General features: G+C 34.7%; 2 protein-coding genes across 3 annotated transcripts; both read right to left on the bottom strand.

Moving 5' to 3' along the window:
• Window positions 1–1,135: 1,135 nt before the first annotated feature.
• On the bottom strand, window positions 1,136–46,380 carry TMF1 (TATA element modulatory factor 1). The gene is given in 18 exon segments (XM_037800067.1): window positions 1,136–4,144; window positions 4,864–4,989; window positions 6,082–6,234; window positions 6,517–6,618; window positions 7,464–7,556; window positions 7,795–7,864; window positions 8,719–8,743; window positions 8,746–8,910; window positions 11,865–12,021; window positions 12,735–12,827; window positions 29,947–30,103; window positions 30,387–30,553; window positions 30,819–30,961; window positions 33,959–34,064; window positions 40,350–40,473; window positions 41,139–41,242; window positions 42,991–44,210; window positions 45,370–46,380. Coding segments are annotated over 18 exon segments (3,291 nt in total). The 5' UTR covers window positions 45,512–46,380; the 3' UTR covers window positions 1,136–4,000.
• A 1,670-nt stretch (window positions 46,381–48,050) lies between these two features.
• Window positions 48,051–69,841, bottom strand: UBA3 (ubiquitin like modifier activating enzyme 3). 2 transcript variants are annotated; one of them, XM_037800121.1, is made up of 18 exons: window positions 69,798–69,841; window positions 69,564–69,605; window positions 67,599–67,719; window positions 66,171–66,251; window positions 62,343–62,425; window positions 60,129–60,209; window positions 56,288–56,331; window positions 55,882–55,946; window positions 55,415–55,570; window positions 54,173–54,275; window positions 53,909–54,022; window positions 50,764–50,817; window positions 49,939–49,975; window positions 49,770–49,851; window positions 49,341–49,441; window positions 49,147–49,210; window positions 48,981–49,035; window positions 48,051–48,444 (listed from the first exon to the last, which is right to left on the bottom strand). In XM_037800121.1, the coding sequence occupies exons 1-18, from the start codon at window positions 69,836–69,838 to the stop codon at window positions 48,356–48,358; spliced, it is 1,413 nt and encodes a 470-aa protein (XP_037656049.1). In that variant the 5' UTR covers window positions 69,839–69,841; the 3' UTR covers window positions 48,051–48,355. The 2 variants fall into 2 exon arrangements, with proteins under 2 accessions (XP_037656049.1, XP_037656058.1); XM_037800130.1 differs by lacking the exon at window positions 69,564–69,605 and having other exon boundaries at window positions 69,798–69,837.
• Between the last annotated feature and the right edge of the window lie 2,248 nt (window positions 69,842–72,089).

Consider the following 72,089-nt stretch of genomic DNA (forward strand, 5'->3'; position numbering starts at 1 on the left):
TTTAAAAAAGCATTCCTTAAAAATTGAAAGTTAAAATGAAACCAAATGATCCGAAATGCTATCTAGTAGGTGGCATAACCACACAGAGGAACTGTCCCAAGTGACTTAAATGCATAATACTTTGTACATCCCTAATAGGATGTACTTTCAGGACTAAAATAATTATTTTTAAATTGTACACTGTTTCAGTAACTAATTTGTTGATGGCAATGTTGGTATTGTGGGATAAACAAATAGGAATAATTAAGATAGTATTGAAGTGGAAATCTTTGGCATCTGTATTAGATGTGAGCCTGATGAAGTTAAATAAACATCCTGTCATTCAGAAATTGAATTGAAGGTATCAACATGAATTAACGATATATTTTATCTTAACATTTTTTTTCTCCTACACAGTCCACTGAAAAGGCCTAGAAAATAACCAATCCAGTGGCAAGAAGTACTCTTTGTGCCCACATTGTATCTCTACAAACCATTTCCCATTAAGGAGAATATGGACTCCAGAGAAAAATCGATAGTCTTGGATCTAGGGCAGGTAATGCACAAGACGAGCCACGATGAGCCTGAAACATCTTACATGAAACATCTTACACTGGAAAACAGGAAAGCAATCAAAGGCTATGCAAAGGATATCAAAGGCTATCCAAAGGGTTATATGCAAAGGACTCCCTCTGGCCAAAGATGGGATAATTTAAAGCATCAATTATTTTATAGAAATATATAATATAGAAATGTTAAAACTTTTAGAAGGATATGATACTGTTTAAGATTAAAAATAGATACTAATCATCTTTAGAGACATTGCCAGTAGTTACAATAAGTAAATTCTTAGAATTATGTTTTCCAAAATATATCTTCAGAAAAACTAGCTTAATAAAAAATTATATTCTTAACAATGTGATATAACAAAAAAAATTGGGTTTATCCTCATTTTTAAAAAATATGAATTGCAAAGTTATAAAAGTTATATCATCTTCATAAAATGGTACTATTTTCATTCACTGGTATTGACCACTCTAACTTGTGTTGAAAATGAAATACATTACTATTTAAAAATCTTTATTCAAATCAGAACCATGCTTATTATTTACAATATCTTTCAATTAGAATTAAAATATATAACATCAATCTATGGTTTCAAGCATAGTTTTAGCCCTTTGCCAAATATATAATTAAAGTTATTAGAGTTTAAAACTGACCCATAACAGGGGAAATTAGATTAACTTTTTAAAATGAGAATGAAAAATTATGGTACACTAGAACATACATGTACATATACTAAACAAACAGTAGTAAAATGAGATAAAACACCTACGGTCAGTTCCTCTTTCTTTGTGTGGCTATTTTATAAATACTATAAATCATATACTTTTAATAAATATTCAAATAAAATAGTTAGTAAATCATATAAGTCAATTGAAGGATCATTTATTCCTGAACAATTTTCCTTTTACTTAATTACAAAAACTCACTTTCCTTAGGTCACAATTATCCATATTTAGAATCTCCTAAATCACAATATAGATATATTTGGTACATTCCACATACTAAAAACACTGTACAACTGAACTTCTTTATAAAGAGGCAAAGGAAAAATAAGAAATAGCAGTGTCAATTTAGCCTCCAAACAGTTGGAACAACTCTTCAAGTCTGTGCTTAGTTGTCTATATTTCTTCAAACATTCATGCCTCTTATTTGTAGCATTTTTATGTTTTATTTCAAGAATGTTAATATCTAATTGCAAACTATTTTCTTATCCCTTAAAATATAAATATTATTTTACTAGAATATGGATAAGGAAGTTTTAATATCAGTGAAACACAGCAACCAATATTCAACAGGTATTCTGCCACTTGGTGGAACTTTTTAAGAATTTGATTCAACATACCTTCTCAATTTAAGAATCTATAAAGTGATCTAAGTACCATCAAAATAAGATCAGCTTGAGTATCAGTTGTTAATTTGCTGTTAAAGAATAATATATGCTAATACACAGCCAGAGATTTAAATAGATATTTGTCATTTTTAAATAAATTGAAAACACTTTAATTTTATGTGGAATTGATTTTATTAAAATTAATAAGGATTAAGAAAAAAGAATGTTTACTATTATGAAATTGTAAGGCATAGAAGAATTTTATTTTAATCCTTTCTCCACAAACTGAAAGAGTTTGTTTTCTCCAATAATGGATATTTTAGAAGAACAATTCATAATTCTAAACTCTTGGTTTCAAATGCTTGAAAGAAATCTGTAACTTATATGTTTTCTGTATTTTCTAATTCTGTACATTTCTTATTGCTATCAATCTTACTCTGCCCCTGAATATTTTTTAAAAGTCAACAAAATGATATTAGACTGCTTTTTACCACTAAAATACAGAAAATTTTATGAATTTGGCTCATGCTCAAAGAATATTTATTAAAGCTACAATCAGAGATCCACTGACAGAAATGCTGCCTGGAACATGAAAAGAAAGAAATGAGGTCACTTGAATTGCCCTGAAAGTTCTCCAAATTCTTTCAACCTGGCTTACTCATACTCCAAAATCCCAGTGTTTAAATTTAACTGAAAATTAAATGAGAGCTTTTATTACCAAATAAAAGCAGTTAAATAACTTTCAGTAATAAAATGTATCAAAATATTTCAAAGATCTAAAACACAGCCTGGTTAATTTCTGAACAAAATAACATTTGGAAAGCATAGCTATTTTTCAAAAAGCTATTCTACAATATTTTTGTGTTTTAAGTTCAAGAAAAAAATAAAATAAAATTTACAAAATTGCAAAAATACAAAACTTAAATTAACTTCTATAATTCTATTTTGTTATGGATACTGTGAATATCAACACAGTTTTTAATGTGCCAAAAATATGGCTTTAACAAATGTGAACAAGGAATTTTTAAAGACCAAATTATGTTAATAATTGTATTGCTTTTTATTCATTAAATAGGATAGTAAAACAATACCTCTTTCAAAATCACTTAAATGTTACTCATCCCATCACAAAACCATTTAAATTTTTTTCACTATCCAATTATGACCAGATAAACAATGAAGAGCCAGCTGCAGCCTTCTCCTGACAGGTACCAAAGAGACATTTGCACAGACTATGGAAGCGGGTTCTGTAAGTTCACTTACTAAGAATTATACCAATTCTGGCTAAGAACATGAAATGTAGTAAATTTTCAAACCAAAAAATAAAAAATGTTTGAATTATTCACCCTTTAAATTTCAGACAGTCTCAGTGTGACTTCTACTTTTTAAAAAAAAAATTTTTAGTTCAAAATTTAGTAACTGCTTTTTAATAGTTTTTTTCACTTGAACACTGAATATACATTTTTATGAGTAGTAATTAGATATGCTGAAGATTTAAGTGTGGAAGATTCTAAAGTTTCAATATTTCAACATTATTCATTAGATGGTCTCAATACATACACATATAAATTACAGACACAGTTATATATCTACAATACATATATGAATACCACTTTCCTTCCATAACCACACTGATATGAAGATAAAGTAATAAATCTCTCTGCTATTCAAGACAAAAAAATAATGGATGCTTTAAGAAATTAATCTTTAAAGAACAGTTTCAAAAATAAAGTTTAGGTCAGCTTTAAGGTAAGTTCTATTGACTTGGGTGGAAGGAAGCTTGTTCTTGAAACTAATAATTTTTCACTGAGATATCAACTACAGGCTTTTTTTCCAAACTGAAAACCCATATCTTTTTTGTTATAAAAGGGAAAAATATTACAGTAATTATATCAATTTGAGATTAGAATCAAGAAGACAACAATTGCATCTTGGAAAAAAAGTTCAAATATTGCACAAAATGATGTAACTGCAAATAGTACTACACATTGTAAAGCAGTGTTTTCCAATTTCTGAACTCTACAGTAAACCCCACTTTCTAAATCTTTAAAAGAATTTATTGGAAATCCGCATTCAGATATTCAATGTCTACATTCAGTTTGATGGGAATGCCATTTTCAGAAGTTAACTGAGCCTCTGTCTTAAAAGTTCATCTATTTGAGTCTTATACATATTTTTTACGTCTTCAAGATCTAATCGAAGTTCTTCTGCTTCTTCTGCTTTTTCTCCATACATCTGCAGAATAGTGTTGTATCTTTGATCCAAATCCTACAAAATATATTTGTTTCCAATTTTTAAAATCATGATACAGAACATCTGTAATATTATATTATCATAAAAGTCAACAATAAACACATTACAACTTAAAGGTATATACTCATCTCTTTTAAAAATTAAGCTCACATTACAATCTATGTTGGAATAAATAGTAAACTCAAGAAGCCAGATGGTTATGAATCTTACCATAGCTCTCCACTAAATCTACAATTCTCCCCACATATGGCTTAGTCTTCCCTCCCACTCATTTAAGCACATCTGATTTAATTTAAGTCTCTCTGGTTCATTATGGTTAAGTTCTACCTGGCAATTAGCCCACAGGAAAAGTCAAAAGAAAATATATTTTCATTTAAGATTGAACAGTGTCTCCTCAAATCCAAATACGCTAATTGTGATACATATAACATCAGTGAATGAAATACTACTAATCTCATGTAAAGTACAATCTTATAAGGGAGGGTTGGCCAAATAAAATCTAGTTCTTTTCTTATACTGGGCCTAAGCAAAGTTGCAAAAAATACTGTGAATGTGTAATACGACAAGCAACATAAAAAGACTCATCCTTAGAGGGCTTTACTCAAATATTAATACTCTATAATTGTCAAAGAAATTATTAAAGTAAACATATACATTTTATGTAAACTAGAAATATAACATAACATACCTGGATAAAAACATCTTAGACTCATTCTCAAGTGAAGAATACTTACTCTTAGCTGAGTTCGAAGTTTGGGTATTTCCTTTACTTTCTCTTCAAGTTCATCGTTTTGATTTGTTAATTTAACTAGCTCTTCAGCCATTACTGATCGAGTTTTTTCCAGATTGCCAATTTCTAACTGAGAAACATTACCAGAAAATAGTCTAAATCAAAACATATCTTATATAAAACTCCCACTAATACAAACATATTTACAGTGTAATTTCTGAAGAAATAGATACGTCAACACATAATCATGAACTAGCTCTTTCCTAATTAAAAAAGAAACAGTGGCAAAAAAAAGTTCCAACTTTTCTCAGAGGTATACCATTTACAGGGTTTACTATGCAAGAGATAGCGAACTAAAGAAAATCCAATCATTTGTTTGAAATATGTAACCTTATGTTTTTCTCTAATCTAAAGAAATAACACACATTTCAATTATTCTAAATTACTACGAGAAGAAAGGAGCTAATTAGTTCCCTGAAACACATCATACTGGGCTCTACAAACATAATAGGTATTAAGATTATTCTGATCTACTTTTTTCCAATTCAAGAATGTTTTCTTTAATAGAGTAAAATTTTCAAAATCATTTACTAGTAACAGAAGTTTTTTATTTACCAGTGAGTGTATCACATTTAACACTGAAAATAGGTAAAAGGTTTTAATGTTTCTCACCGTATTAAGTTTTTAAAAAGCAAGAAAAGATGTGGAGATGCTCCCTCCCCACTCAGGATGTCTACTTCCATGTACAAGATATGACAGTTTCAACCTCTCTCCCCCACCTTTACTCATTTCTTGCTGGGGAAGTTGGAGCAACTTATCTAAGTGATAAATTTGGGAAGAATCAAGTGGGCATGTAGCACAGCAACTTCCCTTTTTTCCCTTGTGAAAAAGCTGCCTGTAGGGAGTAAGCATTTGCTGCTCCTGGATGCTTTCAAGTCTTACCAACACATAGGGAGGTCTGTTCCTGCCAAGCTTTTCCTGTGTCAGAGTAGATGAGTCTGCCTAATTCTGGAATTCAGTTAGCAGGCCCCTTTGGCTTTATACTTAGCTATTTTCTCTAACTAGCATTCCTCATTAATTTAACTGATGCATTTTGGGCTTCCCATGCTACTATCTCATCTTATTGCTTGATTTATTCAGAATTCAGATAAACATAAAGGTTGCTATTTACTGGACCCCCATATTTCATTTATTTCTATAGTACATTTAATTTTTCCAATACCTGTAAATGAGTAATTTCTCCTTCCCTTAGCTTTAGTTGAGACTGTAGATTTTCAATAATGCTTGATCCAGCTCCCATTCTTACAGCATCATAAATATTGCTTCCATTTGCTGATGCAGACATTGGTCCAAATGAGTGATCATGAGGCTCATCCTATGTTAATTAAATAAAAGAAAGCATACACATTATTATATATTGTGTTTCATCATCAGAGTCAAACAGAACAGGTCTGTCAATTCTTGCTTTAAAATGTCTTCTAGTCTCAAAGGCAGAAATCATCTATACTTCCTCACTGCAATTAGTACTCCTTCACAAATATTCATATGAATTGCCTATGGAATGGCAAGGTTATGGTGATAGATAATCTGTTATCTGGTATTTTGTTTATCATTATTCCATTTAAGAACTAAGCACATGTAAGAAATAAAACATCACCTGAGAGAGAAAAGATGTTTGTAGCCCTGCCATATCAACTCCACTTATTGAACTTGAGCGTGACATTGTGGGAGTGCTAGAAACAGAAAATGGTTTGCGTTCCTTAAGGAGTTAAAAAATAAATAAAAATCAGTTCAGGTTAAAGACAAAAAAAGAAAAATCAAGATAATTTTCTAGGAGCAATGAGAACAAAGTCTCTTTTCTTATTTCCCTCATAAAATGTTATAGATACGATTTCTAAAGTCTTATTGAAGACATTATATTGAATAATTCAAAAAGTATAAACAGACTTTATTATCAAATCATCTCAGGACCCATTTATGTTACAACAACAATTTTTCAATAGAATGAGAATGTTTTTGTTGAAACAATTATATTAACTGACTTCATATTTTATAACACATCATGTTAGTCTATTTCTTTAGAATGAAATTACTAATGAGTTTTACACACCACAAAGTTTCTGGCATATCCATTTTATTTTTAGTATAATTTTTAATTCAAAAGATAATTTTAATTTACATGTAGATAGTTTTAATAGATTAAGCTAACCACCAAGAATACTCTAATACCTTACATATAGAAAACTCACATTAGAAAAACTACTTTCATTAACCAGAAAGAAAGTGAACAAGCCAGTTTATTGCCACAGTGTGTAGGGGTAAATGAGGTGCACTAGTTTCAGTGAAAGACCACAAAACTCGTTAAATCAAGGGGAAAAATGTTCTGTAATTCAAATCCTAGATATCACAAATCTCTTAGGATATACTCAGATTACTATGGATCTACTCTGAACAAGGCACTGATTATAGTACTAGAATTATCATTATATTGATTCCAGATACAAAAAAAAAATGGTACTTATAAAGTACAACAATCAGCGATTAATCATAGCTGCTACTAAATGGTTACACCAAAAACAAAGAAATACAAAGGAAGTTTAATACCTTTTCCTTTATTGCTTCTTGAGTGAAAATTGCTTTCTTCCTTTCTTGTTCAACTTTCATTTTTTCCATTTCTAACTGACTATTCAACAGTGTCTAAAGGAGGAAGATAAACTTAAGATAATTTCTGACACTAATTCATGCCATTATAATAAACCAATCTCAAAGTTAGGAGCATAAAATAATTCTTCAATTTGTTTTATGACTAAAGACCAAATTCCAAAAGCAGTGGCATCACCCATTTCTTCTCAGCATCTCCTTAGTTCACTAACATCCCCAACCATCCTCTAATGTAAGCCTTAAGAAATGAGTGAACACTAACAGAAAGAATTACCTTTTCTTTCCTTGTCTCTTCAAGTGTTCTTACATATTCATCTTTTAGGTTTTCTAATTCGACCTGGTACCTATTAAACCAGAGGGAATGAAACAAAATAAAAAAGATGAAAGTATAGACTATTAAAAATTCACTACTTTATTACTATGGTTACATATTTAGTAGTCATTTCTATTACAAGCTCTACATCAGAGATTTTCCAACTATGCTCTCCAGAGCACTTGTATGCTACTCTGAGGCTGAATTACAAGTAAAAATCTCCACTTTTATCCATTTAGTTTATGGTATTTATTGGTGCTTTGGGTTAAGATTTCATTTGAAAAAGACTTTCTAAAAATAATTATGAATACCACCATTCTAAAATATAATGGGATTGTGCAAGAGCTTGTCAGAGGATGCTATGAAAACATCTGCAAAAATTCAGATATTTATAAACCATTTTTATTTGACTACTTTTTTTAAAAAGTAATATATCCAAGGAAGAACTCACAGGACAAAAATACACTCATCACAGTCTTAATATAATTTCATAAAGACGGATTTTACAGCTTGTGGTTTTCAAAAACCCAGACATTTATTTAGAAAGACTGGAATTATGCCAAAACCCTAACATAAGAATAATTCTAATGGGTAGTTTCCAAACTTTTTTGTGGTTGTGGACTCTTGAAAAATCCAATTAAAGGTATGAATCCTTTCTCTGCAAAAATGCACATGCATACAATACATGGCACACAATTTCAAGAGCCAAGGTGAAATTCAATGAATCCTAGCACTAACATGCTATAATAATATCCTATTACTAATGACCCTAACTTTAAACACTGAAATATTTGTTTTTAGATCTCAGTGCTAGGAAGTTAAAAGCCAACAATATATTTTTGGTGCTTCAAAATGTCAAATAATAACTCAAGAAAACATGCTCACCGATTATTTTCATCCTCCAGTTTCTTAGCCTATTTTTCTCTGATTCTAGTTGAGCCTGATATCTACTGTTTTCTTGTCTTAAGAGAGAATTCTGTGACTCCATGGAAGACATTTGAATTTTGTTGGCAAGGAGTTCTTCTGTAGCCGCACGTTCTCTTTCAACTGCTGCTGCCAATAAGGTCTGGGATTCACCTGATTGTAGGATAAGAGAAAAAAAAAAAATCACATATACATATACCCAAGAGACCAAGGTACCAAGAGACCAAGGTACCAAGTAGATTCTGACTTCAAACTTTTAATGATGCAAGTAGCTATGCTTAAAACTGAGAACTATTTAGTGCCTAAGGCAGGACTGCCCACAGAGACAAAAGAACCAATCTTAACTCATACCTGCTTTATCATCTTTTTCCCAAAATACTTTATTTTGAAAGTAGAGTCTTAAAAGAATAGTGGCTCAACAAATAGAGCTGGAGCAATTTGATATCCATAGGCAAAAAAATGAACCCCAGACTCACACCATATATAACAATTAACTCAAAATAGATCATGGACTTAAATGTAAAACATAAGACTGTAAAACTTTTAGAACAAAACACAGAAGAAGATCTTCAGGATGTAAGGCTAGACAAAGAGTACTTATATTTGATACCAAAAGCATGAGCCATGAAAAAAACATATAACTTGGACTTCAACAAAATTTTAAGCTTTTGCTCTGTGAAAGACTGTGTGAGGAGAACAAAAAGACAAGCTACAGATTGGGAGAAAATATTTGCAAAGCACATATACAACAAAAGACCGATATATATATAAAACTCTCAAAACTCAACAGTGGAAAAAAAATCCAATTAGGAACTGGGCAAAAGACATGGATAGACATCTCACTGAAGTAGATACACAAATGGAAAATATGCACATGAAAAGATGTTAAATATCATTAGTCATTAAGGAAAAGCAAATTAAAACCACAATAAGAAATCACTATGCATATGTTAGAATGACAAAAAGTACAAAAAGTGACTATCAAATGCTGGCAAGAATGGGGAGAAACTGGATCACTCATAAATACAGTCCTGCGGGGAAAACAGTTCAGCATTTTCTTAAAAAACTGAATATGCAACTACCACAAGACCTAGCAATTGCACTTCTAGGCATTTATCCCAGAGAAACGAAAACTTATATTCTCACAAAAAATTACAGAAATGTTCATAGCGGCTTTATCTGTAATAGCTAAAATCTGGAATCAGACCAGATGGCCATCAGGTGAATGGTTAAACACACATATCATAGAATAACACTCAACATCAAAAATGAACGAACTATTGACAAGCACAATGATCTGGATGAACGTCTATGGAATTAGTCTGAGCAAAAAAAGCCAAACCCAAAATGTCACATATAGTATGATTCCATTTATATAACAGTTTTGAAATGAAAAAATATTAGAAATTGAGGACTTATAGATAAGTGGTGCCAGAGGTTAGGAACTTGGGAAGGCAGGCTGAAAGGGTGCTTGGCGTGGTTATGAAAGGGCAACAGGAGAGATCCTTGTGGTAGTGGAACAGTTCAGTATCCTGACTGTGGTGTTGGATACACAAAAAAGTGGTAACACTGTACAGAACTGAATACACACATACACACAAATGAGTACAAGTAAAACTGGGGAAATATGAATAAAATCGATGGATTCTGTCAATATCAATACCTTGGTTTTGATAAAAACAAGCAGTGAATAAGATTCTGAGATTTTAACCAAGGAAGGAATTCTTCTATTTTTTTCTTCACCAAAGCCACCTAATGATAGAGGATAAAAACCAAAGTTGCCCCTTTGAAAGTTCATTATGTCTCTCTAGTCTCCTAAGTGTGCAATTTGTATAATCTGTACAAATTTGCATTCTCAGTGTATCATATCTATGCTTCTTATAATAGATATAATAGGTATTTTTGTCTGGTAGCTTTGCCAATATCCCAGCACAATAGAAGATATCCCTGAGAGCATGCAGTCTCCATTTTGAAAACCCCAAAGGGGCTTCTAGCTTTCATTTACTATTAAATAAATATTCATTTCAGAAGATGTCAATTTTAGATGGCTCATATTTCACACAAACTGATTTCAAAAACGCTGTCATAGATGAACCAGTTAATCTTAGTTCAGTGAAATTTTTGGAAGCAGATGAAATTTTTTTCCAGATAAAATCTTACATGGAACTCCAATTAAAAAAAAAAAAAGATGAAGGAGGCACTAATTTCATTAAAGCAGCCTGGAGGAGCCCAGCACCTTATTTTATCAAGTTTCCCTCTCATCGTGCCGGGAGATGCTAAAATATCCTAGGGATCTACTGAGTATGGGCTGGAAAAGCATTGATCTAGTTTACTCCTCCAATTTACAGGAAATAGCCCAGAGCATCTAAGTGAGTTGTTTGAGACTGTCTGGCTGCTTGATTAAAAACAAAACAACACTGAGATTATAGTCCATGTCTCCTGATACCCATTCAGGTCAGCTTTTATCACTACACCATGATGCCTCTCAAATTACAATTAGTTTTAGGCAAAGAGGGCACACATGACTTTTTCATGAATTTTGTAGCTTCTTGGAAATCTAATACATGCATATAATGTCTGTGCTTGAAGATAAACATCATAGAAGAATGATTTTTTTTATTAACAAATAGCACAGAAGGGCAACCTGAGGCAGGTGTGTAAAGAAGCAGAATATGGAAGACTCCAAAGCCTCTCTCTACTTGAGTTTGAGCCTAATCTTCCTTAGGCCTATCTCTGCTCTTCAAATTCTGCCACTACTAGAATCATATATGATCTCTAACTCCTAGGCTACTACAGACAAGCTAGAAAGGGGTCATATTTAGCAATGGACCAGGAAAAAAACTGAGTGTAGGAGTATGTAAAAAAGGAAAGAAGGATGTAGAAGTATTTTGGACAGTATCTGACACAGCACAAGAGGGTAAAATGGTTCGGAGGCATAGTAAAGGTATTAGAGAATAAATGCAAAAAAAGGAGAAGAGGTAAGAATCTACAGGTTAGACACAAATATAAATATCAGTTCAGGTGAATTTCAATTTCATACCATTATCCTATTTCTACAAACAAGACACAAGAGCTTCTGCATCGAGCATAAAAACTAAAGCAGTTACCAAGCCTATCAGAAAGATTCTTCTCTAACTTCTCCCACGCTGACGTCTGGGACCCTAAAGTTGCTTGCAAATTTTCTATTTGTCGAAGTAATGGTCTTGTTGTTGATGACACACTTTGACTTAGATCTTGGTTTCGATTCTCTGCTTCTTGGAGTCTCTGAAGCATGAAAGTCTTAAGTCATTACCACTAACAGCAATAAAAACATTAGCAAACCTAAGCTTTATGAGAGACTTCAAGAAAAAAATTGTCTTCCAAGGATAGATTATCGGCTGTTTTATTAAATTATTTTCTAATTGTTCAATCCTTAAATTGGATTAAGTTGCATAATACAGTAACTACATAAGTGCTTCCTTATAAAACACTTCTAAGATAAAGGTATCCTTTAATTACCTGGAGGCAAAAAGCATTAAACCAAGCCTACCAGTATTTGCCTCATCCGTACACTTTTAAGTACTTATAAAAACAGAAAGATTAATCTGATTTATATTTTCTCTTCCTTTTCTTGTGCATGTTCACTAACTGAAAATTCATAGACTAGTGGCATAGGAACTGGAAACCAATTATTTGACCCACAGTAATCAAAGAATGATAATAACTAATAAACCAGTTATTACAAATGAAGAAACAATACTGAATATACAACAAATCTATCATGATAAAATTACTTTCTATAAAACAATATTAGGGTCTTTCCTATATATTATTAAGGTACCCACTGGGATTTTCTTCATATAAGTCACAAAAATAGAGCAAATGAAAAGTATGGTAGTAAATTTCTCGATTTTATAAACATTACCACACTAAGACATTTTGATCTACAGGAAAGCACATACTTCTTGGATTTGTGTTTAGGACAACTGTGACAATACCTGCTGGAGTTCACTGATTTCATGGCGTAAATAATCCTCTTTTCTGGCAGCTGCTTGTTCTGCACGTTGCAGTGTCAGCCTAAGGTCCCCCACCTGTATAAGCAGAAACAATACACTGTCACAAACAATATCAAAACATTATCTAAAACTTCTAGTTACCTACATATTTTGTGATGTGTCTATTCATTGTTCATTTATAAAGTTTTACATTATCCAGTGTGCTTTTACATATGTTTATCACATATCCCATTCATCAACCAATTCCAAAACTGTATGCATATTCAATACCCACTTAGTAAAGAACTCTGCTAGGCAAAGAAAAACACAGACATGTGTACAAGACACAACTACTACCATATAATAGAGGAGAAGGGATAACGCACTCATAAATTTTTACAATATAGACAGAATGTAATAGAAGCTATATGAACTATAAAAAGTAGGTGTTACACTCATACAAAGCTGTACACATTGTAAACTACCATAGCCTTTTTGGATAACATTATGGCAACATGTTTAAAGAGTTATCAAATTTTCACATCTTTTCACCTAGTCATTCCAGTTCTGGGAATTTACGCTACAGAAGCATATCTGTAACTGTGAAAAGATATTGCCCACCATGTTAAGCTAGACAAGCAAAACCAAACCAAACCAAACCAAAAAAACTATACTAAACTGGAAATACTCTGTATATCCATCAGTAATATATTTTTACAAATTTTGATACATTCATAAACTTAATATTTAATAAAAATTAAGTTAGGATTTATTATTAAATGGAAAAACTAAGAGATAATTATGTATGATATCAATTATTAAAAAAAAACGTACATAGAGATAAGAATGGGAAGGTAAAGGGTGAAGGTTTTAGGAATGGTAGCTCCATACACTACCTCCCATTCCCCCAATTTAAAAAAAATACATTGTTCCAAAGTATTTTTCATTTAAAATATTAATATTTTATCTATCCCAGTGATAAAGTGGCAGAAATATATTACTGAAATATATGGAATATATAGCAAAATACTGTAAACAACCCAAACATCCCTCAATAAAAACTAGCTGAATAAACAATGGTATATTCACATACTGAAGTAGTACACAACTATAAAAAGGAATAAAACAAAAAGTTCTATGTTCTACTACAGAGTGATCACCAGGTTATGTCATTAAGTGAATAAAGCAAAGTGTAAAACAATATAAATAGTACACTATTTTTGTGTAGGAAGGATGAGAGAGATATACACAAATATATGAGTGTATGTATACATTTGTGTATGTATATATGCAAATGTACAGATATACATATTTTCTAACACTTACAAATAGAAACACTGAAAAGATAAATGAAACACTAATAAAACTGTTACCTATAAGCAAAGAGAAGGAATGGAAAGGGGTTAAATTTGAAGCAAATTTGTCTGAATATATTGTTATATACTTTTCACTTCAGTTCTCATATTCAAAATGTAATATTAAATCAAAAAGGTATTAAGGTCAATGGGGAAAGAATAGTCTTTTCAACAAATGGTGCAGAGACAACTGGATACCTACATGTGAAAGAATAAACTTGGACCTCTACCTCATACCAAATATAAAAGTGAATTGAAATCGATGAAAGACTACATGCCAGAGCTAAAACTATACTGGAAGGAAACATAGGTGAAAATCTTCAAGAACCTAGATAAAGCAATAGTTTCTTAATTATGACACCAAAAGTACAAGCAAGCAACAAAAGAAAAAACAGATAAAGTAGACTTTATCAAAATTAAACACATACATCAAAGGACGCGATGAAGAATGTAAAAAGACAACCCACAGAATAGAAAAAATTATTTGCAAATCATATATCTGATACGGGTCTAATATCCAGAATACATAAAGAAATACAATTCAACAATAAAAAGACAAATCCAATTTTAAAATGGGCAAAGGAAATCTGATTGTGGGAAGATGGCAAGGTAGGAAGCTCCAAGAATCAGTCCTTCTACCAGAACAACTATTAAACAGGTAGGAATTATCCAAACCAACTAATTGAAAACTCTGAAATTCAGTAGAACATTGTACAACATCCAGGGAAAAGTGGAAGAGGCTGGCAAATTACAGTAAATACCAGTAAACTGCTCTCTCAGTGAGGTGGTTACCAGCACCCATCCCCCACTCTCATAGCAAGCAACAGTGGAGTCTGGCCTCTGGAATAGCTTGCTGTGCCAGAAAGGGACATAAAAGTCCATTTCACCAAGCTCCAGGGTGAACACAGGCCAATCACTGATCACGGCTTTTGATTAGCAACTTCAGATCTCTGTGGGCCCGTTCTGAGAGTGGCCACTGCTCCAACCTGCCACAAAAGTGGTGAAGTAACTTAAAGAAGATGTGCTTCCTCAGAGCTGTGGAGGACAGTTGAAGGGATGCATTTACTGGGCAAGTCAAGAAAGTACAGCTTTGGGAAGACATGGAAAAAACTCCTGGCATCCTTCCAGGCCCCAACCTCATCCCATCTCCAAGGCAGTTTGGAATCTACTGATGTTCCCTTTGTGGGTCCCTGGCTTTGTTCCACCTGGGAAAGACTGACCTGGGAAACTCCTCTCCAGCATGCCCCTCTCCCAGAATTTGCCAGCTAGGCAAAAACAGCTTGAAACAATGAAAGCAGGAAAGAAACATTAAGGTGAATGGCCTGGGGCAAAGCCTTATCTGCTTTAAGTCCAGCAGAGGAAGACCCAAGAGACAGATAAGGTCTAATGCCCCCATAAACAGGGGAATTTCTATTGCACTAGCAAGTAAAAGCCCAGGACAAGACACAGGCCCAGAAAAGACAGGGGGAACCCTGCACTTTGCATTTGCCTTGGGTGGACCTACCTCATAAAAAGGCTGACACTAAAGAAAATCTCTGTCCTATCACCACCTGGTTACAAGCTCAAGAACAGATATCTCATGAAATAAATTCCAGATTTAACTGTGCAATAAAAGATTACACGGCAAACAAAGAAACATGAAATGATGACCCATTTCTGGATAAAAATCCAGAAAACCCCAATGAAGAAAACCAGACTGTGGACATACCACACAAAAACTTAAAAAAAAAATTTTTTTTTTCAATATGCTCAAGGAGATGAAGGAAAACACAGAGAAAGAACTAAAGGCTATCAGGAAAACAATGAATTAACAATATAGAATGTCAAAAACAGACAGAATTTTTAAAAATGAATTAATCAGAACTACTGGAGTTGAAGACCACAATAATGGATGTGAAAATTTCCCAGGAGGGTTACAACAGCATATTAGAGCTGGCAAAACAAAGAATCAGCAAACTCAAAGACAAGACAATTGAAATGAGTGAGGTGCTGAGGAGCAGAAACTATAAAATTATAAAAAAACAAAAATAGCCTAAGAGATCTCTGGGATACCATTAAGTATACCAATATACACATGATGGAAGTCACAGAAGAAAAGAGAGAAAGGGGCAGAAGGAATATTTAAAGAAATAGAAAACTTCCCAAATTTAGCAAAAGACATGAATATATACACCTCCAAGGAGCCCAGAAAACACCAACCACAGTAAACTTGAAGAAAAATACACCTTATCACATACTGATCAAAACTGCCAAATGTAAATGAAAAGGAGAGAATTCTGAAAGCTGCAAGAGAAAAGCAACATGTTAGGTACAAGGTAGTCTCAATCAGATTACATGTGATTTGATATCAGAAAACATGGACACAAAAAGGCAGTTGGGCTGAAATACTTCAAAGTACTCAAAGAAAACAATTGTTAACCAAGAATTTTATATATAGCAAGACTTTTTTTCAAAAATGAGGGGGAGATTAAGACATTCCCATATAAACAACAGCTGAGGGAGTTCATCACCACTAGACCTGACCTACAAGCAATGCTAAAGGGAATTCTTCAGACTGAAAGGAAAGGACACTAAACAGTAGCTCAAAGCAGCGTAAAGAAATAAAGACCTGTAGTATAGGTAACCTTTTGGGTAATTATAAATGCCAATACTACAGTGTTGTATTTTTTGGTATACAACTCCACTTGTTACTACAGGTGCTAAAATGCAAATGTGTAAGAAGAATAATGAATCTACAGTTTCTGACATACAAAGTACAAAGATACAATTTGTAACAAGTACCCAAAAAAGGTGGGGTGAGAAAGGAGTATAGGAACAGTGTATGTGTATGCTACTGAAGTCAAACTGGTATCAAATTAAATAGGATTGTTGTATATTAGGATGTTAAATTTTAACCCCATGGTATCTAGAAGGAAAATATATGAAAAATATATCCAGATAGAAATGAGAAAGGACTCAATATGGTACAATACAAAAAAATCAAATAAAAGTGAAAGTAGGCATTAATGGAAGAACTGAAGGCCAAAAAGGTATAAAACTTACAAAACCTAAATACTAAAATGGGAGAAGAAAGTCCTGCATTATGAGGACTGACTTTAAATGCAAATGTATTAAACTCTTCAGTCAAAATGCAGAGATTAGAATGGATTAAAAAAAAAAAAATAGCATGACCCACCTATATGCTGTTTAACAGAGATTCATCTGAATTCAAAGATATAAGTAGATTGAAAGTGAAAGGATGGAAAAAATATACCATTCAAGTAGTAACTAAAAGAGAGTTGGGTTAGCTATACTAACACCATACAAAATAGACTTTAAGTCATAATCAGTTAAAAGGGACAAAGACAGTCTTCATATACTGATAAAGAGGCCAATTCAACAAGAAGATGTAACAATTATAAATACATACGCACCTAACAGCAGAGCCCCAAAATATATGAAGCAAATTCTGTCAGTTTTGAAGGGAGAAACTGACAGTTCTACATTAATACTAGGGGACTTTAATACACCGCTTTCAATAATGGATAGAACATCAAGTCAAAAGATCAACACGGAAATTTTAAGACTTCACTGACACTCTAAACTAACCAGACCTAACAGACACTTTTTTTTTTATTTTATTTTGAAATAAATTCAAAGTTACAGGAATAGTTGCAAAATCAATACAAACCCCATACACTGCATACCCTGACCTACCTCCCCTGGTACCCCAATCCATCAACTTTAACATGCTGTCACACTGCCATTTCTTTCCTTCCCTCCCTATCTATCATCCATCATCTATTGCTCTGTCTTCTGAACATACGAGAGCAAGCTGCACACATCCTTGAACAAACACTATAATTCACAAAAACAATTCCCATGAACAAGAACATTCTTTTATGCAATCCCATTAAGCACAGCTAAGAAGTTCAAGAAATTCAACATTGATACAAACCTTACATTCTATATTTCCTTTTTTTTCCCTTATGTCCCAACTGTATCCCTTTGAGCCTCCTGTCCTCCATCCTCAGATCCCGTCCAGGATCATCCTTGGCATTCAATTGTCATCTGTTTAGACTGTCTTTTTTTTTTTCAATTGTGGAAACATATATACAGCCTAAATCTTCCCATTTCACCCCCTCCCTAGCATTCCACTAGTGGGATTAATCACATTTAGAATGTTGTAATGCTATCACCTTCCCACCATCCATTACTAGAAATTTCCCTTCACCTCAAACAGCAACCCTACACTCATTTCTTAACTCCCCATTGCCCCTTCCCCCACTTCTCATAACCCATACTCTACTTTTCATCTCTATGGTCATATTCTCTGATAATTTGTGTTTACTGTGGGGCTTAAATTTAACCTCTTAAATCCATAACAATCTTGGTTTTCTTTGATACCAACCTAACTTCAATAGGACCCATAAACCATGTTCCTATACTACTCCATTCCCCTGCCTTTATATAGTTCTTGTCAAAAATTACATATTTTACATTGAGTCCAAAACCAATGATTTGTCATTAGAGTTCATGTATTTTATATCCCGTAGCAATTAAATAGTGGAATTAAAAATCAAAAATTACTGACTTCTATTTGTATTCCATTGTGGTCACAGGATGTGCTTTGAATATATTCAATTTTTTTTTATTAATTTATTGAGGCTTGTTTTATGTCCCAGCATATGGTCTATTTTGGAGAGAAATCTGTGATCACTAGAGAAAAATGTGTGTCCTGGTAATTTGGGATGTAAGGTTCTATATACGTCTGTTAAAATTCTCTATATCTCTCTCTGCTTGCTTTCTCTGTCGGTAGGGCTCCCTTTAGTATCTGAAGTAGGACAGGTCTTTTATTGGCAAAATCTCTCAGCATTTGTTTGTCTGTGAAGAATTTAAGCTCTCCCTCAAATCTGAAGGAGAGTTTTGCTGGATAAAGTATTCTTGGTTGGAAATTTTTCTCTCTGAGAATTTTAAATATGTCACGCCACTGCCTTCTCGCCTCCATGGTGGCCACTGAGTAGTCACTACTTAAGTCTTACGTTGTTTCCTTTGTATGTGGTGAATTGCTGTTCTCTTGCTGCTTTCAGAACCTGCTCCTTCTCTTCAGTATTTGGCAGTCTGATCAGAATATGTCTTGGAGTGGGTTTATTTGGATTTATCCTATTTGGAGTTCACTGGGCATTTATGCTTTGTGTATTTATACTATGTAGAAGGTTTGGGAAGTTTTCCCCAACAATTTTTTTTGAATACTCTTTTTAGCCTTTACCCTTCTCTTCCCCTTCTGGGACACCAATGAGTCTTAAATCTGGACGTTTTATTTTATCTATCGTATCCCTGAGATCCATTTCAATTTTTTTTATTTTTTTCTCCATTCTTTCTTTTGTTATTTCATTTCCTGTTCTGTGGTGTTCTAGGAAGCTGAGTTGTTGTTCAGCTTCCTCTAATCTTGTATTATGAGTATCCAGTGTCTTTTTAATTTGGCCAACAGTCTGTTTTATTTCCATAAGATCTTCTATTTTTTTATTTACTCTTGCAATTTCTTCTTTATGCTCTTCCAGGGTCTTCTTTATGTCCTTTATATCCTGTGCCATGCTCTTCTTCATGTCCTTTATATCTGTGCCATGCTCTCATTCTTTGACTGTAGTCCTTTGATTAATTGCGCCAAGTACTGTGTCTCTTCCACTTGACTTGGGTGTTTGGGATTGGGTTCTCCATATCGTCTGGTTTTAGCAAATGCTTTTAAGATTCTCTGTTGTTTTTGGCTTCTTGGCATTTGCTTTGCTTGACAGCTGTGATCTTCCAGGACCTCTGCTGAGGGAAGGCTGTGCTACATCACAAGTGCACACTTTCCCTTGAGGGAGGCCCCGGGCCACTGGGCCATGCAGGGGCGCCCCCAGCCTGATGCAAGAATGGCTGAATGGGGCGCCTCAACCCCCACCTCTTTCGCACAGCTCTGCCTTCCCAGCTCCGGGACAACTAGCTGTGGTTGCACCCAAGGCCACTGTCCACAGCCGTGTGCATGGTGCCATGGGATACACTCCCCATCAGACTGGGTTTCCTGGTGTGCTCTGGGCTGTGGATACGGCCCCAGGCAGGAGTGCCGCCAGCACGCCGAGAAGCTGGCTGCAAAGGGTGCACTTTCTTTCACCTTTGGGCTCTCCCCTCTGCCCCTCTGGCCCCAGAACAATCAGCAGCTGGTGTGGGGAGGGCTATCCTCCACGCCAGACACCGAGGCGTTGACTACAGCCCACTCCGGCAGCGCTTCACTGCGCAGTTCTCACTGCCGTATCTGCAGCCGCTCCCGGGTTTTTTTTTGTTTTTTTTTTAAAAAGAACTAGTCCGTCTCCAAACGCCAACCCGCAGTTTCCCCATACCACAGCACGGTTGCAGGACTTTCAGCCGGCTTACTCACTCGTTTTAGAATGCAGACTCCCAGTTTTACCAAGTACAGGGTCCCTATGGTTTTAGCAGACCTTGTCCAGCTGGTGCATCGCTGGAAGTGGTATTCTGGGTCACTTTCTGGTTTTTATCTAGTATTTTTCACGGAGGTGTTTTTTTGCCCTGTCTCACCTAGCCACCATCTTAGGTTCTCCTAACAGACACTTAAAGAACACTTCACCCAACAGAATTCACATTCTTCTAGAGTACACATGGCTCATTCTCCAGGGTAGACAATTTGTTAGGTCACAAAATATGTCTCACTAAGTTAAAAAATACTGAAATTATTCCACAGTGGAAGGATACCAGAAATCAATAACAGAAGGAGGAGTAGAAAATTCACAAATATTCAGAAATTAAACAATGTACTATTAAAACACCAATAGGTTAAAATGGAAATCACAAAGGAAATTGGGAAATATCTTGAAGTTAATAAAAGTACAACGTAACAAACTTATGGAAGCAGGAAAGGCACAGCTCAGAGGGAATTTTATAAGCCCTATGCTTTCATTAAAAAAGAAGATTTCAAATCAGAAACCAAACCTCAAAACTGGAAGAACCAGAAAAAGAAGAGTAAACAAAAGGAAAGCCAGCAGAAGGAATAACAAAAGTTAGAGCAAAGATAAATGACATACAGAATCAAAAAAAAAAAAAAAAAAAAAAAAAAAAACAGCGATAATCCACAAAACCAAAAGCTGGTTATTTGAGAAGATAAATAAAATTGACAAACCATTAGCTAGACTGACAAATTAAAAAAAAAAGGACACAAATTACTAAAATCAGATATGAAAAGAGCAAAATTACTATTGATCCCACTGAAATAAGGACTATAAGAGGATAATATGAACAACTGTACATCAACAAGTTAAATGACCTAAATCAAATGGACAAATCCTAGAAACACAAAAACTACCTAAACTGACTCAAGAATAAATAGATTCAACAAACAAATAACTAGTAAGAAGACTGGATCCAAGTAATCAAAAACCTCCCAACAAAGAAAAGCCCAGGACTAGACAGCTTCACAGAGGAATTTTACCAAACATTCTAAATGAATTAACACCAATCCTGCTTAAACTCTTCCAAAAAATTGAAGAGGAGGGAGCACTCACTAATTCATTCTACAAGGTCAACATCACCCTCGTACAAAAGACAGATAAATATTCCACAAGAAAAAAAATACTAGAGACCAATATCTCTTATGAATAAGAATGCAAAAATCCTCAACAAAATACTAGCAAACTGAATCCAACAGCACATTCAAAGAATTATATACCATGATCAAGTGGGATTTATCCCAGGTATGCAAGGGTGGTTCAACACAAGAAAAACAATTAATGCAATACAATATATTAACAGATTGAAGGAAAAAAAAAATCATCTCAGTTGACACAGAAAAGGCATTTGATAAAATCCAGCACCCCTTCTTTTATTTTTCTCTTTTTAAAAGCAATTTTGAGATATATTCACATAACATACAATCCTCCAAAGTGTACAGTTGTTCATAATATCGTTATATAGTTATTCATTCATCAACATGCAATCTTTGAACATTTTCATTACTCCAAAAAAGTAAAATTAAAATTAAAAAGAACATCCAAAACATCCCATTCCCCTCCTACCCCCTACTGTACATTTATTTTTTAAATACAGTTTTATTGATATATTCACACACCCTACAGTCATCCACAGTGTACAATCATTCCCAGCACTATCATACAGTTGTGCACTCATCACCAGAATCAATTTGTTAACCTTTTCCTTACTCCAAAATAAAAATAAAAGCAAAAAAGAAGACCCAAAACTTTCCATCCCCCTTATGCCACCCTATTCTTCATCTAATTTTTGTCCCTATTTTTCCACACATCTGTCCATACACTGGATAAAAGGAGTGCAAGCCACAAGGTTTTCACAATCACCCAGTCACACTGTGCAAGCTACACAGTTATACAATCAGTCTCCAAGCATCAAGGTCATTGGGTTGCAGTTTGACAGCTCCAGGTGTTTTCCTCTAGCCATTCCATCATACCAAAAACTAAAAAGTGGTATCTATATAGTGCATAAGAATACTCTCCAGAGTAACCTCTCAACTCATTTGAAATCTCTCAGCCACTGGGAGAGATTTTCTTTCATCTCTTTTCCCCTTTTTGGTCAAGAAAATCCTCTCAATTCAACAGTGCTGGGTCCAGGCTCATAGCCAGGAGTCATTTCTTGCGTTGCCAGGGGGATTCACACCCCTGGGAGTCATGTCCCATGTAGTGGGGAAGGGTAGTGAGCTCACCTGCCAAGTGGACTTAGAGAGAGAGGGAGCCACATCTGAGCAACAAAGAGGTTCTCTGGGTGAAACTCTTAGGCACAATTATGAGTAAGCTTAGCCTCTCCTTTGCAGCAACAAGCCTCACAAGGGAAAGCCCCCAGATTGAGGGCTTGGCCCACAAATTGGCATTCCTCAATATTTGTGAGAAAATCAGCAATAACCCAAGTGGGGAAGTCCAACATTTCCACATTTCTCCCCAGTTCCTCAGGGGACCCCGCAAATACACTTTCACTCTCTGCCCACATCACTCTGGGATGTATTGGGATTTCACCCCAGCCTGTATAAACTCATCAAATCCCACTTCCTATTCAAAGCTCCATGCACCTGTGGTGTACAAACAAACTGATCATACAAGTTAAATTATTCTAGTGAGCTACAGAAAATATAGATCTTGCACCAGATAAACATCTCCTCCCTTGGTCTCGCACAAAAGTTGTTTTAAAACCCAGTCAGTCTCCTCCTGAATGCCTCTTTGTTGCTCAGATGTGGCCCTCTCTCTCTGGCTAAGCCAACTTGAAAGGTGAAATCACTGCCCTCCCCCCTACGTGGGATCAGACACCCAGGGAAGTGAATCTCCCTGGCAACGTGGAATATGACTCCCAGGGAGGAATGTAGACCTGGCACCGTGGGACGGAGAACATCTTCTTGACCAAAAGGGGGATGTGAAAGGAAATGAAATAAGCTTCAGTGGCAGAGAGATTCCAAAAGGAGCCGAGAGGTCACTCTGGTGGGCACTCTTATGCACACTTTAGACAACCCTTTTTAGGTTCTAAAGAATTGGGGTAGCTGGTGGTGGATACCTGAAACTATCAAACTACAACCCAGAACCCATGAATCTCGAAGACAGTTGTATAAAAATGTAGCTTATGAGGGGTGACAATGGGATTGGGAAAGCCATAAGGACCAAACACCACTTTGTCTAGTTTATGGATGGATGTGTAGAAAAGTAGGGGAAGGAAACAAACAGACAAAGGTACCCAGTGTTCTTTTTTACTTCAATTGCTCTTTTTCACTCTAATTATTATTCTTGTTATTTTTGTGTGTGTGCTAATGAAGGTGTCAGGGATTGATTTAGGTGATGAATGTACAACTATGTAATGGTACTGTAAACAATCGAAAGTACAATTTGTTTTGTATGACTGCGTGGTATGTGAATATATCTCAATAAAATGATGATTAAAAAAAAAAAAAAAAAAAAAAAAAAAAAACCCAGTCAGTAACCCTTTTTAGGTTCTAAAGAATTGGGGTAGCTGGTGGTGGATACCTGAAACTATCAAACTACAACCCAGAACCCATGAATCTCGAAGACAGTTGTATAAAAATGTAGCTTATGAGGGGTGACAATGGGATTGGGAAAGCCATAAGGACCACACTCTACTTTGTCTAGTTTATGGATGGATGAGTAGAAAAATAGGGGAAGGAAACAAACAGACAAAGGTACCCAGTGTTCTTTTTTACTTCAATTGCTCTTTTTCACTCTAATTATTATTCTTGTTATTCTTGTGTGTGTGCTAATGAAGGTGTCAGGGATTGATTTGGGTGATGAACGTACAACTATGTAATGGTACTGTGAACAATCAAAAGTACGATTTGTTTTGTATGACTGCGTGGTATATGAATATATCTCAATAAAATGAAGATTAAAAAAAAAAATAGATTGGGGTGATGAATGCATAACTATGTGATGGTACTGTGAACAGTTGATTGTACACCATGGATGACTGTGTGGTATGTGAATGTATCTCAATAAAACTGAATTAAAAAAAAAAAAAAAAAAAAAAAACCCAGTCAGTATCATCCTTTACCCTTTGGCCTGATTTGCTTTAGTCCTAACCAGATCCTTTCATTCATTTATCTAAGTGAAATCTGAACTCTTTTTTCAGAACTTTCAATAGTTGCCGTATGGCGTAATACATTCATAGCTGCCAAGCTCTAGCTCCGAGTCTCATGTGTCACACAGATATCCAAAGTTCCAGAGACCAACCAGGTTATACAGAAGGAGCTCAGCATCTCAGGATTTAGAGACAGCCGTTAAACTCAGGAATAGATGCCAGCACCCCTTCTTGATAAAAATACTAAGAATCAAAGGAAACTTCCTCAACATAATAAATGGCATACACAAAAAAACACTGTTAACATCATATTTAAAGGTGAAAGACTGAATTCTTTCCCGCTAAGATCAGGAATAAGACAAGAATGCCCACTGTCACCACTGTTATTCAATACTGTACTGGGGGTTCTAGCCAGAGTAATTAAGTTAGAAAAAGAAATAAAAAGCAATCTACATTAGACACAAAGAACCAAAATATTCCTGTTTGCAGAAAACATACTATATACAGGAAATCCTGAAAAATCTACAACAGTGCTCCTAGAGCTAATAAATGAATTCAGCTAAGTAGCAGGGCAGAAGATCAATACCCAAAAACCAGTAATGTTTCTACACAGAAGCAATGAACAATAGGAAGAAGAAATCAAGGAAAAAATTTCATTTACAACAGCAACTAAAAGAATCAAATATCTAGTAATAAATCTAACCAAGGATGAAAGCACTTGTACACAGAAAATGACTAAAAATTGCTAAAAGAAATCAAAGAAGACCTAAATAAACAGAAGGACATTCTGTGTTCATGGTTAGAAGACTAAATACTATAATAATGTCAATTCTACCTATAACCTTTACAGATTTAATGCAATCCCAATCAAAATTCCAAGAACCTTCTTTGCAGAAATGGAAAAGCCAATTATTAAATTTATATGGAAAGGTAAGGGCCCTGAATAGCCAAAGCCATGTTGAAAAAAAAGAACAAAGTTGGAAGACACACTTTCCAAACTTAAAACTTGTTACAGAGCCACAGTAATCAAACCAGCCTGGTACTGGTACAAGGACAGACATATAAACCAATGGAATTGAAATGCAAACACAGAATCTACCCTCACATTTATGGCCAACTGATTTTTGACAACAGTGTTTAGAAAACTATATGAAGGTAGATCCCTACCTCATACCATATACAGAAATCAACTCAAAATAGATTAAAGACCTAAATTTAAAAGCCAGACCTATCGAATTCCTGGAAGAAAATGTAGGGATGCACCTTCAGGACCATAGGTTAGGCAATGGTTTCTTAGTTTTTACACCTAAAGCACAAGCAACAAAAGAAAAAAAAATAGATAAATGGGACCTCATCAAAATTTTAAAACTTTGGGGTATCGAAGGACTTTTCCATGAAAGTAAAATGACAATCTACAACATGTGAGAAAATATTTGGAAATCACACATCCAATAAGGTTTATAATACATAGGGAAATCCTTCAACTCAACAACAAAAAGACAAACAATCCAATTAAAAAATGGGCAAATTATGGAACTATAACCCATAACATTCTTTGAAATTTGCTCTCTAGCTATTTGTTAAATCATACTTTCAAAGTTATCACTGTCATGTATATATGTTAAATTTCACAATAAAAAATGTGTTTTAAAAAATGGGCAAAAGATTTGAATAGAATTTTTCCCCAAAGAAGATATATAAATGGGCAAAAAGCACATGAAAAAATGCTCAACATCATTAGCCATTAGGGAAATGCAATCAAAACCAAATGTGGTATCATTTCACAACCATCAGAATGGCTGCTATTAAAAAAAAAAAAAAAAGATTGTTGGAGAGGATGTAGAAAAACAGGAACACTCATTCATTGCTGGTAGCAATGTAAAGTGGTGGTGCAACCACTGTGAAGACAGACTGGCAGTTCCTTAGAAAGTTAAGTATAGAACTACCATATAACCCAGCAATCCCACTTCTAGGAATATTCCCAAAACAACCGAGAGCAGGGACTTGAACAGATATCTGCACTCCTGTGTTCATACCAGCATTGTTCACAACTACCAAATGATGGAAGCAACACAAGTGTCCATCAACCAATGAATGGATAAACAAAATGTGGTGTGTGTGTGTATGTGTGTGTGCGTGTGTATAAATATATATATATAATGAAATATTATTCAGCTGTTAAAAAGAATGAAGTTCTAATACATGTGACAACATGGATGAACCTTGAAGACATTATGTTCTATGAAATAAGGCAGACACAAAAGGACAAACACTGTATGTTCTCACTGACATGAAATAATTAGGATAAAAGCTCATAATCAGAATCTAGAATATGGTAATTAGGGGATGGGGTAGGAGAAGGGAATAGGGAATTAAAGTTTAAAGGTACAGGGTTCCTATTTAGGACAACGGTAAAGTTTTAATAACGGAGTGTAGTGCTAGTAGCACAACACTGTGAACGTAATTAACAGCACTGAATTATGTATTTATATGCAATTAAAATGAGAAATTTTAGGTTGTACATATGGTAATAGAATAAAAATTTAAAAAATAAAAATCCCTGTAACTGCACAATACAAACAGCATACCCTAAGTTAAACCATGGACTATAGTTAATAGTATAATTATAAAAATGTGCTTTCATCAACTGTAACAAACATACCACAGCAATGCAAGGTGCTGATAATAGGGTGGTATATGGGACTCTGTATTTTATGCAAGATTGTTCTATAACCCCCCAACTTCTCTAATAAAAAAATAAACAAAATAAAATTATTTCTTAAGAGAGAAGATCAAATGATTTAAACAGATATTTCTCCAAAGAAGATATATACATACAAATGGTCAGTAAGCACATGAAAAGATGCACATCATCGTTAATCATCAGGGAAATGCAAATTAAAACCATAATGAGATAGTACTTCAGAACCCGTAGGATGGCTGTAACTTAAAAAACGGACAATTAACAGGCATTGTTAAGGATGTGGAGAAACTGGTATTCTCATGCATTGCTACTGGGAATATAAAAAGTGTGGCTACTGTGTAAAACAGTTTGGCAGTTTCTCAAAAAGTTAAAAGCAGAGCCTGAAGCTCTGCTCTCTGGGCTTATGACTCTGGCCACTCGGTCTGGGACTGTTCAGGAGAGAGAGATTACAATAGATTTAAACAAAATGAATATTTTAAAAATCCATTAATTCCTAGTGATCTTTTTTTTTTTTTTTAAGTGAGAAAGAGAAACCAAAAAATCTCATTGGTCACCCACTGAGAGTAGTTGGGACACAAACCCTTTTTAAAACTGTACTACAAGGTAACCAAATAAATATCTCTAGTTGATGACATAAAGTTCTCTTCATTAAAAAAATCCCAACTAATATGTTAATATGTTTAGAACAAATAGTACTATTAGAAATATCACCATTTTGTAAGCCTAAATGAACTGATACAGGCAATCACCAGTAGATGCTAAAGCAAGTTTAATGGGGAATTTACAGTGAAAAGATCAAGCTATTACCTAAACCCACTAATAAATTTTTGCATTACTAAAAGTGAGACCATCAGCCATCGTGTGCATCGTGTGATGCAATATGAAGTACACAGCACCATAATGAAGTATTTCTTTTTCCAAAAGCAGTACTTTAATCTCAGCAGTTGGAATTCTGTAAATTCCAATTTACAGAAAATATAGGGGCTAGAGGAAAAATTTTAATGACACCACAAGGAAGCAATCAGGCAAATCCATAATATGGGCATTCAAAAGGACAAATGATTGAGCTTTTCAATAAGTCAATGGCATGGGGACACTGGGAGGGTTTCTAAATGAAACCATGTCTGAGACAGGAAAATTTGAACACAGACTGAATATTACATATTAAGAAATTATTCTCATTTTTGTTAGGTGTGATTAGCTAAAAAAAAAAATGTCATTTTTCTTAGGGATACCTATGGCCATTTCTAAGGGCAAAATGACACAATGCCAGTAATACACTTTAAAATATCAAAGCCAAAGATAAAAAAGAGAGATGAAACAAGTGTGGGAAAACATTGATATTACTGATTCTTGAGAAGAAGTATATGAAAGTTCATTATAATAGTCTCTCTACACTTAGGTATTTTTGAAAACTTTAAAACATTTTCAAAATTAATTTGACAAAATAAAAACAGCTCTATAAAAGGACAGAGAAAAGACGGATCACTTTCTGCTGGAGTGATGTAAGGAAAGGGTCACCACAGATCAGAATTTAAGCAGAGAGTGATCAGTAAACACCTATCAAAAAGAGAGACATAGAGAAAATAAAATAAGGAACAGTATCTTTTGAGAGGCCAATGTGTTCAGAGAAAATAGTGAGTTGTAAGAATTGTACAAACAGCTATAGTAGTAGAAGACAGGATAGTAAAAGAGACTGCTGACGGCTTTGAGTAACAGGCTAACGGTGGGAAACCCTGGAATGCTTTTGGAGAGAGGAATAAGTTGATTAAGGCAACACTATACAAAGATTCTTCAGGATATGACAAATAGAATGATTATATACAAGAAAAGTTTGAAGGCAGGAAGGCAGACTCACTAAAAAATGAAAAGTACCCCCAAAAAAGTACTTCATTCCTATTTATAGAAGAGCAAACCAAAAACGAAACATATTGTTTACCCAAAGTTACACTTTGCCATTACATATCTCTGAAACAAATAACCCTATGCTCCTTTATACAGCAGAATTTCAATTTTTGAATTCTTTTTAATATAAGTCATTCTGCAAGGTAAAAATCATAATTCACATATATTTAACCATATCGAAATGATTAAGAAGATATTTCATTAAGTGTATGAAAAAGTGAGCCCAAGAATTATATACAAATTTTATAGGACAAAGCCTGCCAAATTTGTTTTCCCTATTTCATCTGAGGTCCATGTACTCTCCCAGATGGTATGAATGAGCTCTGGAGTTACATGAATTTTCCTGAAATTTTATGCAATAGTCAGTATTTAACGCACATGTGTATTTCTCTGGTAAGAAGGTCCCTAGCTTTCACAATATTCTAAAATAAGTCTGAAACTCACAAAAAATTAAGCAATACTGGTAAAATGAAACCATCACTTTTAACAGTTTAAACACACACACACACACACACACACAAAATTAAGTTTTCAGTACTCTTGAAATATGCCAAAAAGGATTATAAAGGAAATATAACACATATATCACTATATAAGGTAAGATTCAAGCTAGCTAATGAATTGTTTAATCTGCAAAATCACAAAAATTTAAGACTAATTTAAATCAACACCTATTGCTTACTTGAATTGCTAATGTTTCTTGCTGCTGATGGGCTTCTTCTTGGGCCTTTTCCAGTGCTGCAGAAAGCTCTTCTTTAGCTTTCATTTCACGACATAGAGCAGCTTCCTGTGCCACACTATCTTTTGCAGCATTGGCCTTGTGAAGATCAGTAAGTTCTCTTAAAAAATTAGATTGATAATTTTTGTTTAAATTAAAACAATATACACGCAAATTAATGAAGTTTCCACATGCAACAGAAATCTGCAGAATGAGGGAGAGTTTACAACATCATAAACACTGGCTGCAGTAACAATTCTCTGTTGAACCTGTCTAACCAGTAGCAAGCTCATATACCAGTAAGTTTAAAAATGTTAACAGTGATTAGACAATAGAAAAAGTTCTTCAACATCCCACTTTGAGAATCAATTCCAAATGAGTTGAGAATGTATTCATTTTCTTACTTGTATGCACTATCAAGGGCAGCCTGAATACTTCGGTTCTTTTCTTCAAGTTCATCCATGTCTATTTGAAGTTGGCCAAGATCCTTCTCCTGACGTTCTACCACAGAATTCAGTTTTTTAATATTTTCTCTATGTTGCTTCTCAACCTCTTCTTTGCCATCAAGGACCTATGTTATAAAGACAGACAAAATATTTTTCATTAATACCTGACAATAATAATTCAACTTATTATAATACATGGTAAATAACAGTGTTCCAGGAATCTCAAGTGTTATATAATGAAACAAAAATCTTAACATCCACCATATGAAAAATTCTTCTCACATAACATTACTCCATAAATCATTCCAAACGCTCTATAAACCATGTGTAACTGTTCATATTGGAAGTAATACCAGTAGATATGTACAGTGAATAATGACTGATAGTCACCTGTTTTAAATGTAGCAACTCTTCTTCTAGTTCTTTAACTTTTTTGTTCAGCTTTAGAATAATATTTTCATTTTCTTTGTCTTTAGCTCTTAATTTCTTAATGATGTTAGAATTATGCAGCTGCTGTTTTGAAAGTTTCTCTCCTGGTGATGGCAAAAAGTATAAATTCAGATACTATTGATTCCCTAAGAATCTAAATAGAATGTTTATCTAACCAGTAACTTAATATGACAAAATTTTTAAAAATCACCATTTTATAAGCCCCAACATAATAACTGATTTGGACAAAAATAACTGGGTGAAAGGATACTGGGGAACAGGCTATTTACACAGTCTTAAAGAATCACTCTCAAGTATTACTTATGTATTACAAAGGGGAAAAGAAGTGCTTCTACGATGGAGAAATCTGGTAGTCACCACCTTGACCAAGCATTCAATTTTAGTATCACCAGTTGTGATACAGCCTTACATTTTGTACGTACTGATGTAAGGGAGTGCTAGGTACACATTATCACTTATGATATTTCTCACTGGAAATATCTGATCTGAATCAAATCATGAAGAAACCCATAAATTCCTGAAAACTTTATAGGATAAGTGGCCTGGCTTTATAAAGGTTTTAATGTCAGGAAGAATAGAAAAGGACTTTCCTAGATTGGTGGAAGACTAAAAGGACATAACAGCCAAATGCAATGTACAAACTCGGACTGAATCTTGGATAGGAGAGTAGGCAGGACGGATGATTAGCTATAAAGGATAGTTTAAAGACAACTGGGATAAATTTGGAGACAAGTGGAATAAATGATGGACTATATGCTGGATGACATTTCTGAATTAATGCTGATCTTAGGTATGATTATAATTTGCTTATGAAAGAGAATGTACTTGCCCTTGGGAGATGTAGACTTAAAAAAGTAAGGAGTGGTGTGTTAACATGCAATGATACTGTATAGTCCCCAAGGTAGCGATCAAATACATGAACCCCCAAATTATAACCTTCAGTATAACCTTTATATAACATATATTCAAATAGTTTGGCAAAAGGGTAGATACGAAAGAGGTATGGCAGTTGATGAACCTAGGTAATAACATTATCAGGCATTCATTGTACTGTGCATTCAACTTTTCCGTAAGTTTGAAAATTTTCAAAATTAAAATATTAAAACTAATACTTGATGGACACGAAAGCTGTATGTAAATACTCCCACCTGAAATCATTCCATTTTCTCTATAAAGAGTTTCATTAAGCAAAAACATCAGCTCACCCCAGGACTAAATTCCAAAGGTGACATTTAATATTAATGTTTTTAATAATTAAAAAGAAATTTACAAAACCTAGCCTTCACCTAATTCTCTAATGTTATAACATAATGCAGTTTCTGATATCAAGACATCTTGAAATGATAATGATTATTTGTGTTTTATCAATTCCTCCCTCACTGTTCCATTTCAGAGCTTAGATTGTGTTTTATAATTATTTCTGTACCTATATTTCTCTAACACTAAAGGACAAGGACTGTGTTATATTATTGTATCACAAACAATATCTGACATAATAACTTTAATAAATATCTGTTAAATAAATATTTTCACTTGAAAACAACTTTTTCACACAAAGTGACTGATTCAGTTGTTATCAAACTCTACACTTACTCTGGAAATTCACTTAATTTCAATGATTTAAGCACAGAAATGTTTATCCCACCACTATTTGTAATATTAACATTTTAGAAATAAATGCCCAACATTAGGAAAATAGTAAAAAGAAAAAATATGGAATATCTACATAATGGACTTTAATACAGCCATTAATAATCATAAACAAAGTATTTAATGGCATAAGCAAATGTAAAAACAAGGATTGTAAATTATATAAATGATCTTTATGTTTAAAAATCCATTAAAAAGAGACAAGAAAAAAATGTCAGACTTAATAGTTCCTATAAAATGGAATTATGATCTATTCTCTTAATTCATCATACTTTTCCAGAAATCCAAAAATTTCTGCAAATAGTGACTACTAGTCTTAGAACAAGAAAAACTTACAGAGAAAGAAAAAAAGAAATTCACTTGACCACTGTGAAGGTTAGGTTCATGTGTCAACTTGGACATGTAATGGTGCCAGTTGTCTGGTCAAGTAAACACTGGCCTAACCGTTTCTGCAAGGACATTTCATGGCTGTTAACAAACCAGAACACTGTTTTATTAAATCATCAGTCAGTTGATTGCATCTGTGGCTGATTACATCTACAATCAACTAAGGGAGAGTCTTTTGCAATGAGAGAATATAATCACTTTGATTTAATCCAATTAGGTGAAGACTTTTAAGGGAGAAGAGAGTACTTTCACTTTTTCTTCAGCTAGCCAGCCTCTCCTGGGGAGTTCAATGAAGAACTTCATTGGAGTTGCTAGCTCACTGCCTGCCCTATAGAATTTGGACTCGTGCATCTCCACAGTTGTATGAGACACTTTTATAAATCTCGTATTTACAGATATCTCCTTTTGGTTCTGTTTCCCTAGAGAATCCTGACTAATATAACCTCCTATTCCAAAACCTCCTCATGTATTACCCTAGGGAGAAAAATACATAAATTCATTGTCCATTTGTAATGATTTATCTTGTGACAGATCTTTAATTTCTATGTCCCTGTTAATTACAAATCATTTCATAGACAGGAATGCTTAAGAACTGAAAAATCTGAAAATGAATATAATGAAAAATTCACTATCAAATGCCAGAAAAATACAATGATACTGTATAGTACCCAAGGTAGCGATCAGATAATACACGAACCCCAAAATTGTAACCTCCAATATCTTGGCTCAAACAGTGGGCTTTTAATACTGATTACAAGCCTTCTTAGAGAAGCAATGAAAACTCCAAAGTGCTGACTATTCTTCAGGGTATTATTTTTTTTTTACCTCCCTAGAAACAAAAAGCTACATACATATATCTCTGCCTCTACGCACATCCCTCTCCATTCTTCTATAAACTGCCAGCTATCATTTCTGAACTTTAAGTCCAAACCTTCCATGCTTCTAATACCTTTTACTAGCAAACAATAGCTAGTCATGTGGCAGGCATTTCCTGGTTCTTACAACATTTTCCATAACCAGCTAAATGCTTTAACTTCACGCACCTTCTTCCATTAAACCTCGGATTTGCTCATCCTTCTCTTTCAAAAGGTCTGTGGTTTCACTACTATTTAACCTAGTAGCAAGCTCTTCTTTTATACTTTTGATTTCCTAAAAAATAAATAAATAACATTTATGAATATCATAAAGGATTATTTTCATTCTAGCTATATTTTCTAATTTTTTCTATATTCAAAGAGGCCATCAATAATCACAATCTCTGCCATAAATTTTGTTTAGTTAACCTGAATTTATTACTTTGGTTAATTAAGACCAAGAAAACAGCTATAAATACAACATTCAAAACCTAAATTAAGACAGAAGCAGATTTTTTTCAGGCAATTTTACTGAGATATAATCACATGACATACAATCATTCAAAGTGTACAATCAGTTGTTCACAGTATCATCATATAGTTGTGCTTCCCTCGCCACAAACTTTGAACATCTTCATTACTACAAACAATACAATAAAAATTAAGATAAAAAAAAGAACATCCAAAACATCTCATTCCCCTCCTCCCCTCATTGTTCATTTACTTTTTTTAATACAGTTTAATTGAGATATATTCACACACCCTATAGTCATCCACAGTGTACAATCAATATTTACAGCACCATCATACAGTTGTACATTCATCACCAGAATCAATTATCTTTTCCTTACTCCAAAATAGAAATAAAAGCAAAAAAGAACCCCTAACTCTTTCCATCCCCTCCATCCCACCCTATTCTTCATCTAATTTTTGTCCCCATTTTTCCATTCATCTGTCCATACGCTAGATAAAGGGAGTGCAAGCCACAAGGTTTTCACAGTCACACTGTCACACTGTCACACTATGCAATCTACATATACAATCAGTCTTCAAGAATCAAGGGTACTGGGTTGCAGTTTGACAGGTATTTTCCCTCTAGCCATTCTAATACACTAAAGACTAAAAAGGTGATATCTATATAGCAGAGAAGAATACCCTCCAGAGTGACGTCTCAACTCCATTTGAAATCTCTCAGCCACCGGAATCTTATTTTGCTTCATCTCTTTTCCTCCTTTTGGTCAAGAAGATCCTCTCAATTCCACAGTGCTGAGTCTAGGCTCATCTCAAGGTGTCATTTCCCATGTTGCCAGGGGATTCACACCCCTGGGAGTCACATCCCACGTAGTGGGGGAGGGCAGTGAGTTCATCTGACAAATGGGCTTAGAGAGAGAGGGGGCCACATCTAAGCAACAAAGAGGCTCTCTGGGGGGGACTCCTAGGCACAATTATAGGTGGACTTAGCCTCTCCCTTGCAGCAACTAGCCTCACAGGGGAAAGCCCCCTGATTGAGGGCTCAGCCCAATAAATTGGCAGCCCTCAATGTTTGCGGGAAAATCAGCGGTAGCCCAGATTGGGAAATCCAACACTTCCGCACTTCTCCCCAGCTCCCCCATATCACTGTGGGATGTGTCGGGATTTCACTCCAGCCTATACCAACTCACCAAATCCCACTTCCCATTCAAAGCACCATACACCTATGGTGTTCAAACAAACCAATCACATAAGTTAAATTATCTAGTGTGCTACAAAAAATATAGATCCCACACCAGATAAACATCTCCTCCCTTGGTCTCACACATAAGTTGTGGTTTTAAACCCAGTCAGGATCATCCTTTACCTTTCATTCATATAGCTAATTAAAGTCTGAATTCTTTTTCAACTCTTTCAACAGTTGCCATATGGAGTAATACTGACATTCATAGCTGCCAAGCTCTAAAGTCTCATGTGTCACGCAGATACCCAAAGTTCCAGAGACCAACCAGGTTATACACAAGGAGCTCAGCACCTCAGGATTTAGAGATAATCATTACAACTCAGGATTAGATGTGACTGCTGTAGGAGCTTACAATCTAGAGACCATTACAATAAGCATTTCCCTGATAAACTGTACTCTAAGATTCAGTTCTCAGAGTTTACACATTATAGTTAGTCCATATTAGTGAGGCATTATAGTGTTTGTCCTCTCCTTTCTGGCATGAGAAGCAGGCTTTAACGTGGAAATACAAATGAGAAAAAATTAAGTTTCAAAACCCTTCTTCACTAACTCTACACATATATTCTATGAGTTAAGCATTACACTGGGAATAACAGTTTTCACTGTATTTTCCTCATTTAGAACTCTTGCACCTACTAGTATTTTGTGAAATGAAGAGAAAGCATGATTATAAAAACTTCAATATGCTTCAATAAACAGAGATTCAGCAGAAAAATGTTAAGATGGTATATCTTTTAAAACCATATTGGTGATGTGAAAATTGTTCAATGATTTAAAATCTGATTTTAAACTAAGCTCTAAAACTAAGTAACAGCTAAAAACAAGTACTATTTATTAAGTATTTAAACAGTGGTTTGTATCCATTTATTCCTCACAACAATCTTATGAGGAAGGAACTTGCATTAATCAACTATATCTTAAATAAAGAAACTAAGGCTCCGAGAAATCAACTAAACTCTGAAGGTGAGAGAGCTAGTAAGTGAACCCAGGTCTGTGAGTCACCAAAGGCCATGCTCTGACCTATACACAATATTTCTGTCTATTTTCCAACTGTCAAAAATACATCCATTCATCAAGGTCTAATTAGAATTCTAATTCACAAAATTTTCCTCAATTTTCCAGGTCAGAATTCAACCTCTATAATATCATTCCAAACTGCTTATTCATTTTGATCTAGAACTTATTTCATTCTGCCTAGCAGTATACAGCTGTTGGCATTATCCCACACCTATCACTAGAAAAGTAAACACTTCACTTAAAATAATTAGATTCACCTTTGAATTTCCTATGTATCCAAAGCAAGGGGTTTACATACAGCACTACATATAAAATATGTTAAACTGATCTGGATCTAAGTTTTTTCATCTATAGCTAATAGTTTGGATCTATTTTAGGTCTCCAATTCTAAATGCACTACTGAAAAAGAAAACACTACTTAAAATCTAATTTCTTGATTACGCCTGTCCAGATGGAATACAATAGGGACAGAAAAAGGTAAAGTTGGTTAGGTAGTCTCAAGTGGTTGCTAGTGTCTAGTGAACGAGCTAATTAAAGCAGCCAAGATGACATATTTTTTTTTTCTGTAAGAATATACACAGAAAAATTGTAACTATTAACATTACCAATGGTAAAGAAGGTGAAAAGCACCCTAATGAACAAAGGCAAATATTAAGACAATGTTATTACTAATAGTTGGAATGCAAGTATAATTCCTGTTGGGGATTGAATCATGTCCCCCAAAAAAGGCATGTTCAGTTCCCAACCTCTGATCCTGTGGGTATGAACCCATTTTGAAACAGGACCTTTGAAGTTAAGGTGTGCCCAAACTGAATGACGATGGCTCTAAAGTCAATATGGCTGAAGCCTTTATAAGCAATGGAAATTGGATGCGGAGAGAGAGAAGCCACCAGGAGCAGCCAGATGCTGGAAGTCAACAGAACTTAGAAGACAAAGAAGATACCACCATAAACACTGCCATGTGACAGAAAAGCCAAAGAACCCCAAAGACTGCTCGCCAGCCAGAAAATAAAGACGCTAGGAGGAAGTAAGCCTTCTAGCCTCTCAAACTGTAAGCGAATAAATTCCTGTTGCCATCCATTGTATGGCATTTATTTTAGCAGCTGGGAAACTAAAACAATTACTAACCTTAGTTGGTTACCAATTTTTATAAAATCCGACTATTCCCAAATAAGAAGAATTAGAATAACAGTTCCCAACCAGGGGTGATTTTGTGCCCTCAGGGAACATTCGGCAATGTTTGCAGACATTTTCAATTATCACAACATTGGATGGGAGGGTGGTTTGCTACTGGTATCTTGTGGACAGAAGTCAAGGATGCTGCTAAACATTCTATAATATAACGGACAGCTCCACTCAATATAGAATAATCCTGACTAAAACATCATTAGTGCCAAGGCTGAGAAATCCTACATTAGAATAAATCAACATTACACCACCTAAAAGAGTTACCAACCAATAGATACTTACATTTTAAAATTACTTTGGCTTCACAACTATATAATGGTAATGTGAACAACTGATTGAACACCCTGGATGATTGCATGGTATGTGAATACATCTCAATAAAACTGAATTTTTTAAAAAATGGGCAAAGGATTTGAAGGCACATTTTTCCAAAAAAGATAAACAAATCGCCAACAAGCATGTGAAAAGATACACAACACCATTAGCCATTAAGGAAATACAAATCCAAACTATAAGGAGGTACCACTTCACACCCACTAGAATGGCTATAAACAAAAAGATGAACAGCAAGTCTTAGCAAGGATGAAGAAAAATTAGAACCCTCTTTGCCAGTGGAAATGTAAAATGGTGCACGTGCTCTGGAAAAGTTTAGCAGTTCCTTAAATAAGAGTTACCACATGACCCAGCAATTTCACTCCTAGGTATATAACCAAGAGAATTAAAAACATATATCCACTCAAAAACTTATACATAGTATACAACAGCCAAATGTGGAAACAACCCGAATGTCCATCAACTAATAACCAAAATGTAGGCAAACTGTGGTATATTCATACAATGGAATATTATTTGGCCGTAAAAAAAGAATGAAGTATCAGTACATGCTATGACATGGATGAACCCTGACTCCTTAGCAAAGGAGCCAGTTACAAGAGAACACCTATATGATTCTATTTATATGAAATGTCCAGAATAGGCAAATCCATAGACAAAAAGTAGATTAACAGTTGCCTAGTGCTGGGAAGAGGGGTGGAGGGGTGGATTTGGAGGTGATAGCTCAAGAGTATGGGGTTTCTTTTTGAAGTGATAAGTATGTTGTAAAATTGATTGTGACAATGGCTGCAAAACCCTACGAATACACTAAAACCAATGAACTGTACACTTTAAATGGGTGACTTGTAAGTTATACAAATATCTCAATAAAGCCACATGTATAATTCGTAAATAAATTACTTTGGCTTGAAGAAGCACATACGTTTGAAGTGGTAGGGAAATAGTACATGAAAGTAATGATAAACACTTTGATTTATATATATTGCTGTTTGGATTTAAGTATTATTTATTCTGATGGAATTAACATTTAAAAAAATTATCCTCATGACCCTTGCTATGTACCTTGCAAGGACTTACACATAAATTATAAAAAGAAGTATCTGTTCAGATTTTTTAAAGTGTCAAAAATCTATCATTTTAAATGTATCAAAAGATGTACTGAGTATTAATATACTATACATTCTCCCTTTAATCTTATTTCTCTTGCTTTTTAAACCAAAATGTTATTAATGCATTCCTCAAGAACCTGTCAATTACATGGAACCTTGATTAGAGAGTGAGATCTAGTTTGTTTCCACAGGTCACTGTAAAGCCCCGATACATCCCAGAGTAATTTGGGCAGAGAATTAAAAAAGTATTTGAAAGCCCCCTAGAGAGACTGGAGAAAAATGTAGAAATAATAAACTTACCTACCTGGGGAATTCCTTATATTCTCGCAGGCATTAGGACTACCATCTTAGTAAGCCAAGCCCTCGATCTTAGTGCTTCCCCTTATGAAGACTATTATTGCAAAGGAGAGGCTAAGCCTACTTATACTTGTGCCTAAGAGTTATACCCCAGATAACCTCTTTTGTTGCTCAGATGTGGCCTTTCTCTAAGCCAACTTGATATGTGGACTCACTGCCCTCCCCTCTACATGGAACATGACTCCCAGGGGTGTAAATCCCCCTGACAACATGCGAAATGACTCCTGAGGATGAGTTTGGAACTGATATCGTAAGACTTTTAAGAAAGCCTTATGGACCAAAATGGGGAAGAGCAATGAAACTAAGTAAAGTTTCAGTGGCTAAGAGATTTCAAATGGAGTCGAGAAGTCCTTCTGAAGGTTAATCTTATATAACATATAGATATCCCTTTTTAGTTTTTAGTGTACTAGAATATCTAGAAGGAAATATCTGAAACTGCTGAACTGCAATCTAGTAGCCTTGATTCTTGAAGATGAGTGTTTAACTATATAGCTTATACTGTATGACTATGTGATTGTGAAAACCTTGTGGCTCACAATCCCTTTATCCAGTATATGGATAGATCAGTAGAAAAATGGCGACAAAAACGTAAATGACTAATGGAGGGATGGGGGGATGGGATGGTTAGAGTGTTTTTTTTACTTTTATTTTTATTCTTATTCTTATTACCTTTTTTGGAGTAATGAAATATTCAAAACTTGATTGTGGTGCTGAATGCATAACTATATGATGATACTGTGAACAACTGATTGTACATTTTGGATGATTGTATGGTATGTGACTATATCTCAATAAAATTGCAGGAAAAGAAACTATGTCTATATTACAGAGTTTAATTAATATTATGTTAAAATTCCATTACCTTTTTAGCAGCATCTCTCTCTTTGCAGGCTAGCTGAGCTTTCTTTTCTGCTTCTGCAATTCTTTGAGTAAACTCATCTTTCAAGGAAGAAATGCTACTGCTTTCTTTCACTCTGGACATTTCACTAAATTTAAAATAATGTTTAAGAATGACGAGACTGTTTATATATGTTTATATATTAAAAAAGGTTTACAAAATGTTATCTCCAATACATCCATACATTACTAAAATAGATCAATTTAAGGTCTATTAACTTTTAAGAGAAAAATTATCTATTTAATTTATTTAGCACACCTCAAAGAAAGCCCATTATAAAGTGAAAAGGTCACCAATATTTGATGTGCAAAAATAAGAAAAAGAAAATACAATTTTTCATTTCTGAAGGTTTAAACTGATTTTATAATTTTTTCAGCTTAGAAAAACATGTTTCAAATCTTTTTGTGTCACATTTTCACAATCCTCCTTAAAGCAACACAAAACTCAATATTTTTTAAACTACAATATCAGTTTTCTTTAAATACATTTGTTGTTTAAAATCTCTAATACTAAAAGATAATTAACATTTAAGAGAGAGGTGTGTGTTTTTTTTCTCCCAAAACACTTCTCTTCAATGCAAAAGGTAATCTGATAAAGATAATTTAAGGGGCAAAATAATCTCTAAGTAAGATTAGAAAAGAAATGCTACACAAGACATTTTAATTTCAAAAATATTCTTTAGTAACAATAAAGTATATGGATGGACCTCTACAAAATGTGTAAAAGTAATTATAATATTTATAAAATACTTACTCTTTCAGATTATCATAGGCTTCTTCTAGAAGTGCTTTTTCTTTACTAAGAGACAATAACTGAGTCTCCCTTTTTTCCAGTTTCTCATTCAGAAATTCAACTGTCTGGTTCAGAATACATAAAAGTCAAAACATTTAATTTTTAAAAGACCATTTTTACACACAGGTGATGAGTTGTAAAGGTAATCCAATCACTATAATAAATAAAACAGCATAATCTCATGAAAATAATTTTTAAAATATTGGAAACACAGTGGATACAAAACAAGAACTCATACATATCTAATAGGAGTATAAATTAGTATAACCACCCAGCTGATGGGAGTATAAATTAGTACAACCACTTTGGAAAACAATTAGGCAATATCTAGTTGAAGATCTATATACCTTTTGATGTAGAAAAATCTACTTCTAGGTATTCTGTAGAGGGGAAAATTCTTGTATATGCATTTCTAGGTTACTTATACAAGAACATTTATAACCGCTTGTTGTAAAAGCAATAATCTGGGAACACCTTGAGTGCCAAACAAAAGAGGAAGAGAGATAATGCAAGCAAGGAAGGTCAAAGAGAGAACTTCAAAGCCTCTGGTAATGTTCTGTATCTTAGCTGGGTAGTGGGGATATGGGTATCTTTTTTTTAATATTATCTTTTAAGCCAGACATACAATATATACTTTTTTTAGTATGATTAACATTTCATTTAAAAAATTAAAAGTAATTTTAGAAATCCTAGAGGCATATAATTTTATAATCTTCAGAATACATCAATATAAAAGCTAAGCAAAATGTAATGCTTAGTGTATCTTACTCCTTAGCTCCTGAAGCAGTGAAAAACGTGTGTGAGGGGAGGAAGGGTGTGTTTTGGACTCAAAAACTAAAATACTACCTGAGTTATGTCTGAAATTATTTTAGAAATCACTTACCTCCTTAAGCACACTGAAAACAGTTCAAACATTTCTTACTGATAGTAATTAGTGCTGGTTTCAGGAATGAAACAGCTACTGCAGTTTTAAATTGTAATACTGCATGGAATTTGTTTCTGAGTAATATCAAGCCTAGACAAAAGAACCTGGCACTTTTTTTATATTAAATAATTCAATACATGGCACTTACAGGACATTTCTTCAAGACATCCTATATTTCAGAGGGGTCTATTAAAGATGCCAGATCCAACTCAATTTCTATATCTAAAAATCATAGGAAAAACCAAAACTGTGACATAATGTTAACTGAAAACTTTTACGCCACTTTCCTTTCATATTTTACTAAGTAAAAATTTGTCATTCCTAAGAAATGGCTTTTTTCCTTGGATATTTCTGTTTCATATTCATGTAAGATAGCTATCAATCGAAGACATCAAAAAAGAATATAAAGAAAAAACAAATGGAAGCAATTAACAGAAAAGCATTAGTAATAACTCTAAAGGCTAAGTTCCCATTTAAGATTTGATATCAATTACGTGAACATGCAAAAAAATTATGTACAAAAACTACATAATATTTAAATTTGTTTCAACACCTCTGCAAAGGAGTTGAAGATGTATGTTAAAGTAAGAAGACAATATTTTGTAAACTGACATGCTTGTTGCATGAGAGAATTTTAAGATAACTACTCATCAGCGATGAAGTAAGTTGGTGAATTATTTTACTATTCCACCACAGCTCCCTTGGAGAAATTTCAAAAAATTTAGTATCATTAGCTCTTCAATTTTAAGGTCCTCAATGACACTGAAATGACAAAATATCTTTTTTAATCAGTACAAATACTTATGTATTACTGAAAATACTTATAAAACAAATTATTTTATTTCTGAAAAGGACAACCTAAAATCCCCTTCCAACTTTTAGAGTTACCTTGCAAAAATCTTCCTTCCCAGAAAGTGCTTCTGGCTGACTTTCAGCAGCCTTACATTGCTCAGACATCTTGTCCAAGACAGCATCCCCTTCACTTACTGGTGGAGAAGAAACCAAGATATCAGGCTGTTCACAGTTAACAGGAGTTGCACTTCGTCCACTTTCTTCCATTTCTGTTTCCTCAGTGGGTATAATTAATGTTTCATTTACTTCTTCAGATTTGCCTTCAACAGACTCAACTATTTTAGTCTTTGGAGTTGAAGAATTAACTATAAGAGGTACTAAAGTATAGCCCTTGCCTGACAATTCATCGTCTGAATTGATTTCGCTTACACTCCGGCTATCTAACGACTGCACACTAAATGAGTCTATTCTTTCAAAAGCATCAGAAGAGCAGCAACTCTCAGTGAGCTTTTGAAAATCATCTAAGCGATTATATTCAGGACAAGCAGATGCAGAGAGAAGCTGAAAAGATGTCTGCATCAAGTGAAGACTTGATTTTGAATCTGTAGTCTCTTGTCTTGAACTTGCTGAGCTCTCACTGATTACACTTTCATGATCTAAAACTTCAATATCACTAGTGGTGGAAGTACCTGATGAGAAGGTACTAACAGGAGGAGAAGGTGTATTGCTCTGTCTGTCTTCATGTTTTTGTTCCTTAGGTTCCAAAGCCATGTCCTTTGTTTCTGCTGTGAGAGGCTGTGTAGACACAGTAGGTACATTTTCTGTAGTCGTTTTCACATTAATTACACTTTCAGATATTTTCAAACATCTGGTTGGCACCTTCATATCAGATTCTTTATTAACAATTTTTTTTTTATTAACAATTTCATCATGCTTGCCTTCAGTTTTAGGTGATGGAGTCTCTACTGCCAGAGTTTCCCCTAATGCACAAAGAGAAGAGTCTTTTGCTTTTGACTCAGTTGTTTCAGTTCTTGACTCTCCAGTGTGCAAGGATTCCTGTAAAGTGCTTTTTACTTCATCTTCCGGTCGTTGTGATTTAGCTGGTGGTTTTGATACCACAGGACTCTTTTGAATGGTCTGGACATCCACCGCAGAGAGAAAGGCACTGAAGAAATTTTCAGATTCATCTACCACAGTCCTCCGAACTGGCTTTGTAATTGCTTTAGGAGAGGCTATTGGTGGACTCTGAGGTTCAGTGTTTGATTTTAACCCCCAGGTTGAAGTATCCCATCCTCCACCAACCGGGGAACTTATTCCTTTGACAAAAAAGAAATATTAAAAAGGAAAAAAAGTCATATATTACATTAATCTTTCAATCACGATTATAACTCAATATAAATATTTAAAAAAAGAAACAGAACCTATAGAATACAGACTGTAATTTGTACCTGTTGAACTCCTTGTTTACTAATCAATTAGTTCTTGAGTTAACTTCAGACCTTAAAGAGGAAAACCAGAATAGATTTGCCCAAAAGGAACTAGAAGCCACTGCAAAATGACCCTACCTTCTATTGCAGAATATCAACAATAAAACATAGTTATAAGCTAAATAGAGGTCAACACTCAAAAACTGAACCCAAAATATTGGTGATAAATGTCCAGAAAGATGGAGTAGTAAAGAATAACTTACTCTTTTTAACATAAAGCTTCACACCCCCAAAACCTACAAATCTTTATTTCACACCCTAGAACGGGTGTTTCCTTATGCCGAGAGTCAAAAGCAAATGAAGATTTCCAAGACTTAAGTTCACTGAATCTGAAAGAGAAATGGCTGCTATTCAGTAATAAAATGTGATGGAAACCAAAAATCTTGGACAACAGTTTCCACGAGTAATACCTCCAACATATTCAGTCCCTTACTTGCTGTGTGACCTAGGACAAGTTACTCAGTCTTTCTGAACCTCATTTTCCTCTTCAGTAAACCAGGAAAATAATAAACCTAACTCGAGAGCTGTTTTGAAGATGAAAGAGGCACAAGGCACATTACAGGCTACCAAGCATGAAATGTTCACTAAATGTTAGCTATTGTTCTTCTCATCCCTGTTGATTTACATACGTCAGACCTTGACTCCAAACAGTGCCCGAAGCGCCCAAAGTCTGTGGATGCAATTCAACTTTACAGGAAGCTGTTCCAAGAGACTGCTAGGAGAAATGACCAACAAATCAGACCTGACGTCCGCAGCCGGCAGGACCTGCACCCAGTCCCAGGACCAACGGCAAGGAAAAACCTGAGATTGGATTTTATCTCAGGACGAAAGCAAAGACTGATCTGGAGACGAAGCACTTGGGAACCGGCCGGAGAAAATTATTTCCTCAGAACTCTCAACGAGGAAGGATCCCCTACATCACTTAACCTGTTTGCCTCAGAAGAGAAGCCCACAGGAGCCCCCGGGACCCTACTCCTCCTTTCCTTACCCGGCTCTCCATAAGGAATGGTCTCAGCCCAAGCGCTCGGCTCCTCTTCCTGGATGTCCAGGACCCTGTCGATGGACTTCTGGGCCTGAGAAAGAGCCTGCTTGGCGAAGCTGGAGAGCTGGGACGCATTGAACCAACTCATCTCCCCTCCTCAGCCAGAGAGGCGGCGGCAGCTCCAAGCGAGAAGGCCTCACGCCAGGCCGACCGGCCTCAGGCCCGAGGAAGGGTGCAGAGGAACTGCCTCGCCCCCTTCTCACTAGGTGGGCCCTTTCAGCGAGCGGCCATGACCCAGACCATCTTTCCCGAGCCGGGGATGTTACCCTCAGCCCTTCCCGCACAGCAGTGGCGAAGCGCCGGGGTGCGCATGCGCAAGCTTCTTCCACGTACACAACAACCGAATCCGGGAGCCCAGAGGTTGCGTCAATAGACGGAAGAACGAAGGTAAGGAACTTGGACGTCACATCCGGGAGCCAGAGTTGCCCTTAGTTACCGAGAAACGCGGAACGACGGTTCCAGCTGAGAAACCGATCCCCCGGCGGACTGCGAGCAACAAGCCAAGAGGGAAACACTGGTTACCACCAAGGGCGATTCCTCTGTGGGGAATAAGCGAGTTTTCACGTGGGCTCCTCCCCAGAAAATAGTTCACGTACTAAAAGCTAGCGCCCTACTAGTAACAACTGCAAACAAATGGAAGTTTGGGTCTCCCTTACTTTCCCTTGCCTCAAATAATCAGTTGTGTTAATTTGAAGGAACCCTGGTTTAGATTCGCCTGAAAAGACTGGAGAGTGTATAAAAGGCTTAACCTAGCCCACTGGATGAAAGCAAAAATCCGTCTTCCACAAGTGTTGCCTGCAGATCATGCAGTTGTATGATTCAAACACTGGTACATGTAACGCGGTGCACAAGGCACAAGCTCCAGCTCACGATACTGGACACACACTGCCCCAGTCTGAAAAATCACCCCAGGGAAACACAAACGGTTTCCCTATTAATACGCATTGTGCATATTACTTAAAATATAACTTTTTCTGCGTGCAACATCTCCAAACATTTGACATCATAATCCAGTCAGAAACTGGTTTGGTCCCCATAATGTTAAATAAAAAATCCTACTGGTTTATAATATCCAGACTTCTAGCTTCTTCTTAAAAATCTTAACTATTCACATGAGAACAGTCACCTGGATTGGTTGCTCCTTTCAACAAGTAATTTACACTCACTCCAGTCTGTCACAGACCCCACACTCATTTTATTACACCCTGCCTGCTGTGGTTATTTGCCTTAACTACCTGTCCCCCATGGACATTTTGAGTATTTTACTCCACTGCAAGGTACTATACCATAAAGAAATTTTTTTCTTAATAAAAAAAAATTCAACTTAAACCCTGCCCTTAAAGAAGTTATGATCATAATTTTTTCTAACCTTAATAATTTTATCTAACCTTAATAAATTTTATCAATAATTTCACCTAACCTTAATAAAAATGTGCATGTTGAAATTCTTACAATTCAGTAATCTACACAAGTAGTACTAAACAACTGAGGCACTTTCAAGCAGGTCAGCTAAGTAGTTTGAGGAGGTTTAGGGGCAATTAGGGTTCAAATCCCTGTTCCAAGACTTCTAATTGTACAGCTCTGGGTAAATGACCTATACCTTCTAAAACTACTCAGCTCTCAAATGATTATATTATCACCTTCTCACAAACCTATCTCAAGAATTATTATATAGCACCTGTACAGAGGAGGTTCTAAATGTTAGTTCCTTCACTTTCAAAGATTTAAGCTGAAGCTATACTTTTTCACTAAATCATATAAATTTATCCTGCATAGTTTTCTAATAAAACTTAAATTATTTTTTAATATGGAACTAGAAAAAATAATAAATGAAAACAACCCAGTGACACATAATCACAAAGGTCTTCAATAGAAAGCTGCCACGTAAGTCAAAAAGAATATGAACAGGTGCTGCATATTCCCACTTGAAGATACTAGAATCCAATTTTTAGTACTTAACTATGTTTTAAGGCTAGTCCTTTAGGGGAAGAAAAGAATTTTAAGAGACATTAATTTTAAAAAATATTATTCCATTTCGTTACATTATTTTCTTAGAGCAAGTCAAATTAAGTCAGATTTTCTGTGGAAATCACAGAAGTTTTAACTCAGGTGCAATAAAAAGTAGGGTTTGGTAATTCAGCTTAAAAGTTATCTGTACATTACTACAGAACTACTTAATAAAAGGTTAAATATTTCAGTGAAAAAAGTAGATAATATATGATTTTATTAATAAATAGTGCGAAAGCATCAGTGGTAACTATTTAAACATTAAATTCTTTTAAACATCCATGTTTTGGCTTTAATATTGTGCATATTGGCCTCTATGTTATTCCAAATAAACACATGAAAATATTTCCCATTTCCATGCATAGGAATTTAGCCCTAATCCCATTTACAAATTATTATGCATAAGGTAATCCTTTGCCATAATTAATATTCATTTGGACAGCCACAATTAAATGAATATTAAATCAAGCAACAAATACCCTATGTTCAATATGCTTTAGATGTCAAATGGGTTGTGATATTTAATGGCATTTAAAACTTAATTTTTTACTTTCTTTAAAGGGATACCTTTTGTATACGTGGGTGCTCAACTGAAAGTTGAGGAATGCACTCTTTGACCATAATAACAAAATTCATACATAAGAGGGTGTTTGCCTCCTCTTGTAAGAGAAACAAAACATTTGCTCATCTTTTTTTTTCTCCAGGCATCATTTTGCATATTACTAATGTAAATGCTTACAAGTATCAACCCCAAAATCTGTCTTCAAGGGAACATTATAAAGTTAAAAAAAGTAGTTCATTATATGTTAAAAAAAAAAAGTCAAATTCCAGCAACATTAATGCTAAAAGTGAAATCAATTAAATTTCTTAGCATCCACAAAGTGATATTTCCATGAGTTTTCTATTATATGAAGATTTATTTTCCTTAAGAAGTAAAATGAAGTTTGAATAGTACAGTCTGTGGGGTGGTGACATCAGCGACTGCCAGTTCTTGCCCATCAACGAGTCCCAATTCTAAAAATGGAAAAAGTATAATTAATCCGAGCAAAAATCTCAACAAAAGGAAAACAATACACACACATACCCACACACACAAAGAGATTTATGGTCTTAAACATCCAAATGCAGTATTCTCTATTTAAGGTAATATGTTTGATTTCTTACAGATTTTTAAATATTCTCTCAACAATTCATTTCTATTATTAATGTTTCTACATTTTAAGTTATTATGATCATACCATCACTTAAAGGCATTATTAAATGCAAATCTTCTTGAGGTATGGTAGGAACATGTTGGAAGCAATGTAGTTATTTTGGATTATTTGTTTTTCTTATTCCTTTGTTTGGATATGGTTTATTAATTTTCTTGGGGTATGGTAGGAACATGTTGGAAGCAAAGCAGTTATTTTAGATTGTCTTAATCCTTTGTTCTGTTCAAAATGTTGTGGTGTTTTTTTGTTTGTTTTAATTTTTTGATAAAGTTTAAAAAAAAAGAAGAAGAAGAAAAAAGAAAAACTATTAGTAAATATAAATACACTTATTTAAAGTACCTTTCAATGTCTTGGAGAGATTTGGCCTTGTTCGCTCTTCAATAGAGGTTACTGACTAGAAAACAAAACAATCTAAATGTAATGTGCTTTTAATGTAAAACACATTAAAAGGAAATTAAACTTTTAATATAATTTTTGAAAAGAAATAAAAACTGAAATTGATCACCTGTAAGTAAAGTGTTCTGTTTTTCCCCTCTAACGTAGCTGTGATGGCTGGAGATTTCATCTGCCTAAATGTCATCATGAGAAAGCAGTATCACAGATAGTTTTTTGAAAAATAATAATAATAACAATTCTACTTCAAGTTTTAAAATCACAAAAATGACTTTTACAACATTAACATAAATCCAGAACACTTACAGAGATGCACTATTGGTTAGATAATCCAAAACCTCTTGTAGTTTAGCTGATGGAGAAAACTGAATATTTTGAGGGAGCTGGCTACAAGCTGGACAGTTTTCCTACATATATAAAACACAGGTCATGATGTCATATGCACCAATATTAGTCTCTTTGTAAACAATGAAATGAAAATCAAAATGTTTTATAATCATACATTTCCTATGAATAATTTCTTTTAGGCTTTAAATAGGCCATTTTTCCTAAATTACTTTGCTACATGGTATTTATTTTCAGGCTACACTACAAAGATATACAGTATAGTTCTGGAAGTTGGGAAATAAAATACTTAGGGTGTGGGCAATTTCATTCAAATTTCTGACCAGTAATTAATATTTAAAAATCAAAGTACATGATCAAAAAAGTTTTCATTAGTGTAATATTACTAACCTTTCTCTCTGCTTCAAATGTATATGTGTACAGCCCATCTACGTCATTGAATACCAAGTAATTATTAAGGGGAATATATGCACTGTAATGAAAAAAAAATGTTCATTTTTATATAATGAATCAGCCCAAAACATGGATTTACATACATATTAAAAATGAAAACCATTACCTTGTGGCTATTTTAAAAACCTCAGTGGCACACACAGCTGAAGAGGGGAGAAAAAAAGTTGCTTTAATTCAATGAAAATTAGACACTTAAAATCAGCTGTTTTAAAAAGTCAGTTATGTATCAGAAGAAATAAATTAACTATATTAAATAGAACATCTATGTTCATCCATTCTCCATGGCTACTGATGAAAAAGTAGATTATACACATATACACACTAAAAAAATACTGCAAAAGTAAATTTTATATCTCTATCCAAGTGATAGAGTAATACTACCTATTTTCCTCCATCTTTGTCTCATTAAAAAATAGCCTGTTATACTGATTAAAAAGAAATGGCACTAGAATGTTTTACTCGGTTGAACTTAAACATCTGGAAATGGATAGAGGTGATGGTAGCACAATATTGTTAGAATAATGAAATCTGTAATGACAATGTTCTAAAATTCATCATGGGGATGTATGCACAACTATGTGATGATACCGTGAGCCAGCAATTGTCAACTTCAAATAGTTTTTATGGTGTTTGAATATATCTCAATAAAATTCCATTAAAAAAGAAAAAGAAATGGCACTAAAATGTCCTTATACTGCAGAGCACTTTACCCTTATGACATAAAAGAAAACAAAAATATACAAGGTCTAATAGCTTGGGTTTTTTTGGAGAACTTAATTATGCCTTCTACTTGAGAAATATCAAGTTTCTAGAACATCTGTTTTCTGAGATCAAGTAATTACAGAAACATCAATTTAGTGTCAAAACACTGAATAAAAAACCGAAGGGAAAAAAAACTGAACGAAATTAAGTGGTGGCCTTTTTTCCTCACCTGCAATGACTGCATTTGTGGAAGCTACTGCAGGAATGATTCGTTTTACAACTCCTGAAAAAAGAAATTAATTAAAATATGATCTTTAAAAAAAAAAAATAGATATGTTAAACTAGACAATATGACTGTTAAGTATCATTATCCTAATCTTGTTTTTTTTATTTTTAAGTCAGAAAACAAAACTTAAGTTTAGCCATGATACAATCTTCTTTAACATTGCCATCAATTTGTAGCAGATTTAGAATCTACAAGAAGTTACAGTAGCAGACAAAAGTAAACTCTCTCACTGAGTTTTATACACAGGTGAAATAATAACGGTAATAATAGCCAACAATTAGTGTTTTTGTATTCTAGGCATAGTACAAAGATTAAATAAGATATTTTTCACAATATCCTTATGTTTCTTAACACTCTGAATTTAAAGATAAGGAAAATGAGTCTGAGAAAAATTAAATAACTTGTCCATGGTTATATAGATCTGTCCCAAAGTGCATACTCTTAGTATATTATACTATAGCATACTCAGTAAGATTTGAATAAAATATGAAAAATAAGTTATATAATTAATGCCCACCTAATACTATGTCATTCAATTAAAAATTTTTAAGACAAAAAACTGCCCCTTATCACCTTTGTTTGCTTTACAACCTGACTGTACAAAATGTTAAAAACAGTTCTGTTTCTACTCTACTTTTCTCATATCAATATTCACATATTAGGAATGAGAAGTAAGAGCACTGCCCAAATGATAAAGCCCCCACCACAATCACCAAAGCTGGAATGAACAGGAAAGGAGGCCTTTCTGTTATAATGTGAGCAAGAAATGGATAGAACTACTGCTTTGGCTACTTCACTTCCAATTTTGCTTCTGTACTCCCTGTCAAGACCCTCAACCATCAAAAAACAGATAAGATCACATATTGAAATGAGTTTATAGCTCCTGATCAGAACAAACTGAATTCATTTAATTGAAACAATTACCAGATGTCTACCACATGCCAGACCCTGTTCTATTATTGTGCATAGTAGCACTGAAGAAAGTATCTCCTATCATAGATAGAGGGAGATAATATGCAAGTAAATATATAGGAAATTTTCAGATATTGAAGAGTTCTATAAAAATAAATAAAACAAAGTATGTATTAGAGTGATGATGGTGGGGGCAGAACATTAGACACGATGGTCAGGGAAGGTCTCCTTAGGGAGGTGATATTTGATTTGAAACCTAAACCAAGAGAAAGAGTCGGCCAAGCAATGCCCTGAGGAAAGAGCTTTCTGTAGAGCGAACAGCAAGGGAGAATCCCTAGGGCAGGAATATATGAGAGGGTAAATGTGAAATATTTTTTGCATAGAAAAATGAGGGAACCATTAGCACTGAGTAATGATAAACAGGAAAAAAAAATAGATACAACAGTGAATGCCTGTGAAGTCACTGTAGGATGATCAGAAGAACTGGTTAAGCTGATATCTGAGGGAAAAAGAGCTAGCCTTGAGGAGATCCAAGGAAAGAGCATTCCAGACATGGGAACTAGTGAGTGTTAAAGTGCTAAGGTGGTAATGAGCTTGGTGTGTTCAAAGAACAAAAAGCAGGTCAGTGTGGGGAGTATGCATGAATAGAATTTTCACATGACATTACTAAAACATCAGTAAATATAAGGAAAGAATCACAAAAGAAGTAACAGAAATTCAAAAAATGAGAGCTCTTCCTGATAAACTTGGTGATGACCCTGGGAAAAATTCTTTAAAAATTCCTGGAACAAGAAGCTGTGATCACTATGACTGAGCATTATGACGTTCACTAAGACAAGTCTTGACAGACTAGCCTCATTTAGTTATTACCACTAGCTTGGCAACTAAGAGAAATGTGGAAGACGGAATATTTAAGCTTCAGTACAGCATCTGGAAAGGTCTTTCAAGACTCCTTGTGGATAACACAAATATGAAATATTCAAAAAAGGTCTGATTAATAGTAAGAGATAAACATAAAAGGACCTGTACATAGATATGATTCAGACAGCTGCTCTCACACAGTTCAGTGCTGTTAAAAACTTTAATCAATTATTTGCAAGAAAGATAAAAGATATATTACCAAATTGATAGGTGAAATGAAGGTGAAAAGGTAAACTGGCAGGCATAAAAGGATATATATATATATATATATATATATATATATATATATATATAGGGGAGAGGGAAGGAGAGAGAGAGTGGGGTGGGTAGGGAAAGAAAGGGAAGGAGGGAGGGAGGGAAGGAGAGAGGAAACGGCAGGTTTAATTTTAAGAATAAATTTGTAGGGACCTATATTTGAGTATAAAACAAAACAAACAAAAAATCCTGCCAGATATGTAATAGAGCAATGAGGCTCAACAAATGCATATGTGAAGGAAACTTCCCGATTTTAGTGGAGAGTAACTTAAAAGGATCAAAAGTGTATCAATGTAAACAAGCAAAAAACTCTGCCCTCCTTTAAGACTGCACCCATTATCGGAAGTCTATGATCTAAAAATAACAGCAGTACTAGAATGCTACATTTTAGCTTAGACAGTTAAGAGACATATGGATAACTGAAATATGGTTAAAGAAAAGCAATTTGATAGAGATCTGAAACTGTGCAACATGACAAAGGGTTAAAGGAACTAGCAAGGTTTATGGCACGGACAAAGATTTGGAGGAAACAAGATCACTGTCATCAATATGCTAAAAGCTATTACTTAAAAGGAAATTAAGTCTTCAATGGCACCCTGGGACAATATGCAGACCAAACTAAGACAAATATTTCTGCTCAATATATTGAGTAATTATCTAATAGTCTTGTCTAAATGTGAAACAGACTGCCTCAAGAGGTGAAGAATTTCTCTTCAGAGAAAAATAAAATGGATAGTTCAACATGGATGACTTAGGGCCTTTTCCAAACCTGAGTAAATAAAACTCAATAATTTTATTAAATTCCTCTTAGCTAAGCAGTAGTATGGATTCTGCTGAGCTCAATTCCCTCCTACTTTGAGGCACCAGGAAACTATTATTTCCATGGTGCCTTTACTTTTACTTCAAATACATGGTACTAACATCACATCCATTTTTCCCCTCAAAGCATCTTCACCCTCTAAAAAAAGGATCATCTCAAGATGACAATTTGCTAACTCACCTTGAGTTAGTCTATATGTAACACCCCTAATATTATACTGTGATGCTCTCTCTAGGGATTTTTGGAAAATCCACTGAATATGATCAGGATCATCTCCATCTAATGGAACCCCTTCTGTTAAAAAAAAAAAAGAGAGAAAAGAGGGAGACAGAATTCAGAATTATGTAAACATAATTTGTTTGTTTTTTAATGTAATTATCCAAATGAATAATGTAGATGAATATATAATTTATGTAATTCAAGATTAATAAATTAGGTTATTACCTCCAAAAGGTTGCTCCTTAGGCCACTGCAATATTCTTACATACTCAATACAGTGTTCTGGTAGCCTGGGCATAGATGCAATGGTGCACATGGGAAAATTAACCTAAAATCAAAATTAGCCTTTTTTAGTGGAATTTAAATGATAACTAGAAGTTCCATTTTAAAACTGTTATGACCTAGTTTGTAACTCTTCCTTTTTTCATGCAATTTTATGAAATATACTCACACACCATACAATCATCCAAAGTATACAATTGTTCACAGCACCATCACACAGTTGTGCACCCACCACAATCAACTTTTGAACATTTTCACTACTTAAAAAAATAAAAATAAGAATAAAAATAAAGGTAAAAAAGAATACCCAAAACATCTCACACCCTCCCCACCACCACCACCATTCATCTACTCCCTGCCCCCATTTTGTCCGCTCATCTGTCCATACACTGGGTAAAGGGAGTGCAAGCCATAAGCCCTCACAATCACACAGTCACACCATAAGTAACTCTTTCTTATAATTCAACTTAGCCTTCCACTTATACAAACAAAAAATTTTTATTGTTAATAACACTTCCAAAACTAACAGGGGTCATCTGAGTCACCTCACTTAATTTAATCTGCCTATAAAGACAGGTTTGCTCTACAAGGTTTATAAACTGAAGCTTTGTTAGACCATGAGAAAAATGCTGAACAGAATCTCAAATGTGAGCACCTTGTTATGTTTACCTGATATTTAAATTTGAAAGTATAAAATAAACCAAAACCAAAACAAATTTACAGAGTTAAATTAATTCCAAATAAATATTTTTTAAGATTGTTTACTTTTATAACTCAAAACTCCCAACTGTCATTTAAGTGGGTACGTAGATTAAAGAGCCCCATCTTTGGAAAGATCTTTCTCATATCTGTATTTCCCTGAAACAAGTATAGGAGAAAATCAAAGAAAGGTCCATCCCACCATATGGATTAAAGTAGATTTTATTTCTATCCTAACATATGGCTTTACAATTCACCTTGATCCCTATTCCCCAAATAAGAAATTAATATAAATTATGAAAACAGCATAATATCAGAACCACAATATTTAGTTCATACTTTCCTCAAATAGGGCAGAATTTCATATTTTTTCATCTCTCCTTTTACCATAACTTTAAAAACATGGTTATACTTCATTAACAATCCTAAATATTTACTAGGCTTAATAATCCAACTGTAATTCTATGCAAGTGCTTTCCTGCTTACCTGTGGTGGATAAAGTTCCAGTGTACATTCAATACAAGCAGTCATTCCTGGTAGAATCACCCTGGCATTTCCTTTAAAACCTTCTGTTCCTCCGTCTATCAAAGGGACAATGGAGCTTGGATCTAACACACCATCTTCATAATTTAGAAGAGATATCTAAGAAAATGATTTAAAGGGTTTAAAGGGAGGCAGGGATAAGAATTCAAAGAAAGAAGAGTGCTCTCAAGCAATTCTACAAGTCAATCATGCTATTGAGTACCAATGCATCAAAACTCAAGAGATTATATTAAGAATTTATGTCCTCACCCGAAAACCAGTGACTAGCAATGAACAGTGAACTACATCTACTTAATCCAAAATTAAATAAACTCTGATTTTTCAAAAACATGACATGCAATTCTAAATTTCAGTGTGTCAATGGCAGCAGTAAGAACTTCAGAGAACCGTATCAACACTAAAGTCTTTACCAGCATGCCATTTATCCATCTTCTGGCAATGATCGAGTCCAGTCCGCATACAATAATATGAAATTCTGTGAGGAAAAAAAATGCAGTTTAGTTTTTTTTCAATGCAATTGCATAAAATAATTCACTTTCAGAGAAACAAAAAAATTTTTTATTATCAAATACACACACATGGCTCCTAATCCTTTAATAATCCTTACTCAAGTCAGCAGAAAAAGATGGGGCTAATACTGTCAATTAAGAAAACAGTGTCATTCTCTTCCATCAGTCAACAACTGTACTAGAAAGCTAATATTGACAGAGAGATGAAAATTAAAGAAATAGTCTTCAAATAGCTAGCAATATTTGGTGGAAACCTATACATAAAAAATAGTAAGAAATCAGTGAGAGTTTCAAGTGGACAACTTACGTCGATAGAAAGTGTCATTAAAATCCTGAATCTTGTTGAAATGTCTGAAGACAAGTAAAGGAAGCTTTTAATTTCTAAAATGTGTTTAACAATGCCATAAGGAAAAACTATAAGTGTAAATTGAAAATAAGAGATCAGTCATCAACGTTTAAAGCAGGGAATTCAAGGAATCTGACAAAATGAACACGACCTCACTTTCTGACAAAACCTCTTTTCTAACACTCTCCCCTCCCCCAACCACTGAAAGTAGTTTCACTCACCCCTGAACCCTCACATCACTTAATCTGTGACCCTTAGGGGGCACACATTTTTACTGTGCTTTAGTTACTTTTATATAAAACCATAATGCCCATGAAGGAAAAGTATGTGTTTCCTCAACTACTGGCACCAAGGAGATATGATAAACATTTGTTTAGTGAAGGAAACAAATACATTAGCAAAGTGATTTCAAGAGTTACTATAAAGCTAATGTTTTTAAAATTCAGATGACTTCAGGTTTTTCAGTTGCTAATGATTTGTTGTTTGGGGTTTTTTCGGGGGGGGGTGCATAGTGGGGTAAGTAGGTATGAATTCTTCCTTCCTCTCTCATTTAACTCAGTTTTCCAAGTCTCTCTCTCTTTTTACCCAAACACAGTCTGTCAGGAGTTTTCCTGAGACAAGAGGCTGAAAGGGAACTTCAAAAAAAAATTAGCTGTGGATGTGGGTAAATCATAGCACTTAACCATCTTAACTGCATGTTTGCAAAGCATATATTTTAAATGCTTCCAATGAAGAAATTTTAGGTTTAGTAAAATACAAATTATATTGCTTTTCTAAAATTAAGATAAGCAATCCATTAGATCTTTAAAAAAAAAGCAAAATGGAGAAAATGGAGATGGTATACAATATGCTTGCCCTTGATTTTTCATTCTTATCTATAAATAAAGCTATGAAAAATAAATTCAATTCTAGCCCTCACCCATTCAGACTCCTATTCCTTTTGAATGCTAGGCAAGCCATAATCTGCAGCTAGAAAAGCAGGTCAAAAAGAGAACCAGAGAAAGCATTTGAGGAATGGCAATAGAGGAACCAGGAGCCAAACCAAGGATAGGACGTTGCAAAGATAGTAGAGAGGGACTCTGTACCTTTCACCTGGCTCTCCCCAAGGGTTACATCTTACATAATTATAGTACAATAACAAAATTATGAATATGACAGTGGTACAATGTGTGTGTATAGTTGTATGTCATTTCAAGACACATATACATTTGTATAACCACCACTACCAAACAATTGATCAAGATATAGAACAGGTGTCAATATTAGTTTGGTATATGGGAAAAAAAAATGCACCTAATGCAAACTATGGACTACAGTTAACAGTAGTATCTTAATGTTCTTCTATCCGTTGTAACAAAGGTAGCACATCAAAGCTAAGTATCAATAATAGGGGGGACACAAAGGCATGGGGTTTTTCTTTTTGGAGCTATGAAAATGTTCTAAAATTGATAGTGGCAATGAAAGCTCAGCTCTGTTATTATACTGAAAGCCAGTGACTACACTTTGGATGGACTGTATGGTGTGTCAATAAAACTCTGGAGAAAATTAAAAGATATAGAACAATTCCATCACCGGAAAGATCTCCCGTTATAGCCATACTCCTCCCCTCTTTCTTCCTCCCCACCACCCCAACCACACCACAATCACTAATCTGTTCTCCCTAATTCTATCATTTCAAGAATGTTATATAAATGGAATCATATAGCATGTGACCTAGAGAGATTGGCATTTTTCATTCAGCATAAAACCCTTAAGATCCATGTTGCATGTTGTTGCATGTTTCATCAGTTCACTCCTTTTTAATGCTGAGTAGCATCCCACAGTATGGATACACTGTTTAACAATTCACCTACTGAGGGACATTTTGCTTGTTTCCAGTTTGTGGCTATTACAAATAAAGCTGCTATAAACATTTATATACAGGTTTTTGTGTAAAAATAAGTATTTCTTTCTCTGGGATAAATGTTCAAGAATGCAAATGCTGGTCATATGGTTTAAGTGCATGTTTAGTTTTTTCTAAGAAATGGCCAACTTCTCAGAGTGGCTGTATCATCTTATATTCCAACAAGAAGTGTATGAGTGATGCAGTTGTTCTGTATCCTCACCAGTACTTGATATGGTCATTATTTTTTATTTTAGCTATTCTAACAGGTGTGTAGTGGTAGCTCATCATTGTCTTTACAGCATTTCCCCAATTACTAGTGATGCTGAATACCTTTCATGTGCTTTTTGGCCATCCTCTTTAGTGAAATGTCTCTTCATGCCTCTTGCCCGTTTTGTTATTGGAGTTTTGTTCTTTAAAGTTGAATTCTGAGAGTTCCTTGTATATTCTAGATATGAGTCCTTTGTCAGATAATCTGGTTTACAAATATCTTTTCATCCTTTTCATCCTCTTCAAAAAGGTCTTTCAGAGAGCAAAAGTTTTTAATTTTGAAGAAGCCCAATTGATTGATTTTTTCTTTTACTGACTGTGCTTTTGAGGTGTCTAAGAACTCTTCACTAAACACGTGGACCCAAGATTTTGCCCTATTTTATCCTCTAAAAGCTTTATAGTTTTACATTTTATATTTAAATCTATGCTCTATTTTGAGTTAGTTTTTGTATAAGGTATGAGTTTTAGGTCTAGGTTCATTCTCTTGCCTATGGGTATCCAATTGCTCAAGCAACATTCATTGAAGAGGCTATCTTTTTTCCACTGAATTGTTTTTGCACCTTTGTGAAAATCACTGGCCATACTTGTATGGGGCTATTTCTGGGTTCTCTATTCTGTTCTATTGATCTTTGTCTATTGCTCTGCCAATACCACACAGTCTTGATTAATGTAGCTATATAATAAAGATTTGTAATTGGGTCGAGAGATTATTCCCACTTTATTTTGCCTTTTTAGAATTCTTAGGTATTCCTTTACCTAATTTCCCTGTTAATTTTAGAATAATGTCGTCCATATAACCAAAAAAAATCTTGCCAGGATTTTGATAGGCCTTGTGTTAAAACTGTAAATCAAATTAGGGAGATGTGACATCTTTACTATGCTAAATCTTCCAATCTTTGAACATAAAGAGTATTTCTCCTAAAATTTGTTAATTTTCACCTAAGTATTGTTTGTTTTTTGAGCAGTTGTAAATGGCATTGTATTTTTAATTTTGTTAGCCACATGTTCATTGCTAGTATATAGAAATATAATAGATTTGTGTATGCTTATCTTGTATCCTGTGTGATTTTCTACATAGATATATCACCGCCTGAATTTCTATAAAATACCAAAAGTTTCCCAGATCTAAATATATGGGGACCAACAAAGGGTGAAAACTCGTTTTTAAAAACATTTTTCTTAAAAACAAAGCCATACATATCATTTGGCTAATAATACGTTGACTATCTACTCTTGCCTGTTAGCTTAAGGGGACGTTTAATACATCTTAGTATTAATTAATACATCTATAATACAAAGATTAACTGGATCCAGTCAAGGAACTTATGATCTAGTAGAGGAGATACGAAATTGATACTGAAATTAAGGGCAATAAGGCAAAATAAAAGCAGATGATGGCACAGGCTACCTAAGCTTAATTTAAAACTCAGGGCAAGAAAAATTTTTATATAACCATAATGAAAAGATTGGAAGGATATAAAGCAAAATATTATCAGCAGTTCTAGTAGTAAGCTTATAGCAGCTATTATTTTTTTTTGCTTTCCTATATCCTCTCTGTTAAACCTCTCTTTTAAAATAAAGAAAAAACTAAAGCTTTTTAAAAATTGTGTTTTTTTTCTTTTTTTTTTTTTTTTTTTGTCAAAAGGATACGGAACTACATTGCAATTAGGAATTCTGTCATTTAGAAATTCAGCAGCAACTTCAGCTTTAGGTCTTCCAACATCTTTAGCCCTACAGGAAAAATTATATTTAAATTATCACTTGTGATATAGACCTAGATGATCTATGTAATTTACTTTCAAACATAAAAATATATCCATGTTAAGTTTATTTATAGCATGTTTAGAAGAAATATTTTTATCTAAGTATTTTTATATTGGTAATAAATTTTGCTGTATAATCATTCATTCAACCCTAAATGTCAACCTTTGCTGATATTCTAAATTAACACAAGTCTAAATACTTGTTAAGTGAAAATATGAACAGTGCTTTTTTTTTTTTTCAGGCAAAGCAAAATAATGCCGTTTCCTGGCCAGTTCCCACTGTGGCATTTCCCACGGTAAAAAAATTATTCTGATTCATAGTAAAGACCTTCTGGGACCTTTTTACAGACCCACAGCCTTGCTTAGAAGCATCCTCACTGAACCCACAGTAACTCACAGTTACTGTGCAGGTCTTGGATAAAATATATACAATGAGATTCATTCTAGGGATGTAAGAACCTTCATTATCCCCTTTTCCCATGGTGAGCTGATTAAGTAATAAATTTTGTGTCCCTTAAGAGCCCTAACCATGTTTTGCAGAAAGGAACCATTCCAAAGGCATTATCTAAAATTGCAAATGTTACCAATATTTTCAAAAGGCTAAATATGTAAGGCTTTAAAAGTTCTCTCCTAGATAATAACCATGAAGAGGAAAGGACATGAATTCCCTCTTGAAATCTCAGCACAAGTGGTATTTTCTTTCCTAATATTTTTCTTATTATCCTCACAGAAATAGATCACTCTTTCATGTATTAATAAGTGTTTCATTACTTCTTTTCCACAACACATTTTTGTTATAAACATGCCTATCACACCCAATAGACTATGAACACCTGGAAGAAAGTGACCATATTCTCTTTGTATTCCTCCATATCTAGCACAGCATGAACACTTTAAAAATAAATGAAAATTACAAGTCAAATGTGCTTATTAAAAATTATATTTTATTTAAAACTGGAATTCCAAAGAAAAAGAGTTTACTAGGCAAATTCTTGTTCTCTACAATAAGGCAGTGTTCTTTTTTCATTGAGAACTTTTGGTAAGAGTTTTTTTCTGACTTTGTCCGAACTTACAATAGAAAAATCCCTGCTATAAGTCAAAGAACTTGATTTCAGTAATGCATTCAACTTCTTTGAGCAAAAGGAACTCTTTAGGTATGTGGGACAGAGAGAGAGATTTCCAAGATTGTTTTAAGTTTGGGATTTTATGTGCTTTTACAGTAAATCCAAACAAAAGAACTCCTGGACAGTTCCTGTGGAGATTTGTTTGTTAATTTACCATTCCAGGATTAAGGGATCAAACATTGTTTCACCTAACATTAGGCCTTGAATATAAAGGCCTTTTACATATCTTACCCTTGTTGTAAACCTTGGCCAAGTAATACAGCCTTGTAAACAAGTACCTACCTTGAGGGTTGTTCTGAAGATTAAATGAAATAACATAAAGAGCTTAGACAGTGTCTAGTTCATATACACTCAATAAATGTTACCTATTAATATGATCTTCAATCATTTTAGCCACAAACACAGCTCAATTAAACAGCATGGCTATTGTCAATAACCAATCAGTTCAGTGGTATCTGCACTAAAAAACTGTCAGACTGTAAAGGTCCCACAAACTTCTATAAAGAAGGGAAATTTTTCAAGGACTAAAAACAAACAAAAATAAAACGTAAAAGTCAAATAAAAGTTCAACTGCAATTACAACTTGTCATTAACTTGACTTAGTTGAACCCATCCTTCCATCTCTTTAATCTTTAGGATCCTCTACAAAGATAAAATAGAGGTTTTATGCCTAATCAAAAATCCAGCGTTACGTTTTCTGCTAGCCCAATTTTATCCTGCATACCCAGGACTATCTGAACACTTTTGAAATAGATTTCTTTTAAAAAAGCAAAATCACTTTGCCTACAAAACTACTTGCACCAGAATGCCACAAATTTTCTTGCAAAATTTAACCTAAAATGAGAGTAGTTGTGACTTCTGTTGCTGTTTTATAAAATTAGTATTATTCTCAGTAATTTTAAAAAATTATTAAACTGTAATGTACTCAAGTTCAGATGATTTCCAGAAATAAAGTAAACTAAGATATTAAAACTTACCTAAATAAAAACTGCCTATTTAGATTGGAAACATCTATAGTGTCCATGTCTATGACATGAATCTGTCTAAAACCAGACAATGCCTGTGGGAATAAAAACAATTTAATTAAGCAGAAGTTTCCTCACATTTGAATATTTAAGATTTGTTTTCAATGTACTATTCAGTCTACGAATTCTCTGTTAATAAACGATGCATAATCTTATTCAGTGGTTAAAAATATTCTTGCAAGGTATATAAAATTCAGGGTCTTGTAAAGGTCAAAAATGTGTAACTATTCAGTTTTAAACAACGTATACCCAAAAGAGAGTAACTAAAAATTTCTACAGATTACAGTTGTTTTATAATTCCATAAACACATTTGTAAAATTGTAGCTTTGCTACTAATGATGGTTACTTTAATTGACTTGCTATTCTTTTTTCACAATATTATTAAAAAGAAATTCCTACAAGCTTTAGCTTAGTTTATGTAACATTAAGCACTGCAGAGTTCAGAAATGGTAACTATTACAAGATATACATTATAAACACACACCCACACATACATATACAGCACATGTGAAAGGAATGTCTCAAAAGTATTGAATAAAGAGCAAGCAATCAAAAAAGCTAGGGAAAAGCAAAAATCTGTTGGATTTCAATAAAGCCATGCATTCCGACAGTACAACCACCATTCAAATTTACCAGCCAGGCAGAGCAAAAGACTGAACTATCTAGACCTAAAAATAAGTCTCAATAATTAATTATGCTTTTCTGGTTTTGGTCTGTTTACTTAAATGATTAAATTAAATCACTTGTCAATAATTTCCCCATTTTTCTGTCCCACTTTATAGCAAGAGATCCTCAAAGAACTGTCTATACTTGCTCTCTTGAGCTTATTCCAAACAAGCTTTCATGTTACCAGTTCATACTTGTAAAGGTCACCAATGTCATCCATGGTGCTAAATCTAATGATCAATTCTCAATCTATCTGACTTTACCTCTCAGAGGTATTTGGCAGGGTGGATCACTTCCTCCTCCTTAAAACACTTTCTTCACTTGATTCCCACACTCTTGAAAATTTTAACTTTTTTTTTTTTTAATTAACTTCCAGTTCCCCACACTCAGAGGAGTTTTTCTCTAACTTTACTGGTCAAAACTTAGAGTGCCCCTATGCTTAGTTCTCCATCTCAATTCTCTGCCCTAAAGACTCTTGGTGATTTCAGACAATCTCTTAACGTAAAGTACCATAAAATAGACATTTCAAACTTAACAGTTTCCAAAACCAAACACCTCATCATCCTCTCTCACCACTACCACCACCACCACCAAATTTGTTCTTTTCCAATAGTCTTCCTCATTGCAGCACCATGGTAACTCCATCATTCCAGTTGCTCAAGACAAAAACCTTGCTGTGTCATCCTTGACCCCTTTCTTTCTCTCCTATCTCACAAGCAATCCATCAGCAAAACCGGTTGACGCCATCTTCAAAATGTATCCATAATATGACCATTTCTCACCACCTCCAAGGTACCACCCTGATCCAAGTTATTTGTCATCTCTTACCTGGATCACTGCAACAACCTTCTGATCGGTTTCTCTGCTTTCTCCCTTCCTCTTCCATTAGCCTATTCTCAATACATCAACTGCAGTGATCCAGGTTAAAAGTCAGATCACGTCACTCTTCTGCTTAAATCCCTCCAACGACTTCCTGATGCAGAGTTAAAGCTAAAGTCCTTACAGAAGCTTCCAATGTCTTTCGCGATATTTGCCCTTCCTCCACTCTTGCCCTCAGCACCTCTCTGATAGCCTCTCCAAAAATGCTCCCCCATTCCCACTTCTGCATTAGCTACACTGGACTCCTTGCCCTCCTCAAATATAGCCGGAATGCTCCCACTTCTTAGCTATTTTACCTACTGTTCCCTCTGTGTGGACTGGTCTTCCTGCAGGTATCTGTTTATGGCTCACTTGCTTACCTCCTTGCTCAAATAGCACCTTGTTATAAACCTTTTCCCTGCCTGCCAGGCTACCTATCTTCCATTCTTCCTTTCACTGTAACATTTATTACCATATGACATACCATATATTTTACTTTTTTGTCTTTTTTCTTCCTCTAAAATGTAAGCCCCACACAGGCATCTCTCCATATTGCTCAGTGCTGTATCTTTACCTTCATATCTTTAGAATGGTGCCTGGCATATGGGGGAGGAAGCTCAATAAATATTTGCTCAATCAATTATATCTGTGTCAAATTTTTGTTGTCTACAATGAGTCTTTGGGGCTTATAATTAATTAAAGAAAAACATGTATATCTCTTGTATACTTATGCCTAAAAAAAAAAAACTGGTAAAACTGACAACCCTTAGTTTCCTTCTTTTGTATAAGAGGTTATATAATATAATAAACAAAGAAACAAGTAAATAAATGGGTCACTCCTAAAGTTACTTGATGACTAGTCCTCTGATCTAATTTTCAGTTACTTTGCATTTAAAATTAGTTTATATCTCATTTGCAAATAACTGCAAACTGGAAAAAGTTAAGCATTAAGGCACTTGTGCACATACAATGCCTTTTAAAAACCACTGTCCATCCTCCATAAACTCTTCCACCCCAGAACTCTCTGGTTTCTACATTGCTAGAATATTTATGGAGGATAAGTTACTGTCATTTGGGCACCGCTTCACAGAGTATGTATCACACATACTATTTGTTTTTTGTGAGCCTTGTCTTCCCAGCAGAACTTTAAATTCATTGAGAACATAGATCATGACAACCTATAATCCCCACAGAGCCCAGCACAGCACTACACACAGCAAAGCTTAAGTTTTTGCAGTTTCACCAGGAGTGACATTGGTATCTCCTAGCAAAATTAATGTGGTTGTGTTTGTATTTAAACTTGGCCAACTTTTAGGCTCTCCATATTGCTCTGAGACCTGCTTCCTTTTTCTACACACTATACTTTTCTATACACTACAGAGAAGCCTGACATATAAATATGGCTCTAAACCAATTCTCCCTCCTACCCATTTGTGTTAAAATCAAGTGATAAAACACTTTTAAAAACTATATTGTGGTTATCAAAAGTCAATGAAACCAATTAAGTCACAAATTATGGATTTCCAACCAGTGTACAGAAACAGCTTCACTAAGCAATACCCATTATTAAAATGATATTCGTTAAAAACAAATTCACAAGAAAGGAAACAAGAAAGGGTAAGAGACAGAAAGGAAGGGGTTTAACTTTCCCAAATTTTCAGGTCTACTACTGTATCATTATAAAAAACTACTGTCTGATTATGTCATGTATACCAGATGGTTGCACGAAAGAATGAAAAAGAACACTTCAGAATCGATGGCCTGGATTTGATTACAGGTAAATTATAATCCAGAAAAACTTGGGCAAGTCTTTTAACATCTCTGTCTCAGCATCCACCTCTATATACAATGGCCCAATGCCCTGCCAACCTAGCTGGGTTATTTTGAGGAGCAAAATAAATTAAATTTTCTTTAAAACTATACATTAAAATATGAATTACTAGTTCTGTTATTTCTTCACTGAAATTAATGAGGGATTTCCAAAAGGAAGCACAAAAATTTCTTTGGTAAAGAGCAAAAAAGAAAGTGGAAGTAAGAAATTCTGTCTATGACTTTATAGTTGAGAAGTTTATAGCTTAACAAGTTCCAAAGTAATATCATTTCAATTACTTTCTGGAATTTGACCTGCTAAACTAATCTAAAAAAAGCTCAAGAGAAAAGATTAACAATCACAAAAGAAATTACCTAATACTACAGAAAAGGAAAGAAGTTTAATTATCACAAAGGAGGAAAAATACATATTATATATATATTACCAGATTTTTCAGGAGCTCACATCCTAAGCCGCCAGCTCCAATGACTAGAACTTTACATGTATCTAACAAAAACTGCAGAGACTGTGAAGAATGAAAAGGTATATTAAAATATGGGCGATAAAAACCATGAGTACCATCAATAAAACAAGCATAAAATAGTTTTATATATGTCCATGAAAAATGCAATTGAGGATGAAGAACAGATCCTGTATTTAATAAATAAAGTATTTTAAATTTATGAACTACGTAGACTCAGAAATTCTAAAACCCTAATGACTTCAGAGTTTCTTTTTTGATCTTTTAAAATTGACTTTTATTTAATTTTTATAATATTAAAAAGTGAATTCTATGTTCTATAACAAGAAAAGCTGATCCTAATAAAAAGTTGTCTTTTTGGTTGAAAGGGGGTGGAAAGCATCAAATTCAGTTATTTAACTGATTTCCTAAAATTAGAAAAGTTTAAAAATCTTAAAGATAAAGTATGAAGCACTGCACAAGGTGTTCAAAAGTTTAGGGAAAAAAAGGAAGCACAATAACACCTGCTTTTGAATACAGTGAGATTTACAAAACATGAGATGACAGGAAGAAAGAGTAAATAAAACTCAGGAAAATTGTGTATCCACAGAAATACAACTGGAAACAATCATTTAACAGAATTGATCATCTTACATTATAATCAAAAAATTCAGAAGCATAAGAAAACATGATGGATTATTCAAAGAAAGGCAGAATTAATACTGTCAATTTTGTACCAGGATTAAAGAAGAAAAACTATTCAAATGTCACTGGGCCAAATCCAAGAGCTTACACTTCAATTTTTAAGAATAAAAACTATTTCTACTTCAAAATAATGTCTCTTTATGAACACAGAGGTATAAAGAATACTTTTTTCTACCTTATAATAAAAAATGTACATCTAAATGCACCTCCTTTAAGTCAAATACTATCAATCTGAAATTCTATGCCTTTATCACACAGCATTTTCATAATTTTTAACATGCAATTAATTATATTCAATGTTAAATAACGATGCTCATTCCAATTAAATTACAAAATTTAAACAAGCACACCTACATTCCTGTCAAAATTAATTCCTCATAACAGGGTTACAATAGGGAAGTGTCTCGTCAGTTATTTTAACTGGAATTTTAAATGAAGTATCACTTAGAATTTTAAATAATTTTATTATGATGATATTTTACTTGTCAAAATAATTTTCAACTTGCATTACACAAGAAATGTGAAAATGGCTCAAATATTAGTCAAATAATGACAATTTAAATATTCAATTTAGTACTTCAAACTAACTTAATTTCACAAAACATTTTATTAGTATTTTTATAGGAAGAGCAAATTTAAAAGGAAGCATTTTATTATTTTTGAAACATAAAATTATTAGAGGAGTTATTTAAAATAAATGTTTCTCACTTCAGTGCTCGGTTCGAAATCAGGGTGTGTGAAGGGTCCAGATCGCTCGAGGAACTTCTTTACATGGTTCCAGCGACCTTCCCAGTCTCCAGTGTCCCCACACCCACCATCAACAGCCATTCTGCACAGAACACAGTAAATTCAGCTGCAAAGATCAGTATGAAAAAGTCACACCTACAACTACTATGTATGAATAGTTCATTCAAGGAAATGTAAAGGTAACCACACCAGACCTGCTCAAATAAAAAGGGAAATATTCAATGTGGTTATGTTTATTGCTTTCAAAAGTTTTCTTATATATATCATTTAAAGTTAAGAACTGCATGTGTTGTTTCCTCTTTTATTTCATCCATTTGATAAAATAAACCAGTCTACATGTTTCTGAGTTCCTACAGCAAAGCAAGATCAAACTTGGGATATTGGATGATTGGTGAGAGCATTTTCTAAATTTGGTATTTACAAAAGATGCCTGCCAACTTTCCCCAATCCGTTCTTCCAACATGCTTGATTCAGGAACTATCAATTACAAGAAAAAAACAAACAACAAAAAAAACATCACTACACTTTCAGAATGGTGATGCTTCAAATCTTTCCAAGTTTGAAAAGTATGATTTAGAGATCGTTTTTGATGAGAGGAACTTTCAGACATAAAGAAATAAAGGTCCCAAACTTCAAAAATCAATCTTTTAATACCATGAGGTGAATTCTGTTGCCACTAAAAACAAAAATTAGGCGACAGTAGACATCACCATCTGGAAGCCTTTCAGTACATCCCACTGAGTAAGGTGGGACTCAGTTAACAAAATATATGTACTTTCTACTCAGTGCAAGACTCATGTTTGGTTTTGATAATTTTTAACTTTCCTATAATGCTACAATTTCCACTTTCAAATATGTTAGTAATATCTTTGCATTTTCCTTTTTTTGGGGAAAAAAAGGGGGGGTGGGGGAGACTAAAAAGTATTACCTAGCAAAAAAGACCATAGGTTTTGATGTCAGAGCTGGGTTTGGTTCCACAACTAACAGTACTGTGACCTTGAGCAGATTATTTAACACCCATAAGCCTCATTTGTAGGCTGTTGTAGCTACTTTACAAGGTCCTGATGAGTATAAAGAAATAATCCACACAGAGGATTTACTACAGTATTTGGCATATAGTAAGCACTTCAACTTTAACTGTCATTTTAAGCAAAAGTGGAAGGGAAATGAAAGACGGGAAAGGGTGTGAAATTAAGCTTGTCTTCCAGCTCTCTTGCAACTGAAATTCAATTGACTGAGATAATTTCTGAAGGAATATGGCTACTGGAAATTTGCAAAGAATCACTAATTCATCACACCCATTTTCCACTCCCTGTAGGGAGGAGGAATTATGTGGCGTGGCCAGGTTGGGAAACAATTTGTGCAAGTCTGTCGCACCAGCACAAATTATCATCCGATAAGAAAAAGGGTGTGTAATACTAGGTGAAAATAAGCTGTTTGGGGTCAACAATCACTTTGCAAAAGTGACTTAAGTGCTTAGTACAACACCTGACACATAAAGTTCTCATTAAAAGTTTGCAATTGGTACTACTGTCTCAGTGTTTCACGAAAAGTCAACACGGCTTTGTGTTTTGTGTTTAAATCAGGCTCCCTTTTCACAAGGTCACGGCTCTACCAATTTGGGATGAAGGAAGACAGGGATGCCCGAGTCCTTCCGCAAAACCCTTAGGTCAGGCACCCGGGTGAGCCCCTGCAGGACCTGCTGCAGTGCACCGCGGCCCCGACGCCGGTCCGGGGCAGAGACCAGGAGCGGCTCGCAGGGCCCCCGGGGCTGCAGGACGGGGGTCAGGGGATGAGGCCGCGCGGCCTGCGCTCCGGGTACCCCCCTCCCAGCACCCCCGGGCCCGCTGCGGCTGGTCCCCTAGGCCTGGGGTATTGGGAGGCGGGGGCCCCCTAAGAGGGCCCCGGCCTCCCGCAGCACTAAACTTCTCAGCCAGCAGCTCCTCTATTCTCCTTCTTTTCTTCTCCCTAAAAGAAAGAGAGAATAAAGAAGGGTCAGCATCACGCTACCACACCGGGCACCGCGAGGGGGGTGGGGAGGGGGCGAGGGGACAGGGCGGGGAGGTGAGGGGACCCCGGGTGGCGGCTTATGGCCCGCCCACCGCCGCATTCTCTCACAACCCTGCCCAGCCGGCACGCCAGCGGAGCCCCAATACTTACGGCTCCTCGCCATCGCCATATTGTTCTCCGCCTTTTCCCATGAGCCTCGCGGCGGCGGGGCCGCCGGCGGAGGGGGCGGGGCCGACAGGGAGAGAGGGGCGGGGCCGATGGGGAGGGGTGGGGCTGAGGGAGCTGCTGCCTCCGCAGGTTTTGAAGCCTTTTCCTGTGATTATAATCTTGATTAACTTGTCTTATATGTGTATAAAATTGTTATGCTGCGTGAAAATATAGGCACAGTACATTATGTTTCTACAATTTATGTTAATATTTAATTATATAAAATGTTGTATATTCTATGACAGAACTTCCGGAAGAACCACCCCAAAATTCCAGCTCTTCCCTCTGGGGGAGGGAAACGGAAATTCAGGGAGAATTTTCACATTCCACTTTTCAGGACGGCTCCACCGTCTTTACATAAAGATACACACTTTAAGAATAAAATTTATCCAAATCAATTTATAGGGGTGGAGAGGAGAGAATATTATTTACTTTGTGAAAATATTAATATTTCATTCCGTTAGATAAGAAATTCAGCGAAAATGCAATTAATTTGAAAAAAAAAATTTCTGATGATAAAAGCATGTTTACGGTAGAAAAGCATAAAGAAAAAAACACAAAAAAGTAAAGAACCATTTAAAACACACACAATTCCATCACCTAAAGATAAATGGTGATAAAATTTGGACTGTTTTCTTCTAGAGTCAGAAGTACGCATGAGTGTCTGGATGACAGAATAAAGAAAAATAATCATGTTATAAATATACATGCCCTTTGTGGAGTGGGACAAGAATGAGAATTGGCGTCAGAGAGAACACCTCGTTTATTAACCTTGAACACTTCTGTTTCTTAATCTGTACTCTGGAGATAAAAATATTCACTTTATAATACTGTTTGAGATTAAATGAAATCCACAGTGGCTCTCAAAATATAGTCCCAGATCAACCCTATCAGTATCATTTGGCCCCACCCCCAGCCTACTGCTAAGCACTGGGTGATTCTGTGCATCCAAAATTTGAGACCCACTGAAATAGGGTATATAAAGCCTGATGGGTACTCAGTGAATGTAGCTGCTGTTAATAAATTGTGTTAGTCTCCTCTTTGTTTTATTCTCCATTGAACCTTAATGAAGGCTTGTCCAATATTATCCCCCAATCAAGTTCAATTCAATAGCATTCACTGAGCTGAAAGTCAGTGCCAGGCAGTAAGAGTGGGATAGAGCTTACATTCTGTAGCAGGAGGCGCCAGCCTTTTTCCATCACATGTCTCAACATCAACCCAGAGAACTCTCTTTGTTGTTGGCCAGACAATGCCACTGATGGAAACCCCTGAGATAAAACCACAGTTTCTCAAAACAGGCTCTTGTCAACTGAGGCCCCAAAAATGCTGGTTCAGACGACCTGATTAGTGGCAGCAAACATCACAACCTCTCAGATGGTAAAAACCAGCCAGCACCTTAGGGTTCACCTAGTCCAATCCCATCCATTTCACAGGCAAGGAAGCTAAAACCCAGGGATAGGACACAGACACCACTGGCATATGAAGAGTCTGCAAAGCCATCTGGCCCTGCATTTGTGTGCCTTGGAACTAACACCCTGACTCACTGTGATGGTATTTTGATAGATTATACCAGGCACTCCCACCAGCTCAAACTGTTTGTAAAAATAGCCACCTGCCCTTGCCTGTAATGCAAGCAACAGAGACCAGCAAGTAAAACCTTAAACAGATTTACTTCATTTCAAATTGTACATGTAATTAACTAATAGATGATCCACTATGGTTTAAATACAAAGAGATAAATATTCAGGATAGTCCTATCTAGAAGCACAAGCCCAGGTATAAAAGCCCCAAGAAGGCATCTACAGTGAATGTGACTGCACTGAATGAACTGCTACTAATAGCATTTCAAAGAACTTCATATTGTGTTCATTTTTATTTAAAACAATTTTATGACAAATGTGTAGAAGATGAAAATTTTCCCATAATTCAACCAGAGAAGGAAGCATAATTAATATTTTGGGAGGGAGATAGAAAGGGATCTTGCTATATATGTTTTATCTGCCTTTTTTTTTCATTTCCTTTTTTTTAAAATGTTTATTTTTAAGCCTCTCTGGAGGTTTACATAAATAAATAAATACACATAGAACAAATACTTACTGGATGTAAACCTGAAAACACATTAAAAATAACATTTTATTTTAAAAAAAATTTTCCTGGCTATTGGTTACTTATTATCAACGTGTAATCATACTGCTACTAATACACATGTGACAGCTTTTAATCATGCTGTACTGT

This window comes from Choloepus didactylus, chromosome 1 (genome assembly GCF_015220235.1).
Source record: "Choloepus didactylus isolate mChoDid1 chromosome 1, mChoDid1.pri, whole genome shotgun sequence".
NCBI classification, from domain to species: Eukaryota; Metazoa; Chordata; class Mammalia; order Pilosa; family Megalonychidae; genus Choloepus; species Choloepus didactylus.

What these genes read in the sequence shown, in the direction of transcription:
- UBA3 (XM_037800121.1), bottom strand. Translation starts at nt 69,838, where the DNA reads ATGGGAAAAGGCGGAGAACAATATGGCGATGGCGAGGAGCC. An exon ending in TACATATAGACTAACTCAAG is followed by an intron (nt 50,818 to 53,908) that starts GTGAGTTAGCAA and finishes TTCTTTTTTCAG; the next exon opens with GAGTTGTAAAACGAATCATT. An exon ending in CACAAATGCAGTCATTGCAG is followed by an intron (nt 49,976 to 50,763) that starts GTGAGGAAAAAA and finishes TCCCCTCTTCAG; the next exon opens with CTGTGTGTGCCACTGAGGTT.